The sequence below is a fragment of the Pipistrellus hanaki genome (genome assembly GCF_964339955.1).
Source record: "Pipistrellus hanaki genome assembly, chromosome: 4".
NCBI lineage: Eukaryota > Metazoa > Chordata > Mammalia > Chiroptera > Vespertilionidae > Pipistrellus > Pipistrellus hanaki.
The window spans coordinates 96,413,187-96,482,561 of record NC_140506.1 but is presented as its reverse complement, the minus strand read 5'-3'; the positions used below and the strand labels follow the sequence as shown (position 1 = coordinate 96,482,561).

The window sequence follows — 69,375 nt, the reverse complement described above, 5'->3', positions numbered from 1 at the left end:
TGAAGCTGGGTGCTCGTACTGAGAGGGCAGGGCGGGGTGAGGATGCGATCCTGACTCCACTGTGGGGCAGGGCGGAGTTATCCTCCATTCTGTAATTGAACCCTAGCACTCACCCAACCAATCAGGGTTAGCCGAGGCAGTGACATCACCACCAACCGGAGTAAAACCCTGGACTGGGCAAAATTGGCTCTCTCTTCCGCCATGCTGCCTGCGTGAGTGGGAAGAGCCCATGCTAGCATGGAAAAGGCTCTTTTGTTTATTGCATCGGACTCGGCTCCCTGGTGGTCCTTGGGGATCACGAAGTCTGGGCGTAACAGTACAAGAGGCTCATGATATCCTTCTGCTTTGTGGTTTGAGATTTTCATAAAACTGAGATTTCTAATAAACAAACCCATCCCAGCAAAGTGTTTTCATGCCTCTTTTATACAGTCCATACACAAGTGAAAATGAAACTAAGAGCATGTGCGGTGATTAAAAGGAGGAGCAAGGAAACCAAAACCCACAAATCCAGGCTCACAGTCCCTCTGAGAGGGAGGCGGGCTGGGCAGGGGAGACGTGTCTTTAGAACTAGCGGACTTGTTGGATTGGGTGCTGGGTTCACAGGGGCTGATTTTTTAATAAACGGGTAGCGGAATGCAGGAGGTATACATAGACCCACTGCTGACAGCATTCTGCCTAATCCAAGTCTGTGCACCGGAGGTTAAAAATAGCACACGGGGTCGGCTGGGGTGGCTGGTGGCTGAGCGTGGGCCTATGAACCAGGAAGTCACAGTTCAATCCCGTCAGGGCACATGCCCAGTTGCAGGCTCAATCCCCACTAGGGGTCGTGCAGGAAGCAGCTGATCAATGATTCTCTTTCACCATTGATGTTTCTCTCTCTCCTCCTTCCTCTCTGAAAATCAATAAAAATATATTTTTTAAAAAAAAAAATAGCAGCATACGGTTTCTGCCCTTAGGGATCTTACTCTTCCCCCGTGAAAGTGAAGTCTCAGAGAGATCTCTGACATGGACGTGGGAATGAGAGGTTCTGGGTTTGTTCCGCCACGAACCTGCCACTTTGCTTTAGAAACAAATTCCTGCGAAGGGCTGTTTCCTCACCCGTGATACAAGCAATATGGCTGCTGACGCTCCTGTTCAGGCAGAGAGGAAAACAGCAGAGACCCCTGGCCACAGGCTGCCGGCCCAGGAGGCAACGGAGGGCCACACTGTCAGCCTCTCCTCGGGCTCCAGGTCTGGCCTCCATTCCTCCCCGGCTCCTGGCCTTTGTAGGCAGTGCTGAGCCCATTCCTCCACCCCCCAGACCGGACATCTGCCCCTCAGTTTCCCTTAAACCCCACCACCACCACTGTGTGCTCTCCACCCAGACCGCCTGCCTCGCCCCTAATTGTCCCCGGGAAGTCCGCCCTGCCTGGGTACCTGAAGATCCGACGCAAGGCCTACTAGTTCTGACACCACCTGCACTCCCTCCCTCAGGCACTAAAGCCCCTCTCGGCTCCACCCAGACACTGGAGCCAGCGCACAGCCTGGTCCTCACGCCGGTGACACAGCCCAAAGGAACCCGAGAGCCTGCTTCGTTCTGTTCGCCCCCAGGCCAGGACGCTCCCCCTGCTCCCCCTCGTGTCCCCCCGCATCCAGGAACTGAGGGTCCTCGGGGACCCTCCGCTGCCTCCACTTTCTCTCTGGAGGCTCCAAAGCTCAGACTCAAGCCAGTCAGAGCCGGGGAGGGGGGCCGGAGAGGGTAATGGGAGAAGGCACACTCTCCAGCCTCTCCTCTGTGTGCTCGGACTTCCCACCTGCAGCCACACCTCCTGCCCAGGGCACCTCCCGCCCAAGGGACCTCCTGCCCAGGGCACCTCCTGCCCAGGGCACCTCCTGCCCAGGAGACCTCCTGCCCAGGGCACCTCCTGCCCACGTGCACCTCCTGCCCAAGGGCACTTCCTGCCCAGGGCACCTCCCTGCCCACGTGCACCTCCCGCCCAGGGCACCTCCCGCCCAGGGCACCTCTCGCCCACGGGCACCTCCCTGCCCACAGGCACCTCCCGTCCAGGGCACCTCCCGCCCAGGGCACCTCCCGCCCAGGGCACCTCCCTGCCCACAGGCACCTCCCGCCCAGGGCACCTCCCGCCTAGGGCACCTCCCGCCCAGGGCACCTCCCGTCCAGGGCACCTCCCTGCCCAGGGCACCTCCTGCCCAGGGCACCTCCTGCCCAGGGCACCTCCTGCTCACGGGCACCTCCTGCTCACGGGCACCTCCCTGCCCAGGGGCACCTCCCTGCCCAGGGCACCTCCCGCCCAGGGCACCTCCCGCCCACGGGCACCTCCCGCCCAGGGCACCTCCCGCCCAGGGCACCTCCCTGCCCAGGGCACCTCCCGCCCAGGGCACCTCCCGCCCACGGGCACCTCCTGCCCAGGGCACCTCCTGCCCAGGGCACCTCCCACCCAGGGCACGTCTCGCCCACGGGCACCTCCCTGCCCACAGGCACCTCCTGTCCAGGGCACCTCCCGCCCAGGGCACCTCCTGCCCAGGGCACCTCCCGCCCAGGGCACCTCCCTGCCCACAGGTACCTCCCGCCCAGGGCACCTCCCGCCCAGGGCACCTCCCGTCCAGGGCACCTCCCTGCCCAGGGCACCTCCTGCCCAGGGCACCTCCTGCCCAGGGCACCTCCTGCTCACGGGCACGTCCTGCTCACGGGCACTTCCCTGCCCAGGGGCACCTCCCTGCCCAGGGCACCACCCGCCCAGGGCACCTCCCGCCCACGGGCACCTCCCGACCAGGACACCTCCCGCCCAGGGCACCTCCCTGCCCAGGGAACCTCCCGCCCAGGGCACCTCCCGCCCACGGGCACCTCCCGCCCAGGGCACCTCCCGCCCACGGGCACCTCCCGCCCAGGGCACCTCCCGCCCACGGGCACCTCCCGCCCACGGGCACCTCCCGCCCAGGGCACCTCCCGCCCACGGGCACCTCCCGCCCAGGGCACCTCCCGCCCACGGGCACCTCCCGCCCAGGGCACCTCCCGCCCACGGGCACCTCCCTGCACAGGGCACATCCCGCACACGGGCACCTCCCGCCCAGGGCACCTCCCGCCCAGGGCACCTCCCGCCCAGGGCACCTCCCGCCCAGGGCACCTCCCGCCCAAGGCACCTCCTGCTCACGGGCACCTCCCTGCCCACAGGCACCTCCCGCCCAGGGCACCTCCCGCCCAGGGCACCTCCCGCCCAGGGCACCTCCCGTCCAGGGCACCTCCCTGCCCAGGGCACCTCCTGCCCAGGGCACCTCCTGCCCAGGGCACCTCCTGCTCACGGGCACCTCCTGCTCACGGGCACCTCCCTGCCCAGGGGCACCTCCCTGCCCAGGGCACCTCCCGCCCAGGGCACCTCCCGCCCAGGGCACCTCCCGCCCACGGGCACCTCCCGCCCAGGGCACCGCCCGCCCAGGGCACCTCCCTGCCCAGGGCACCTCCTGCCCAGGGCACCTCCCGCCCAGGGCACCTCCTGCCCAAAGGCACTTCCTGCCCATGGGCACCTCCCGCCCACGGGCACCTCCCGCCCAGGGCACCTCCCTGCCCACAGGCACTTCCCGCCCAGGGCACCTCCTGCCCATGGGCACCTCCTGCCCACGGCACCTCCTGTCCAGGGCACCTCCCGCCCAGGGCACCTCTCGCCCATGGGCACCTCCCTGCCCACAGGCACCTCCCGCCCAGGGCACCTCCCGCCCAGGGCACCTCCCGCCCAGGGCACCTCTCGTCCAGGGCACCTCCCTGCCCAGGGCACCTCCTGCTCACGGGCACCTCCTGCTCACGGGCACCTCCCTGCCCAGGGCACCTCCCGCCCAGGGCACCTCCCGCCCAGGGCACCTCCCGCCCACGGGCACCTCCCGCCCAGGGCACCTCCCGCCCAGGGCACCTCCCTGCCCAGGGCACCACCTGCCAGGGCACCTCCTGCCCACGGGCACCTCCCGCCCAGGGCACCTCCTGCTCACGGGCACCTTCCTGCCCAGGGGCACCTCCCGCCCAGGGCACCTCCCGCCCAGGGCACCTCCCGCCCAGGGCACCTCCTGCCCAGGGCACCTCCCGCCCAGGGCACCTCCTGCCCAAAGGCACTTCCTGCCCATGGGCACCTCCCGCCCACGGGCACCTCCCGCCCAGGGCACCTCCCTGCCCACAGGCACTTCCTGCCCAGGGCACCTCCTGCCCATGGGCACCTCCTGCCCACGGCACCTCCCGTCCAGGGCACCTCCCGCCCAGGGCACCTCCCTGCCCAGGGCACCTCCTGCCCAGGGCACCTCCTGCCCAGGGCACCTCCTGCTCACGGGCACCTCCCTGCCCACAGGCACCTCCCGCCCAGGGCACCTCCCGCCCAGGGCACCTCCCGCCCAGGGCACCTCCTGCCCACGGGCACCTCCCGCCCAGGGCACCTCCCGCCCAGGGCACCTCCCTGCCCAGGGCACCTCCTGCCCAGGGCACCTCCCGCCCAGGGCACCTCCTGCCCAAAGGCACTTCCTGCCCATGGGCACCTCCCGCCCACGGGCACCTCCCGCCCAGGGCACCTCCTGCCCATGGGCACCTCCTGCCCACGGCACCTCCTGTCCAGGGCACCTCCCGCCCAGGGCACCTCTCGCCCATGGGCACCTCCCTGCCCACAGGCACCTCCCGCCCAGGGCACCTCCCGCCCAGGGCACCTCCCGCCCAGGGCACCTCCCGTCCAGGGCACCTCCCTGCCCAGGGCACCTCCTGCTCACGGGCACCTCCTGCTCACGGGCACCTCCCTGCCCAGGGCACCTCCCGCCCAGGGCACCTCCCGCCCAGGGCACCTCCCGCCCACGGGCACCTCCCGCCCAGGGCACCTCCCGCCCAGGGCACCTCCCTGCCCAGGGCACCTCCTGCCCAGGGCACCTCCTGCCCACGGGCACCTCCCGCCCAGGGCACCTCCTGCTCACGGGCACCTTCCTGCCCAGGGGCACCTCCTGCCCAGGGCACCTCCCGCCCAGGGCACCTTCCTGCCCACGGGCACCTCCCGCCCAGGGCACCTCCCGCCCACGGGCACCTCCCGCCCAGGGCACCTCCCGCCCACGGGCACCTCCCGCCCAGGGCACCTCCCGCCCAGGGCACCTCCCGCCCAGGGCACCTCCTGCTTACGGGCACCTTCCTGCCCAGGGGCACCTCCTGCCCAGGGCACCTCCCGCCCAGGGCACCTCCCGCCCAGGGCACCTCCTGCTCACGGGCACCTCCCGCCCAGGGCACCTCCCGCCCAGGGCACCTCCCGCCCAGGGCACCTCCTGCTTATGGGCACCTTCCTGCCCAGGGGCACCTCCTGCCCAGGGCACCTCCCGCCCAGGGCACCTCCCGCCCAGGGCACCTCCCGCCCAGGGCACCTCCCGTCCAGGGCACCTCCCTGCCCAGGGCACCTCCTGCCCAGGGCACCTCCCGCCCAGGGCACCTCCCGCCCAGGGCACCTCCTGCTTATGGGCACCTTCCTGCCCAGGGGCACCTCCTGCCCAGGGCACCTCCCGCCCAGGGCACCTCCCGCCCAGGGCACCTCCCGCCCAGGGCACCTCCCGTCCAGGGCACCTTCCTGCCCAGGGGCACCTCCCTGCCCAGGGCACCTCCCGCCCAGGGCACCTCCCGCCCACGGGCACCTCCCGCCCAGGGCACCTCCCGCCCAGGGCACCTCCCTGCCCAGGGCACCTCCCGCCCAGGGCACCTCCCGCCCACGGGCACCTCCTGCCCAGGGCACCTCCTGCCCAGGGCACCTCCCACCCAGGGCACTTCTCGCCCACGGGCACCTCCCTGCCCACAGGCACCTCCTGTCCAGGGCACCTCCCGCCCAGGGCACCTCCCGCCCAGGGCACCTCCCGCCCAGGGCACCTCCCTGCCCACAGGCACCTCCCGCCCAGGGCACCTCCCGCCCAGGGCACCTCCCGTCCAGGGCACCTCCCTGCCCAGGGCACCTCCTGCCCAGGGCACCTCCTGCCCAGGGCACCTCCCGCCCAGGGCACCTCCTGCCCACGGGCACCTCCCGCCCAGGGCACCTCCCGCCCAGGGCACCTCCCTGCCCAGGGCACCTCCTGCCCAGGGCACCTCCCGCCCAGGGCACCTCCTGCCCAAAGGCACTTCCTGCCCATGGGCACCTCCCGCCCACGGGCACCTCCCGCCCAGGGCACCTCCCTGCCCACAGGCACTTCCCGCCCAGGGCACCTCCTGCCCATGGGCACCTCCTGCCCACGGCACCTCCTGTCCAGGGCACCTCCCGCCCAGGGCACCTCTCGCCCATGGGCACCTCCCTGCCCACAGGCACCTCCCGCCCAGGGCACCTCCCGCCCAGGGCACCTCCCGCCCAGGGCACCTCCCGTCCAGGGCACCTCCCTGCCCAGGGCACCTCCTGCTCACGGGCACCTCCTGCTCACGGGCACCTCCCTGCCCAGGGCACCTCCCGCCCAGGGCACCTCCCGCCCAGGGCACCTCCCGCCCACGGGCACCTCCCGCCCAGGGCACCTCCCGCCCAGGGCACCTCCCTGCCCAGGGCACCTCCTGCCCAGGGCACCTCCTGCCCACGGGCACCTCCCGCCCAGGGCACCTCCTGCTCACGGGCACCTTCCTGCCCAGGGGCACCTCCTGCCCAGGGCACCTCCCGCCCAGGGCACCTCCCGCCCACGGGCACCTCCCGCCCAGGGCACCTCCCGCCCACGGGCACCTCCCGCCCAGGGCACCTCCCGCCCACGGGCACCTCCCGCCCAGGGCACCTCCCGCCCAGGGCACCTCCCGCCCAGGGCACCTCCTGCTTACGGGCACCTTCCTGCCCAGGGGCACCTCCTGCCCAGGGCACCTCCCGCCCAGGGCACCTCCCGCCCAGGGCACCTCCTGCTCACGGGCACCTCCCGCCCAGGGCACCTCCCGCCCAGGGCACCTCCCGCCCAGGGCACCTCCTGCTTATGGGCACCTTCCTGCCCAGGGGCACCTCCTGCCCAGGGCACCTCCCGCCCAGGGCACCTCCCGCCCAGGGCACCTCCCGCCCACGGGCACCTCCCGCCCAGGGCACCTCCCGTCCAGGGCACCTCCCTGCCCAGGGCACCTCCTGCCCAGGGCACCTCCTACCCAGGGCACCTCCTGCTCACGGGCACCTCCTGCTCACGGGCACCTCCCTGCCCAGGGGCACCTCCCTGCCCAGGGCACCTCCCGCCCAGGGCACCTCCCGCCCACGGGCACCTCCCGCCCAGGGCACCTCCCGCCCAGGGCACCTCCCTGCCCAGGGCACCTCCCGCCCAGGGCACCTCCCGCCCACGGGCACCTCCTGCCCAGGGCACCTCCTGCCCAGGGCACCTCCCACCCAGGGCACCTCCCGCCCAGGGCACCTCCCGTCCAGGGCACCTCCCTGCCCAGGGCACCTCCTGCCCAGGGCACCTCCTGCCCAGGGCACCTCCTGCTCACGGGCACCTCCTGCTCACGGGCACTTCCCTGCCCAGGGGCACCTCCCTGCCCAGGGCACCACCCGCCCAGGGCACCTCCCGCCCACGGGCACCTCCCGCCCAGGACACCTCCCGCCCAGGGCACCTCCCTGGCCAGGGAACCTCCCGCCCAGGGCACCTCCCGCCCACGGGCACCTCCCGCCCAGGGCACCTCCCGCCCTCGGGCACCTCCCGCCCAGGGCACCTCCCGCCCACGGGCACCTCCCGCCCACGGGCACCTCCCGCCCAGGGCACCTCCCGCCCACGGGCACCTCCCGCCCAGGGCACCTCCCGCCCACGGGCACCTCCCGCCCAGGGCACCTCCCGCCCACGGGCACCTCCCTGCCCAGGGCACCTCCCGCCCAGGGCACCTCCCGCCCAGGGCACCTCCCGCCCAGGGCACCTCCCGCCCAGGGCACCTCCCGCCCAAGGCACCTCCCGCCCAAGGGCACTTCCTGCCCACGGGCACCTCCCGCCCACGGGCACCTCCCGCCCAGGGCACCTCCCGCCCAGGGCACCTCCCGTCCAGGGCACCTCCCTGCCCAGGGCACCTCCTGCCCAGGGCACCTCCTGCTCACGGGCACCTCCCTGCCCACAGGCACCTCCCGCCCAGGGCACCTCCCGCCCAGGGCACCTCCCGCCCAGGGCACCTCCCGTCCAGGGCACCTCCCTGCCCAGGGCACCTCCTGCCCAGGGCACCTCCTGCCCAGGGCACCTCCTGCTCACGGGCACCTCCTGCTCACGGGCACCTCCCTGCCCAGGGGCACCTCCCTGCCCAGGGCACCTCCCGCCCAGGGCACCTCCCGCCCAGAGCACCTCCCGCCCACGGGCACCTCCCGCCCAGGGCACCTCCCGCCCAGGGCACCTCCCTGCCCAGGGCACCTCCTGCCCAGGGCACCTCCCGCCCAGGGCACCTCCTGCCCAAAGGCACTTCCTGCCCATGGGCACCTCCCGCCCACGGGCACCTCCCGCCCAGGGCACCTCCCTGCCCACAGGCACTTCCCGCCCAGGGCACCTCCTGCCCATGGGCACCTCCTGCCCACGGCACCTCCTGTCCAGGGCACCTCCCGCCCAGGGCACCTCTCGCCCACGGGCACCTCCCTGCCCACAGGCACCTCCCGCCCAGGGCACCTCCTGCTCACGGGCACCTCCTGCTCACGGGCACCTCCCTGCCCAGGGCACCTCCCGCCCAGGGCACCTCCCGCCCAGGGCACCTCCCGCCCACGGGCACCTCCCGCCCAGGGCACCTCCCGCCCAGGGCACCTCCCTGCCCAGGGCACCTCCTGCCCAGGGCACCTCCTGCCCACGGGCACCTCCCGCCCAGGGCACCTCCTGCCCAAAGGCACTTCCTGCCCATGGGCACCTCCCGCCCACGGGCACCTCCCGCCCAGGGCACCTCCCTGCCCACAGGCACTTCCTGCCCAGGGCACCTCCTGCCCATGGGCACCTCCTGCCCACGGCACCTCCCGTCCAGGGCACCTCCCGCCCAGGGCACCTCCCTGCCCAGGGCACCTCCTGCCCAGGGCACCTCCTGCCCAGGGCACCTCCTGCTCACGGGCACCTCCCTGCCCACAGGCACCTCCCGCCCAGGGCACCTCCCGCCCAGGGCACCTCCCGCCCAGGGCACCTCCCGTCCAGGGCACCTCCCGCCCAGGGCACCTCCTGCCCAGGGCACCTCCTGCCCAGGGCACCTCCTGCTCACGGGCACCTCCTGCTCACGGGCACCTCCCTGCCCAGGGGCACCTCCCTGCCCAGGGCACCTCCCGCCCAGGGCACCTCCCGCCCAGGGCACCTCCCGCCCACGGGCACCTCCCGCCCAGGGCACCTCCCGCCCAGGGCACCTCCCTGCCCAGGGCACCTCCTGCCCAGGGCACCTCCCGCCCAGGGCACCTCCTGCCCAAAGGCACTTCCTGCCCATGGGCACCTCCCGCCCACGGGCACCTCCCGCCCAGGGCACCTCCCTGCCCACAGGCACTTCCCGCCCAGGGCACCTCCTGCCCATGGGCACCTCCTGCCCACAGCACCTCCTGTCCAGGGCACCTCCCGCCCAGGGCACCTCTCGCCCATGGGCACCTCCCTGCCCACAGGCACCTCCCGCCCAGGGCACCTCCCGCCCAGGGCACCTCCCGCCCAGGGCACCTCCCGCCCACGGGCACCTCCCGCCCAGGGCACCTCCCGCCCAGGGCACCTCCCGCCCAGGGCACCTCCTGCTTACGGGCACCTTCCTGCCCAGGGGCACCTCCTGCCCAGGGCACCTCCCGCCCAGGGCACCTCCCGCCCAGGGCACCTCCTGCTCACGGGCACCTCCCGCCCAGGGCACCTCCCGCCCAGGGCACCTCCCGCCCAGGGCACCTCCTGCTTATGGGCACCTTCCTGCCCAGGGGCACCTCCTGCCCAGGGCACCTCCCGCCCAGGGCACCTCCTGCTCACGGGCACCTCCCACCCACGGGCACCTCCCGCCCAGGGCACCTCCCGCCCAGGGCTTTCCCGGGAACCTCAGCAGACGGCCCCCTGGAGAACAGGGAGAGGGGAGGGGCGATCGCCTCCCTCGGGGCCCAGGGGCTGGCAGGAGCCCCAGTCTGCACCCCAATCTCTTCACCTCAGGTGGGGTGAGGGGTGTCTCGGTGAGGAGCTCTCCTCTCCCTGCGCTAACCTCCATAGTGCACCTTCCCTGCCCCCACCCTGACCGGCGGCCCCTGACCCCTCCCCCCGCCCAGTGTTCCTGCACCTCATGCGCAGCCTGTTTCCACTGGGGTCTTCCTTCTCTTAAGGTCTGCTTGGGGGAACCTGAACTAAGACTGTGGCATCTCAGAGAACTCTCTAGGCAGAGTTTCCCAAACTTTTGACATATGTGCACCCCTTCTATAATTTTCGTAACGCTGAGCACCCCTCGTACTCATGAGAATGTAGAATTAGGCAAAGCTGAGCACGGTGCAGTGCATACCCCCACCAAACTCCGGTGCAGCGCCTACCCCCACCAAACTCTTCCCGTACCCCTGGGGGTACACGCACCACACTTTGGGAAACACTGCTAGGCCAACCCCCTCCCACTACAGACGAGGAAACTGAGACGGCAAAATGACTGTCCCCACCTCCCAACACCGGCATCACCATGGACCCTCCCCCCCATGGCCTCCTCCCTTGGAAGACCACGGGCCGAACACCTCCACCCTCCGAGAAGAGTTTCCCAATCCACGGCCGTACCACCCTGAACGCGCCCGATCTCGTCTGATCTCGGAAGCGAAGCAGGGTTGGGCCTGGTTAGTACTTGGATAAGAGAAGTGTTTCCAGGCTTCACTCTCTCACGTGCCACCTGCACATGCCATCTCCATGTTTATCATACCCACAGTACCGCCTGTGGCACTAACACATCTTAATAGACTCTTTTTTACTTAAATGTCCTTTTTCCATGTTAATTTCCATTTTAAAAATAAAATGATGGGGTTTTTTTTGTTTTTTGTGGGGGTTTTTTTGGTTCTTTGGGGGGCATAAAATTTTACTGACAGGCCTGAGGAAGAGCCGGGGGTAAGGGTCAGGGGCTCCCCCTGCTGGACCAGGACGCACAGGAGGCTGCTGGCCTCTTACCGGTGGGCAGGCAGCTGGCCCTGGAGCGGGCTGTGCCAGGAGGTGATCCCCTGTTCCCCGCATTTTTTTTTTTTTTAAGATATGTGGGGTGTTTTTAATATATTTTTATTGATTTCAGAGAAGAAGGGAGAGGGAGAGAGAGAGATAGAAACATCAGGGATGAGAGAGAATCTTTGATTAGCAGCCTCCTGCACGCCCCCTACTGGGGATCCAGCCACACATTCCCCGGCGTGTGCCCTGACCCCGAATGGAACTGTGACCACTGAGCCACACTGGCCAGGGCCTCCAGCTGCATCTTGATGTCCATGAACTGCCGCTGCTCCAGCTTCTGCCCACGGACGGCACTCGGCGGGTCAGCAAGGACCTGGCCCTGGGCCAGTGCGCCAAGCCCAGCCTCTGTTCCACTGGCGTTTTCCGCAGAACCGGCCCGGTGCTGCAGCCGGTGCCGTCTCGCTGACCTGCAGGTGCTCCGCGTGGCCAGCGACCTCTGAGTGTGGTCATCGCCTGGGGGTTTTCTTCATTGAAGGAATGAGCAGGAACCACGCTGCCCTGCTCCCCGTCCTCCTCTCTTCACTTAGCGTGCTGCACGGGAGGCGTGTGAAGAAACTCTGGGGGTGAGGTGTCCCCAGCTCCGTGGGAACGGTGCAGATCACGCCGCCTTCTCTGCGTTAGTCTCAGTGCTTCGCTGTGGGCGAAGCTAGAGTGAAATCTGTGTGAGTGAGGCAACAGCACCTGTAACTCACTGAGCTGGCGCTGTGAGCCCAAACCACAGCCCAGCACAGCACCGTGGGAATCTGCTGGCTGGTTGATTTTCAATGGAGTGAAGCATACCACCCTCCAAAATAAACATTTCTTTATTAAATTACTAGAAGCCCAGTGCACAAAATTTGTGCATGGTGGGAGGGTGTCCCCTCAACCCAGCCTGCACCCTCTCCAATCCAGGACCTCTTGGGGGATGGCTGAAGCCGACAATTGGACATCCCTCTCAGATTCTGGGACTGCTAGCTTCTGACTGTTCACCTGCCTGCCTGCCTGATTGCCCCTAACTGACCCCTCTGCCAGCCTGATCACTCCTAACCACCTCTGCCTGCTAGCCTGATCACCCCTAACTGCCCCCCTGCCAGCCTGTTTGCCCCTCACTGCACCCCTGCCAGCCTGCTCACCCCATGCAGCCTGCTGTTCACTTGTTACTGTGAGGGCATTGTGTAGATGGGAAAGGGGAGGAGGGTGGGAGTGGCTGGGGGAAAGAGGGAGGAAGACAGAAAGAAGAGGGAAAGGGGCAGTTGGTGACCAGCTGGGGAGTGTCTGGGGAGGTGGACATGAGAAGGCGAGGGAGAGGGTGGCAGCTCTGATGTGGGGCCCAGAGCAGGGCCAGGTGAGGAGGGGAGCTCAGGCCCTCGGGCCGGCTGGTGGGCCAGGCTTCAGCATCCTCCGGGTCTCCCCAGCCAGGACCCCTGTTGGCTCTCCTGGCGCTCAGCTCTTGGCGAGGTCGATTCTGGAGCAAAATCCACCTCCGCGCTGACCTGGCCTGGCCCCTCGGGGGGCTGACTCCCTCCTGAGGTCCTCCAGGGTGCTCCTCCTCCAGGCCTTCAGCCTGCGCTCCAGACCGGCCCTGGCCAGGCCTGCGGGCCCGCACCCGCACCCGCACCCCCACAGGCCCCGCTGCCCCTCCACCCTCGCGCAGGGCCTGCTCCGGTCCACGTGGTGGGAGGTCGACAGCAGCCATAGCCGGGGTCTGCCGGACCACCTTGGCGTCCTCCGGGCCCCCAGCGCCCTGTCCACTGCCCCGGGAGGTGGTGGCTGCAGGCGGGGGCAGCCGGGCGCCTGCTTCGGGGACCAGTCGCGATGTCACCTCCAGGTCACCGTTGGCGCCTCCAAGGCACACACCTTGTCCACGTGGAGGCCAGGCGGTCACTAGGGTTCCGCAGGGTGGCTTCCCGTTGCCCCCCAGCAGCCGGCCGGCCGGCCACGAGCCCGCATAGCCACCACGGAACCCCCACAGGAGACTGAGGACACGAAGTGGGCAGAGGTCACACCCCTGCCTCGGCTCCCGGGCCTCGAGGTGCAGGGTGCCTCCCGCCCGGAAGCGCACGGTGCTGCTGCCCCGGCCCTGAGGAGGAGGCCCCAGAGGAGGCCCCGGCGCCACAGGAAGTCACAGACCAGAGACGGAGGAGCTGTGGTTGGCAGGGGTGCAATAAAATTATGTTTTTAACAAACACACCAACATGGCTCAACGTTCAAAAGGTATAACTACGGCCAAGACCAGTTTGGCTCAATGGATAGAGTGTCGGCCTGCGGACTGAGAGGTCCCGGGTTCGATTCCGGTCAAGGGCATGTACCTTGGTTGCGGGCATATCCCCAGTAGGGGGTGTGCAAGAGGCAGCTGATCGATGACTCTCCCTCATCGATGTTTCTAACTATCTCTCTCCCTACCTCTCTGTACAAAATCAATAAAATATATTTTTTTTTAAAAAAAAAAAGGTATAACTACGCACAGGGACAGTTTCCCGCCCAGTCCCGCCGCCGCCTCCGGAACCACAATCCATCTCCAGATCGGCCAGGGAGGTCCCACTGTGCGCACGGTGTTCCCTAACACGCGTGCTGTGAAAGCTAATGTCACACCAAACCCACACAGAAAAGGCGGTGTCGCTTGCTTATGAATAGAAAGTAATGCTAAAAATAAACATAGTGAAGACAAAGTAAAATAAAATTTATTTTTTGTAGATAGCCATTTCATTTCTTTAAAATGTTGCGATGCCAGTAAGTATTCTACAAAAAAAGAATGGTTTCACAAATTAACTGATTTAAGAGTAGGTACCAGTGTTACACATTTTTTTATTTAAAAAAATAAAATAAATTTTACTTAGTGAGGGGGAGGGCATGTATGGGAGTGGGGGGGGGGGCAATGGAAAGATATGTACACATATAATACCTTAATAAAAAAATTTATTAAAAATAAAATAAAAATTTACATAATGAATCTGAAAAAATAAATAAATCAGTTCCTGGACGACTTTGCATTCGAACAGGTCGGAGCCTGAGAGGCGCTCTTCCCGGACAGAGATGAGTCAGCGGCAGAGTTGCTGAGGTCGGGAGGCCCGCGGAGACCTGGCTGAGCCTGCAGCGGGCGGATGGACGGGGCGGACGGGGCGGGCGGGGCGGGCGGGGCACCGGTGCTCGCCCAGGCGGCGCCGGGCTCACAACTGGCGGAACAGCCCTTCCTGGCCGGGCCTGAAACGCTCCGCCTTGGCAGAATCAGCGCTGCCACTTCCCACCGTGTTACCTTCTCTGGGCATCACCGCCTCCTGGGTTTTAGGAAGGAAACGGCGCTCAGAGTCCCCCTAAGAGTCAGCCCAGCACACGCCTCTCTCTGTCCTCATCCTCCCGCTTGTGGACAGTCAGAGCAGCTCACCACGAACACGGGGGCACGCAGAGACGTAGAGAGAAAAGCTAAGTCACCGGGAATCCCTCCGGTGACATGTTTTGACTTCTCTTTAGTCTTTTTTTCAGGGGTTTTTTCTCATAATTGCAACCATGATGGACATATATAGTCTGATATAATGCTTTGTGGTTTCTCACTTCTTTCATGACTATTTCCCATTTCACTAAAAACTCTTTGACATTTTATCTCACACTATTTGATTCACAAAGTTTCTCAATGGTTTAAAGCAGTGATCTGCAAACTCATTAGTCAACAGAGCCAAATATCAACAGTACAACGATTGACATTTCTTTTGAGGGCCAAATTTTTTAAACTTAAACTTCTTCTAATGCCACTTCTTCAAAATAGACTCGCCCAGGCCGGGGTATTTTGTGGAAGAGCCACACTCAAGGGGCCAAAGAGCCACATGTGGCTCACAAGCCGAAGTTTGCCGACCACGAATTAAAGGAAAAGGCAACGTGTTTACACGGCCAGGCCCTGGGGCTGCTGCCCAGGAGCTCCCAGCTCTGCCAGCCTTGCTGAATTCTCTACTCAGCCTCTACTCGCAGGAGTTGTTTCTAGCAACAATTCAGACGTCTATGATGACCTTCCGTTTTACTAACACAGCATTCCCTCTGGGGGTCTCAGCTTCCCTGTCCCAGCCCCCGGGGCAAATGACTCCGAACTCTTTTAAGATGGGGACAATATGTGATGGGAATGCTGTCCCGAGTTCTTTCTTGCTATATACTCTCATTGGTTTTTAGAGAGAGTGGAAGGGAGAGGGAGAAAGAGAAACAACGTGAGAGCAGACCATCGATCAGCTGCCTCCTGCACGCCCCCTGCTGGGGATCGAGCCTGCAACCTTGGAAGACTCCCAGCCAAGACAGTCGCCTACCCTGGCAAAGGGACAGGCAGGAGTGTAACTACACCGCGGGGGTGTGACTCCAGGAGCCAGGGGAGGGGGGAAGGGGGGCAGGGCAGGAGCTGAGAGGTTGTCTCACCATCGGCTGGACAGTGTCTGCTTTCCTCATCTCTGAAGAGCCCACAGTACCGGCCATGGCAGAGGAGCAGCTGGACAGCCATCATGACAGCGGTCCAGCTTATAACCACACCAATCACCTGTCATCTCTTTTCCTCTAACTAACCCGAACCCGGAGGAGCCAGCAGAGCAGGGTGGGGAGGGGAGGAGCTGAAAGGAGAGTGAAAGACCAGATCCCCTTCCGCTTGAGGTCACTGTAAATCGGACGTGCTGTGGGAAGTCTGGATTTGGCTGGACTGCACACTTTCCTGCCTGAAAAGGAGACGGCTCTTCAAGCTGCAATGACCTAAAAGCAGTGCGGCCCTCAGAGCACGGCTGACCCACTGGTAAAAGGCGCTTTTCTGATGTGACCCCTCATGCCCAACCACTTGGAAGTTTTTTATAGAGAAAGAAAAGCACAGTCTTAGCTACTTCCTGTGGGACATAAACATGTACAGAAGGTCCTGGAAAACTACTCACCAAACTGGCAACCAGGAAGGCCAGAACTTCAGATTGGGGAGCATGATCAGAGAACGTTCCCCTTCTCCGTAAGATATTAAGTATATTCATGCATTATTCACATTTTAATTTTAAAAATAATCTTAAGAACTTATATACCCCAGGGTTTGGAAGTCTAGATCCAACAGCCAGCACCAATGCAAAACTTTATGGATTGCCCGGCTGGTGTGGCTCAGTGGTCGAGTGTCAACCTATGAACCAGGAGGTCACCATTTCTGCTCCCAGTCAGAGCACATGCCCTGGTTGCAGGCTTGATCCCCAGTGTGGGGGGCGTGCAGGAGGCAGCCAGTCGAGGTCTCTCTCTCATCACTGTTTCTATCTCTACCCCTCACCTTTCCTCTCTCTAAAATCAATACAAACATATTTTTCAAATTTTATGGATATTTCTTATTTCATCTTAAACATCCATGCATATTCTATACTCCATAATGTGTTTGTTTTGATATGATCGTGATGTTTTCAATGTGTACTTATTGGTTAAGTTAGCTCTCCTGCCGCTGCCGTCACCGAGGAGAGGCAGTCTGGCATAGCCGGTTCTCCAGGAGGCACCGAGACATGGACTGGGGTCCTCAGCTGGCACCACCGCTGTCCCCTGGGGACACTGGATGCCCGGGAAGAGGCAAGCAAGCCTAGCGGGGTTAGCTGTTTGGAGCCTGGTGTTGTGAGGACGAGATAAGTGAGAGTACTCGTTAGTGACACAGAGCAAGCTCTCAGTGTCTCTGTTTGCCCTTTAGCTGGGCCCTGGCAGGTGCCAGCTTGCTCTTGTCCACCGGAAGTCAGGGCCCTCCCGCCCTCCTCGCCCCCCACCCCCACCCCCACCCTCTCAGCCGCCAGTTCTCGGGATCCCAGGTCCACAAGGGGAAGCTGAGTGCTGGAGGGACCCACTTCTGGTTCCCATTTCACCTTCCTACTTCCCCAGGAGGTTCTGACCGGGCCACACAGCCACCGTCCAACAAGGAACACTCTGGGCAGTTTTCCACACACTGGCCCTCATGGCTGCCTCCGGCTCAGGGACCTGTCTCTCCTCAGCCAGCCCTGGGCAGGGTCACAGGGTCATCTCCCTCAGGGCACAACCCTCTGGTGGCCGTGAAAAGGAAGTTTCCTAGTAGCTCCCACAAAGAGGAGCAAAGGAGCGAGGGCGCGGCTGAGGCGCTGTGAACCCCACGCCCGTGTCTGCTCGCAGCCAGCCTGGGAGCAGGCGGGGACACACGCTCCTGGCCGGGACACACTCACTCACACACACACACACACACACACACACACACGCTCCTGGCCGGGGGGGAGGGGGGCGGGAGGGGACACACGCTCCTGGCCGGGACACACTCACTCACACACACACACACACACACACACACACACACACGCTCCTGGCCGGGGGGGAGGGGGGCGGGAGGGGACACACGCTCCTGGCCGGGACACACTCACTCACACACACACACACACACACACACACACACACACACGCTCCTGGCCGGGGGGGAGGGGGGCGGGAGGGGAGACACGCTCCTGGCCAGGGCGGCTCAGTGGAGGAGTCCCCATGACGGTCACCTCCACCCCGGCCTCCTCCCTGCCTTCACTCGGTCAGACGGCCTCCAAGCTGTGGGCTCCGTTCTCTCCCCCAGCCGTCTCCTCACCCATCTTTGCACATTTGGTCCACCTTGGTGTCTGCTTCTCAGGCTCCCCATTTCCTCAGAAAGTCACCAGCCTTCCCCCGACGCCCATGACGGGGCTGAGGCCGAGGGGCGCACAGTGCAAGGAGGTGCAGGGGTTCAGAGAGGGTAAGAAATGGCGATGCCTCCCGAGTGCACTGAAGGGTGAAGGGGGGGCAGGGCACTGGGTGATGGGGACAGGAGGTGGCACAGGCCAGACAGGAGGAGGGCAGAGACCGGACTTTCTCCTCTAAGCACGGAGGAGCTGCTGAAAGTGTTGAGCCACTGAGTCACAAGATCTCGTTTGTGTTTTCCGAAAGATCTGACCTGTCAAGACTGAAGGCCGGGAGGCAGCCAGGAGGTCACTGCCGAGACTGGGTCACCTGTCTCCACAGAGACCTCATGCGGAAGGAGTCCGAGTGCAATCGCTTTATTAACGCTGCTGGATTTCACACCACGTACTTTATTGTTTTATTTTCGAGCATGAAGAGGCCTCACTAACCCTCTCTCCTTCGTCCCGGACCAGGGCCCAGCAGGCTTCCTCCGAGGGGCCCAGCCAGGAGTGCCCACCAGCCAGGTCCCGAGGCCTCTTACCGACCACAGCCCTCCCTGGCCCACCTCTAGTTCCATCACCATCACCCAAGCAAGTCCCCACTTTGACCAGTTGCCAGGGCCCCCGGCCTGTCACACACCAACAGGAGGTGGTCCCAGGCCGGCATCTCCCGGGACAGAACCCAGCAGCCTCCAGGCCCACCTGCCGAGCCCCCAAAGGCCCTCGGCCTCAGGGTCACCCGAAGCCCAGAAAGCGGGTCTTGGAGCTAAAACCAAGGAAGGTGTGAACCAGCGGTGAGTGTGTGGCCAGCTCAGAGGGATGGTGCCCTCTAGCCCCCCGCAGCAGGCCCAGCGGGGAGCGGGGGAGCATCAGGCTGTTCTCTTGGCTGACAACTGGGGCATGGTTCCCCCTCCAAGTTCCAGACACTCAGTGAGCTTACTCCGCGGGAAAGGGAGCGGGGGCGGTCTGCTCGGTGGGCAGGGTGCAGGCGGTTTTTGGCCGCTGCTGACTGGAGGACCATGTTTGGGCTTCCTCTGCCTGGCGGCTGATAGGCCTAACCAGTGACTGAGGTGGACAGCGGGCTGAGCAGTCGGTGCCCAGGAGCTTCTCCCTCTCACCCTCCTCACTTCTCCAGGGCTCGGCGCCACCTGGGACCGGTCAGAAAGGCACGTGGGGACCCGCCCGGAAGGGGCAGCAGCAGAGTATGGGGAACCGCGACACGGTGAGAAACAGGAATCCCGCTCTGCTCGCCACGGTGGCCGTGCTCCGACTGAAGAGGGCACTTCCTCCCCGGCCAGAGCGCCCCGGAGAGGCGGCCTCCTCCGTGTGGAGCCGCTGTCCTCTTGGGAAGGTGAGCAGCTTCGCCCAGACACCAGCCGCTGGCCTCTGAGGGCCCAGCCCTTCGGCCCCGCAGGCCTCTGCAGCCTCCAGCCTGCCCACCGTGAACTGCCCGCCCGCACTGCCCTGGGCTCTCTCCCCTGTCACCAGCCCTGTGAAGACCCGCGTCCTCCCGCAGACCTGTCTGTAAGCTGCCCTCTGCCTCCTTTCCTCTGTGCTTTCACTACAGAAGCAGCGGCTGGTGGGGGACAGCAGGTGTCTGGCTGGCCTGCTGCTCTCCGTGCTGCCGGGAGGACTGGAGTCCATGCTCCTGTATGGCTCCGCCCTGTCCCTGCTTCACTGGCTGGAGCAGTGACAGGCAGCACGGAGCCCTCTTCCTGTTACACGCCCAGCCTACTGAGCCACACCCTCAGCCGCCTATGCTTGGCCCCACCACGGCTGCCGCTCAGGAAGGGTGGCTTTGGCCTCTCCAGCTGGAGACCCCCCTTCCCCACCTCACCCCCAAACGGCCTGGTGGGTGGGTCTGGTGGGCGGGCCTGGCGGGTGGGCCTGGAGGATGGGTCTGGCGGGAGGGCCTGGCGGGTGGGCCTACTCCCCATCGGGAGGAGGGAGGGGAGCTGCAGACCGCCACCTCCCCCCCAGCGCTCAGCTCCTCCCCTCCCCAGGCTCCTGGCCCCTTGCCCTCCCCCCTCAACCTCAGCTCTTCCTGGAACCTGCCTCTCCTGGTCCCCAAACTGGGGTTCCCGCTGACCTGCCTGGACCCCGCCCACACGGCTCGCCATTCACGCCAGGGACGGAGCCCCCCACCCCCGCCCCGCCCGGCGCTCAGGCCTCGGGGCCCTCGGGCCCCACCAGCAGCAGCGGCTGCGCGTTGCGGCCCTTGTCGTGCCAGCACACGTCGAAGAAGGGGAACACGGGCCCGGGCAGGCGCTCGCGGAAGGCGAAGAGCGGCTCCAGCGCTTCGGGGTCGCTGGCGTCGTAGAAGGCGAGGACGCCGTCGGCGAAGCTCAGGTACAGCCCGACGCGCGCCGGCCGCCGCTCCCGGGGCGGCAGCGCGCGCGGCTCCTTCGCCTCCACGTGCGCCTCCAGCACCTTCCCGTCCCGCTGGCCCAGCAGCCACAGCCCCTGCGACGGCGCCGCCTGCAGCCGCCCGCGCCGGCCCGCCTGCGCCGCCATCACGCCCAGCGCCCAGCGCGGCTTGTCGCCCACCTGCACCTCCCAGTAGTGCTCGCCCTCCGCCAGCCGCTGCCGCGCCAGCACCGCCACCGCCTTGTCGAACCGGCGCGGGTCCTCGGCGGCCGGCGGCGCCTTCTGCTCCGCGCAGTGCGCGCTGCGGCCGCAGGGGGACAGCACCAGGCTGGGGTGCGCCGTGCTGGGGTCGAAGGTCAGCTCCGTCACTGCGGAGAGAGGCAGCCCGTTACCTCCGGAGCCTTCCCCGCCCACCGATGGGCAGCCCGGCTCCTCTCCTCCGGGCCTCGGGGTGGGGGCGGGGTGGGGGTGGGGGTGGGGGCGAACCCCCTCTGAAGACCGCCTCTCTGACACTGTAAGCGGAGGCCACAGGTTGTGGGGGTCAGGCTGGTACAAGGCAGACAGCACCACCCCGGTCACAGGGAGGAGACAGTCAGGAAGCCCGGTCCGGCGCCCCTGTCTCACCACCACCGTGGGGCCTCAGTCAGTCTGGGCCTTAGTCTTCTCCCGGATAAAACCGAGTTCCCCCCAACCCCCGCCCGCAGGGCAGCGAGCTGCCCACCACGTGTGCATGCCCTGGAGCTCAGCACTGGGGAGGGGAGGCTGAGCCTTTGGGCCACCAGAGTCAGGGGCCGCCCAGGGTCCCAGCCCTGCAGACCCCCAGACCCCAAAGAGCAGAGGTTATCCCCTCCACTGTCCACAGGGGCAGGGTCTGGCCAAGGAGCACTCAGAGTTCGAACCCAGGCCCAGCAGCTGCACCTTCCTGTAAGCAGCACCCTCCCCGTCAGGCACCCACCTATAAGTCCCACACCCTCAGGGGTCCTTCTCTTAGCACAGGTATTAGGGTGCAGGGATACCCTAGAGCAGGCATGTCAGACTCACGGCCCTGCAGGCCACACGTGGCCCACAACAAACATTTTTGTGGCCTCGCCAGTATAACGGTATGTAAGAAACATTTTAATAAAAATTTTGTAACTTAATTTTTACACAATCCGGTTATACATAATCTATATATATAAAAGGCTAATATGCTAAGTGTCCCATGGTAAGGGTAATGATGTCACATAGCAACTCCTGGCTTCCTCTCCCTAGCAACTAGCCTCTTTGCAGTTTTTCCAGCCCAGAAACACAACTTGCTTTACAGCCAGGGGCAAACACTTCACAGTTTAACCAGATGTCTGTGAAACGTTTTGAGGCGCCTCATCTCATTTGATCCTCACAGGAGTCCTGGAGTAGGTAGCTAGGAGACTCGGTGGAGTCCTGTTTTCTTTTCATTAGCCAGAAAATGGAGATTTAGAGAGCTTAGAAACTTGGCCCGACTGAAAAAAAGTAAGAAATGGTGGACCTTGAAAATGACCTCAGGTTTTCTCACTGCAGGATCTCTCCACAGCATTCCTCTGCAGAATAGAGTCAAACGCTGCTGCGGTTAAATATTTTACCCTTTGTTCTCCCTGCAGGACTACAATCACAATCTGCTTTGTGTTGCTATTTCCTGCTGTGACCCTGAAAGAGGAGTTGGGTGCTTCACTGGGCTGGACAAGTTTAGCTAAATCAGAAAGCAGGTCTGATAGGCTCGTTTATTCTCTATCTATAATAGGCTAAGTTGACTTGCAGATGCAGGATAGATAGAAAGCTCTCGCTGGCAACAATAACACGTGTGTGTGTGTGGGTGTGTGTGTTTTCATCTGTCATTGTCAACCGTGAATTTGATTGACACTTCTATTATAGAGAAATGGTGAGCAGCAATATTAAAATATTTCGCCCTAACTGGTTGGCTCAGTGGATAGAGTATTGGCCTGGGGACTCAGGGTCCCAGGTTTGATTCTGGTCAAGAGCATGGACCTTGGTTGCAGGCACATACGCAGTAGGGAGTGTGCAGGAGGCAGCTGATCAATGTTTCTAACTATCCCTCTCCCTTCCTCTCTGTAAAAAATCAATAAAATATATTTTTTAATTAAAATATTTCTTCTAATTAATTTCCTTTCTATGTGCATGAATTCGTGCACTGGGCTACTAGTTATTAATAATGAACTACAATGTTCGATAATGACTGATCACTATAATTGTGTTGCATTCATTTCCCTTATATGCCTTACACGCAGCCTCACCATTCCTCTTCACTAAAACTAGCATCGACTATTTTGGCAGCCAATTGCCGCATCATTAGTTTTGTACTGACTTGTTTGATGTGCACAACAGGAAATGTTTCACTTTCGGAGAACACGAAAAATAGGCTTATTTGCATTATGCTTATTAACTTGTGCAAGTTATTCAGCGTCTGGTAAGTTTAATGTTTAAGAAAAATATTATTAAAATGTTCTATGATTTTATGTTCACAATGACCCATTTATTCCAGTTCTTTGTATTCAGCATCTCTATGGAAATAAACCTACGTTTCTATGAAAACTGAAGCTTTCGTTTCTTTGCGGCCACATAAACTTAAACCTTGTTTATTTGGCCTGTGTTAGCCTTGGAGTTTGACATGCTTGCCCTAGAGTGTAGAGGCAGAGGGGCAATGGCGCCTTCTGTGACCTTCCTCGCTGAGGCCGGGAGGCCTCTGTGTGTGGCTGCGGCCTCCCCACAACCACACGTTACAAACAACATGCCTCCGGTACCTGGCATGAGAGCGCGGAGCATCTTCCTCCACACCTGGAACTTGAAGTCATCTGAGATGACAGGCAGCTGGATGTCCAGACGAGCGGGCGGGGGGGACTCTGCCAGGATCTTCTGCAGCCTGAGGTGGGAAGTGTCTGTGAGGGGACTTCCGGAGGAGGCAGGGGTGGGGAGGGAAGAAGCAGTGCCCGGAAGAGAGGACAGGGCTGTGGAGTCCCAGGACCTCCCCACATGATGCCTCTGCTGCCTTTCCCGTCTGGAGAGATGAAAAGTTCTGGCCACGGCCGGTGGCTCAGTTGGAGCGTTGTCCCATTCACCAAAGGTTTCAGGTTCGATCCCCAGTCAGGGCCAGTGCAGGAGGCAACCAACGGATGCTTCTTTCTCACATCGATGTGTTTCTCCCCCCCCCCCCCTTCTCTCTCTGCAATCAGTAAACATATCCTTGGGTGATAATTTTAAGATGAAAAGTTCAGGAGATGGATGGTGATGAGGTTGCATAACAACGTGAATGTACGTAATGATATTGAAGGGAAAGTGTGCACTAAAAATGGTATTTGCCACTGGGGTGGCTCAGTGGGTGAGCATCCACCCATGCACTGGTTTGATTCCCCGTCAGGCACATGCCCAGGTTGTGGGCTCGATCGCCAGTAGGGGGCGTGCAGAAGGCAGGCTATCCATGTCTCTCTCTCATCCGTGATTCTATAGCTCTCTCCCTCTCTCTTCCCATCTCTAAAATCAATAAAAAATATATTTTTAAATGGTCAATTTTATTCTGTGTACATTTTACCACTAAATGTTTAGGTCTTTTGTTGGGATAAGGTCCAAGCCCCTCAGCGCTTCCGTTTGCCCGCCTGCCACACCAGCACACCTTCTCTCCCTCTTGCCTTCTCTCAGGGCCCTTCCCCCAGCTCCTGACCTGCTAACTCCAGCCCGTTCCTCCAGCATCCAACTCTGACGGCCACCCACCCGGCCTCCCCCTCCTCTCCCCGGCCTCCCCCTTCTCTCCCCCGCCTCCCCCTTCTCTCCCCCGCCTCCCCCTCCTCTCCCCGGCCTCCCTCTTCTCTCCCCCACCTCCCCCTTCTCTCCCCCGCCTCCCCTTCTCTCCCCTGCCACCCCCTTCTCTCCCAGGCCTCCCCCTTCTCTCCCCCGCCTCCCCCTTCTCTCCCCGGGCTCCCTCTTCTCTCCCCAGCCTCTCCCTTCTGTCCCCAGCCTCCCCCTTCTCTCCCCGGCCTCCCTCTTCTCTCCCTGGGCTCCCCCTTCTCTCCCCGGGCTCCCTCTTCTCTCCCCAGCCTCTCCCTTCTGTCCCCAGCCTCTCCCTTCTGTCCCCAGCCTCCCCCTTCTCTCCCCCGCCTCCCCTTCTCTCCCCTGCCACCCCCTTCTCTCCCAGGCCTCCCCCTTCTCTCCCCAGCCTCCCCCTTCTCTCCCCTGCCACCCCCTTCTCTCCCCAGCCTCTCCCTTCTCTCCCCCGCCTCCCCTTCTCTCCCCGGGCTCCCTCTTCTCTCCCCCGCCTCCCCCTTCTCTCCCCAGCCTCTCCCTTCTGTCCCCAGCCTCCCCCTTCTCTCCCCCGCCACCCCCTTCTCTCCCCGGGCTCCCTCTTCTCTCCCCCGCCTCCCCCTTCTCTCCCCAGCCTCTCCCTTCTGTCCCCAGCCTCTCCCTTCTGTCCCCAGCCTCCCCCTTCTCTCCCCGGCCTCCCCCTCCTCTCCCCGGCCTCCCTCTTCTCTCCCCCACCTCCCCCTTCTCTCCCCCGCCTCCCCTTCTCTCCCCTGCCACCCCCTTCTCTCCCCCGCCTCCCCTTCTCTCCCCTGCCACCCCCTTCTCTCCCAGGCCTCCCCCTTCTCTCCCCCGCATCCCCCTTCTCTCCCCGCAGCACTGAGCACAGCGATGCCTACGTCCCCGCCCCCTGTCTGGGGGGTTCCTAGGAAGGACCAGGTCACGTTCATTTCTATGTTCAAAGCCAAGTGCAGGGAGAGTGCAGAGGGCTGAGTGGAGCCGCAGGCACATGGGGAGTAGGGTGAGCCAGCCGGGCAGGCTGGGGAAGGGGCGGGGCCAGGGTGGGCTCACCTGCTGGTCACCAGGCAGAATTTCTGGAGAGAGAAGAAGAAAACGGCGGTGATGCGGGCAGGAGAGACTCTGGACAGGACTGGGGATGGGGCGGATGGACCAGGAATGCTGAGTGCGGGGCCAGGAAACATCAGGAAAGTCCAAAGAAACCCAGAATTCAAGGCCACCCTAGCCCTTTATCTGTGTGAGTCAGAAAAGGGCACCCCTTCCCCAAGAAACAGCACTCTGCGGTGGGAGACTGTCCCAAGCAGTAAACAAACCCACAGCGGCTGTAACTGAATGGGCCCCCTAGAGAGAGTGCCTGCAGCAGGCTCCCCGCCTGCCTGTGCGGCCCTGGCTGCTCCCTGGCCCTCCGGGCCTCGGGGTCCTGCCCCTCCGGGCCTCAGGATCCTGCCCCTCCGGGCCTCTGGGTCCTGCCCCTCCGGGCCTCGGGGTCCCTGCCCCTCCGGGCCTCAGGATCCTGACCCTCCGGACCTCAGGGTGCCCGCCCCTCCGGGCCTCGGGGTGCCTGCCCGGCCTCGCGGTGAGCTCTCTGGGCCTGGACCCGGCGAGGGGCAGAGGAGGGCGGTCCGGTGCTCACCATGAGGAACTCGGTCTGCGGCTTGTCGGCCACCTCCTCCAGCACCTTCTCCATCTGCCGCAGCTGCTCCAGGTACGAGTTCAGGCCCCCCAGCTCCTTCCGCAGGGCGGCCCCCGCCTCGGCCCGCACCCGCTCGGCCTCCTGGTCCAGGGAGCTCTCCAGCGTGTCCAGGAACAGCCGCATCTTGCCCAGCTGCTCCCCGACGGCCCCCCGGAACTGGCGCACCGTCTCCTGCGGGCAGACGGCAAAGGCGCTGGGGGGGTGGGGGGGAGCCTGCCTGACCCCCGCCCCGGCCCTGTCTGACCCCCTGACCCCCGCCCCGGGCCCTGCTGACCCCGCCCCGGGCCCTGCCAGCAGAGCCGCACCTCCACCTCCACCAGCTGCTGCTCCAGCGCCGCCGCGCTCTTCTCCTTGCGCGCACACGCCTCCTGCAGCTGCAGCTGCTGCTGGGGAACCTGGGTCTGGGGGCGGTGACAGGGTGGTCCTGGGGGCGCCTGAGAGCTGGTCTGCCCCCCAGGGAGCCGGGCGAGGAGAGCGCCGGGCTGATGTAGGGGGCTGAGACCACGCAGAAGCCCCGGGACCCCAGTCCTGAGGCCGAGGCCAGGGAAGCTACGCCCAGGGACCCCGGCCACTGCGTGCCCCCAGACCGCACCCCCGCCAATAAAGAATGCATGAGAGACTCCCTGGCTGTGTGGACGCCTCCCCTCGGTGACTGGCCTCGCGGAGGGCCTGGGCGGGCCGGGGTGGGGGGGAACCATTCTGGGCACCGGGGGACCGCAGGCCTCGGGCGCCACACCCGTGCGTGGGCGCCGCGCACTCAGGTCTGACACTCCAGCCGGCGGCGCACCCCGACCTGACCCGGTGCCAATGGCCTGTGCACCAGCCACGGGCCCGGCGCGCCCGGAGCGGCCAGGTCTGCGCCAGCCTGTCCGGCCTGCCGCCTCACAGCCTCCCTCCGCCGCCCACCCCCAGCTCCTCGCCCCGGGGGCCCCGCCCTGCCCTCCCGCGCCCCCCCCCCCCCAACATCCGGCGGGCGCCCTGCCCCCTCCCACCGTCCTCCCCGGCCGCCGGCCGCCGGGCGCACCTGGAGGCGCGCGTGGGCCTCGGCGGCGGGCAGCAGGCGGTGGCCGCGGTGCGCGCCCAGCGAGGCGCACACGCCGCACACGAGCGCGCGGTCCTGCTCGCAGTAGACGCTGAGCGGGTCCAGGTGTTCCTCGCAGTGGCCCTGCGGCACCTCCGCCAGCCGCTCGACCAGGCGCGCCAGCTGCAGGTTGGTGCTGAGCGCCTGCGGCCGCGTGGGCGCCTGGCAGGTGGGGCAGGGCGCCGTGCCGTCCGCCTCCCCGGCCGCGCGGGCCAGGCAGGCGCGGCAGAAGCTGTGGCCGCACTCCGCCGTCACCGGCGCGTCGAACAGCTTCAGGCACAGCGGGCAGGACAACTCCTGGCGCAGCAGGCCTGGCGCGGCCGCCATGGCGGGCCTGGCACAGGAGAGGTCAGTCAGGGAGGTCAGCCCCGAAGCAGCCCCATCAGGAGCTGTCTCACTCCCAGATCCCAAACACAAGCCCGGGTTCCAAACAGTCCTACCCACGGTCTTTCCCTGGCTCAGTCCCAGATTCTCCAAGCCCCATGCCGACCCTCCTGTCCTCCTGCCCCCAGGGCCCTGGCCCTTCCTTCCCCACTACCCAGGCCCACAGGATCCGGGGACTCACAGGGCTGGTCGGAGATCACAGGCAAAAAGAGACTCCCGGGACGCTCAGCCTGAGCGCTGGGGTCAGGGTGTTGTCTGAAGGTAGGTCAGAGGCAAGAGACCGGCCTGGAGCAGGGACGGGCACTGGCACGCACGGGGCAGCTAGCAGTGGGCACCCAGCTGATGGGCAGCGGTGACTGACAGAGCCCTCCCCGCTGGGCTCTGGCCCCAGGACTATATTTAGCTGCTTCCTATCATTTCCGGAAACCATTCTAAAAGTGAAGGCTGAGTGGTCAGGGAACAAGCTGCACATGTCAAGGCCACCTGTCCTGGCCCATCCACTGTGCCCTCTGCTGCCCAGTCTGAAGCCAGCGCTCGGAGCCAGCAGGACACCGGGCCTCTCCGAGAGAGAGGGAGAGAGAGAAAGAGAGAGAGAGAGAGAGAGAGAGAGAGAGAGAGGTCTGCCCTTCCTCCCGCCTCCACTCCCACGCCTCAATCTGCAGCTTCCCCTCCCCAGTGCGGCTTGGCCCAGCCTGTCAGCCACTCACTTTTTCCCCAGCCAATGGCTCTCACACCCACAGTATGATCTACAGCCCCCCGCCCCCCGGAAGGTGTTCTTCCTCCAGAGCTGAGGAAAGAGGCTTTTTTCTGTCTCGCCAGAGCTCAATGCAAGCCCGGGACAAAGCTGGCCTCCCTAAATGCTTGAAAGTCAATAATGGACTGGCAGTTGAATAAATGAACGAACCGAATCCAGAGCCCACAGTCCAGAAGCCGAGCTGCCTGGAGCCCCAGGCCTCCCTTGTGCTGATGCTTGAGATCTCTGCTAAATTTCACTGAGATTGAAAACCAAAGTCCTCCCTGTGGCCTGCAAGGCTCTGCCCAACAAGCCCCCACCTGTCTCTCACCCGTCACCCCCTGCTCACTCCAGCCGGGCCTTTGCACTTGTCATCCCCTCTGTCTGGAAAACTCTTTCAAAGGAAGATCTTTAGCGAAAGTCACTTTTTCCGTGAAGCTTTCCTAACTCCCTGATTTTAATCTCACGTCTCCCTTCCCTGCTTTCCTCATCTTCAAAACATTTTGCATTCATCCGTCTCCTCCTACCACCACACGTGTGTTCACTGCTTGTTTCTAACTCAAAGGTAAGTGTGTGGCACACAGCAGGTGCTCAATAAATACTCAACAGAGAAATAAGCACAGGAACTTCTGACCTCCCATAACTCCTCTCAGCTTTTACCAGGGTTTCTCTTTTTTCCTCGACCTCTCTGATTCTCTCAGAGATTCTGTTCCTGTTTCAGTCACGTAACTTCCTCTTTGGACGCTCTCTTTGCCTCTCTCTTGGGATTTTAATATTCATGTTTATGTGTTTGATGCCGAATTTGCACACAAGGTGTCCTGGGTCAGAGACGGACTTATTATTGATTCCTCATGGTTAGCAGTCAACGTTTGCCCCCTGTGCCCAGGATGACGTGATGAGATCCAGGTCCATTAACCTGTGAGAGTAGCCAGACACCCCACACGTGAGCAACAAAAATCATTTTTCCTGCCCTAGCTAGGGGTGGCTCAGTGGATAGAGTGTCGGCCTGCAGACTGAAGGGTCCCAGGTTCAATTCCAGTCAAGGGCACATGCCCGGGTTGTGGGCTCGAATTCACATGTAGGTGTGAAGGAGGCAGCCAATCAACATTTCTCTCTCTCTCTAAAAATCCATTAAAAATATTTTTTAAACATATTTTTATTGATTTCAGAGAGGAAGGGATATATAGAGAGAAAGGCAGAAACATCAATGATGAGAGATATCTCAATGCGTTGTCTCCTTCAGAGATTGCAACCAAGGCCAGGGATCAAGCCTGCAACCCAGGCACGTGCCCTTGACCGGAACCGAACCTGGGACCCTTCAGTCCACAGGCCAGTGCTCTATCCACTGAGCCAAACCAGCTAGGGCCGTGGTCGGCAAACTGCAGCTCACAAGCCACATGTGGCTCTTTGGCCCCTTGAGTGTGGCTCTTCCACAAAATACCACAGCCTGGGCCAGTCTATTTTGAAGAAGTGGCGTTAGAAGAAGTTTAACTTTAAAAATTTTGGCTCCCAAAAGAAATTTCAATCGTTGTACTGTTGATATTTGGCTCTGTTGACTAATGAGTTTGCTGACCATTGAGCTAGGGCAATAAAATATATTTTTTTAGAGGGGGAGGAGGCAACTGTCCCCCTCCTCTGCTTAAATGTCTAAACAAATCTCCTCGGGAGTCAGGAGGGCTCCTTGCACATCTTGGCGTTTATGACAAGTCTCCAGGCTCTGTCCATGTCTCCAAGCCGTGGGCTCATTTCTTCCTGATGCTTGAGGATCTTGCATGTTGCACGCTGGCCCGATTAGGAAGCTACTCCGGGCTCCCTGGCACTTGGAGCTTAGCCTAGGAACTTTGTTCAAGCTGTAATCACTTGGGCCCCTCAGGAAGAGATAAGAGTTTTATTATTTTTTTGGATCGGGCAATTAACTATACAAATAACTGCAGACTGAATCTTCTGATATGTGTGCAGTCTCAGGAAGCTAAGGCTTTCTCCCAGAATCCAGAGAAGTTTTATTTCCCTACTGTACCTCTAAGTCTCTGATTTTCTCTCTGCCACTTTTGATGGCTCAGACTCGGCCTGGGGTTGGCAAACAGGAGGGGGGTAGAGGTTAGAGCGTACCTGGAGCTGGTCTCTGAAACCACAAGCCACTTCATTTTGGCTCTGAAAAGTCAGCATCCCGAAGGCAGACCTCACCTGGAGTTTTCATCACTGCCAGGCTGGGCTGAAGGGTTCAGGCAATGAGTGGGAACCCAGGACAGGGAAGATAGTCTGCTCATTCCCTTTCTGTGGATGAGCAGGTCTGACCTCTGATCGTATGAAGGGACATGGATTGTCTACAACAGATTGGAGGACGAGAAGGGGCCAGAGATCGTGCCGAGGGGAGGAGGGGGGGAAGGGAAGGAGGACAAGTGTCGCTGACCCTAAGACAGAGCTGGAGCCCAGAGCTCAGAGGCTGCAGGGGGGAGAGGGGTTGTTTTGTTTTAATATATTTTTATTGATTTTTTTACAGAGAGGAAGAGAGAGAGATAGAGAGTTAGAAACATCGATCAGCTGCCTCCTGCACACCCCCTACCAGGGATGTATCCACAACCAAGGTACATACATGCCTTTGACTGGAATCCAACCCCGAACCTTTCAGTCCACAGGCCGATGAGTGGAATCCAACCCCGGACCTTTCAGTCCGCAGTCCACTGAGCCAAACCGGTTTTGGCAAGACTGCAAGTTTCAGCTTGTCCTAAGGGAGAGCATCCCCAGAGCTGAAGTGGTGAGTGCCATGGGGAGTAAGAGCTCCTTGTATTGGATACATGCAACGGGAGCCAGAGCCCCCATCAGGACCACCGCAGAAGCAGGTCCTGATGCTGACACCATGAGCTCAGGAGATCGCCTCCCTCTCTGGCTGCAGCATCTCCAGCTCCAATGGAAGGATAAGGAGGATGATAACACAGCCCTACAGCCTTGTCACGGGAATTTAACTAGACAACGTGAGCAAACACCAGGTGTGTTGGCGGGCACCAAAGGGCTTAGGAAGTGCTAGATTCAAACTTGACTCTGCTCTTTCCTTGTTGTGAGACCTTGGGCAAGTTATTTAATGTGATTCACTTGCCCGTAAATGAGGATTATTTAAGGTTTAGGACCAGAGCATTGGATTGTTATGAAGATTCAATAAGCTAATTCGTGTAAAGCACTTAGAACAATGCCAGACCCATAGAAAATGTTCACTGAGTGTTGGCAGTGGATTTCATTACAATTATTATTACTAACTGTTCCAATGAACCTTCCCGGCATCATCCCCAAACTGAGAAACTGAGGCTCAGAAACTTCAATAAGGACAAAGGCACCTACTATGTGTCAGGCCTGTTCCAAACACTTCGCAATTCTTGTTTTTTTATTACTTCATAATTCTTTTTTTTTTAATATATTTTATTGATTTTGTACAGAGAGGAAGGGAGAGAGATAGAGAGTTAGAAACATCAATGAGAGAGAGTCATCGATCAGCTGCCTCTTACACACCCCCTACTGGGGATATGCCCGCAACCAAGGTACATGCCCTTGACCGGAATCGAACCCGGGACCTTTCAGTCCCCAAGCTGACGCTCTATCCATTGAGCCAAACAGGTTTCGGCTATTACTTCATAATTCTTAATCCAGTTATAACCTCTTAAATCCATTTGTAACCTTATAATAACCTCATCATTACTCCTCTCTGACTAGGAGGCCAGGAGGCCAGGAGGCACAAAGAGATTAAGTGACTTGCCCAATTCCTGGCAGTGTTTGGGCCCTCTGGACCCAGGAGGCGCAATCTGGCTCCAGCAATCATAGGGTTATTTGTTGGGTAGAGGGTCACACCCAGAAACCAATTTACCACCAACTGCTCTGGCTCCCATCCAGGGGGCAAGGGTGGGCCACGAGGTAAGACTAGGAGGTTCTTTTCTGCCAGGGGTCAAAGCTCAGAGCTCTGAGACTTCCCCAGAAAGGGGCATCAAGGCAGAAGAGATTACCAGGGATTCCCAGAAAGCTGCCCAAGGCCCCTAGTCCCCACCTTCCCAGCACAAGCCACCCGGCAGTCTCCAGGAGTGAGCAGGCTCTACCTCTACCTCCCTGGGGGCCCTGGGCAACGTACAGTCCTTTTCATTCATGACACAGCATGCAGACCCCAGAGCGGGGCTGTGACCTCCCTGGGTCACACAGCTAAGCGGCAGAGGGCCTGGAATCAAATGTGAGTGGGGCTGACACCCCTTATCTACTGCGTGTCCCACCATTCCACAGTCTTCTGAAGGTGCTTTGAAAGCCCGAGAGCAGTCTTCAAAGAGGAAGAAGTTGCTGTTAGCATTGCTGTTATTGCAATGCCTGCCCTCCTGAGGGTGTTTGTGGGCAGTCTGGAGGAGGCATAAGTTTCCTTATTCATAACTCTCCAAGCAATTTGTCCGTTTTTGAGGACAGACATGGCACTGTAAAATGGTGGTTGGCATCTGGGCCTCAGCGTCCGGTGGCCATGGTTCAACCTGTTTCCTCAGATGTTACCAGTGTAGGCTTCCAGAGTAATTTCTGAAAACCTCGGTTTCTCCTCTGTAAGGTGGGATGCATACACATGCCTCATGGGGCTACTGGGAGAACCCAATGACTGTCAGGTGCTTAGCACAGTGCCTGGCACATAGTCCATTAAAAAAAATGAAAGCTGTCGTTACTATTGTCTTCACCAGCACTTATCATGGGGTTGGGTTCTAGTAGATCCTTAATACCTATTTTTAGAATAACATAGACTCTTCCCAAACCCGGTGTCCTCCTGAGTTCAGCATGTACCATGTTCTCACGGAGCCCGGGCCCCTGTCACGCAGTACCCCTTGTTCCCACTGAGGTCCAGCCTGGAGCCACTGCAGGGGCGAGGCGTCCAGTCCCAGGGGAGGAACGGCTGTGTGTCCCGGCCCCTGGGCCCTTCGCCTCCAGTGACATCACACCAGAGAGCTGGCACTTGCTCCGAGGCTATGTCAGGTGAAAGCCACAGCCAGTTCTCCTCTGTGTCTGAGCAGGAATGTGGCTGGGGCTGGAGCCAGGGGCACGCTGGGCCCAAAGAAGGCTCCTGGGCGGTGCTAGGTGGGAGGAAGCCCTCAGCTCCTCACGCCCAGGAAGCCAGTGAGAAGCCCCTTCTCCTCCGAGTCAGGACACACACTCCCCCAGGTGCAATTTCCTCAGCCCCAAAGGTTCAGTTGAAACACATGATACTGATTTTACTTAGAACCAAGGCCACCCCATCCAAACTAGGGTTCAAGTGATACTGTCAGCGGCCATGTGGCCGGGGAGATGTCCACTCTGAGAAGGGGGTGAATTGGACAAGTTCTTTCAACTCCATGGCTCAGACACACACAGCGTCTAAGAGTCTGCCAAATGTGAAAAGAGCAGGTTCCTAGAGTTCTAGGTTCTAGGATTCTTTTGTCACCGCATAGAGGCTCCTCCGGGCAGAGTCTGTGCCAAGCCCTGTGCTGGGAGCTGGGAGCTCAGCCTGGTGGGGAAAGCAGAGCAAACAGACTGGCTGTGAGAAACACTGCAGTAGAGGCACAGCAGGGCATCCTGTGGACATGGCCAAGCAGTAATTCATTTTGCACAGAGGGGACAGAAGAGTCCAGACAGGGGACAGAGGAGCAGACAGGGGACAGAGGCAGATGCTAGACAGACAAGCTGCATGGTCCCCTCAGCTAGATGACCTTGGGCAAGTCCTTCGACCTCTCTGAGCTTCCATTTCTCATCTATAAAATGGGGCTACTATTCCCTGTTCCAGAGGGGTTGCTGAAAGGCTTACAAACAAGACACATGAAGGATCACAGCCTAAAGAGGGGCTCCAATGTTTGTTATTTCTTACAAGAAGTGACTCTTGTGCCACCAGCACGGCTCAGTGGTTGTGCATCAACCTATGAACTTGGAGGTCACAACTCAATTCCCGGTCAGGGCACATGCCCGGGTTGTGGGGCGTCCAGGAGGCAGCCAATCAATGATTCCCTTCCCTTTCTCTCTGAAATCAATAATATATATATATATATATATATATATATATATATATATATATATATATATATAAAATTTACAAATGCTGGATGACAGGCAGGAACCCACCAAGAAGATCAGGAAGGAAAAAGCCAGAGAGCAAGTATCACGTGTGCAGAGGTCCAGAGGTCAATACGGTGGCAGGTGCTGCTGAGGAGGCTGGCAAAGGCCTCCAGGCCACACCCTGGAGCTTGGACCTGAATCTGGGCGCTGAGAGGCATAGCAGGTGTCTGAGCAGGCGGGGGACAGCATCAGGGGTGGGCTGGGAGGATGCAGCCTTCTGGCCGCCGTGCACAAAACATGCAGAGGCACAGTAACAAACAGCCAGGAGCCGGGGACACTGGCAGTTGGGCCACAAAGGCCACGCATGGTGAGGGTGTTGGCACGTGGTACTACCCAGCCCACGTGGGACAACACAGAAGGATGGGGAGCAGGGCCCTGCTACCTTCTAGAAGCTCTTACATACAACATGCCGTGGGTGACCCAGCTACATTCACCCCTTCATTCATTCACCCCTAATTCTTCACTGAGCACCTACTGTGTGCCAGCATTCTCTTAAGGCTCGGGACTCATGAAACTCACATTCTGATGAATTGAGATGAATGCCAACTAAATAAATATGTCAGGATCACATCATTAGAAGGAATGGTGCTGGTACAGCCCAGCTGAAAGGGACACATGAAGTCCCAGTCCCCAACTGGGAACGAGAGCCAGAATTCAAACCAGGGACTGCCGCCTTCAAGGCCACACACAGTTCTCCAACTCCTGGAAGCTGCCTCTGTGAAGAGAGGCACACCTTCCAGTGACTGGTCTCCGCCCTGAGCCGCAGACCCATTCGCTCTTTGTTGATTCCACGAGATTCACTGAGCACTATTACAGGCAGGAGCTGTGCTGGGCGCTGCGGCTGTGACAGTGATTGGACAGCATGATGTGCAGGCTGGGAAGACTGAGGCTAACACATGGAGTCAGCGCAGTGCAGTCACCATTGCTATGAGAGCTGCAGGGAGGAGCAGGTGTTGTGAACTCCTCTGGGAGGCATGCTAAGCCTGGGCTCCCTGAGAAGGTGGCGTTTAACTTGAGACCTAAAGTCTCAACAGTTTATCAGGCAGGAGCGAGGGGACAGACTTCCAGGCTGAGGGAGCGGCATGAGCAAAGGCTGACCGGCGCGAAGGAGCTGGCACGTTTGAGGAACTGCGAGGCCAGCGTGGCTGGGACTGAGACGGAGGGAGAACAGGATGTGGTGCAAGACCAGGCTGGGGAGATCCACAGGCCAGACCAGCCGTGCGAAGGGAGAGCGGGGGATTCTGGGCACAGCTTGGGCTCCAGTCCCCAGCTTTCCCCTGCTCCTCGGGGGCAAACCACCCGAGTGACTCCCACCCATGACTTTCCCTCCGGTCTAGCGTCTTCTCACCTATTACAAGTGTCTCCTCACCGCGTCCCCAGAACCTCGGCTCCCGGGACCAAAGCCTGGCTCTCCCGGAAGTTGTGACAAGGTTTCAGGAGCCCTGGGGAGCCCCGGACATGCTGGAATATTTACTAAGAGGCTGAGAGAGAACGTACACACAGCTCTTCTCCCTTTTTTTTAATGCCTCGTTTCTCCCCAGTATGTGCAGTTGGGAGCTACAAGGTCCTGGCGGTTAGGATTCTGATTCTCACAGCCTCTGGCCTGTGAGAGAGGATGCTAAGGTGCAGGGGAAGATGGAGATTTCGGGGCTTCTGAATTCCAAGATTGGAAGCCTTGGCACTCCGGTAAACCGGTAAGCCGGGTTCCTGGTCCATGCCAGCTATGCAAGCCTGGATTCGCGGGCACCGCCCATGAGCGCCTCTTCTCCCGCTGGTCTCCCGGGTCCCACCTTGCGGACCAAATGGAGAGGGTGGGGTAAGGGTGGGGATGGGGAAGCGGGGGGCGGGAGAAGGGACACAAGGGAGAGACGGGGACGCCCTAGCTCCCACCCAGGGCAATGGGCCCGGGCGGGGCGGCGTCAGGGGAAGGCGGGAACCGCAGGGCCCGCCCCGGAGGAGACTTCCTGGTCGGCGGCCGCCCGGTGAGCCCCAGTCGCGGCGGGGGACCCCGGCGCCATGGCGGGCACCCGGGACGCCATCCTGGACGCGCTGGAGGAGCTGACGGCCGATGAGCTCAAGAAGTTCAAGCTGAAGCTGCAGAACGCACCCCTGCGCGACGGCTACGGGCGCATCCCGCGGGGCGCCCTGCAGCGCATGGACGCCGTGGACCTGGCCGACAAGCTGGTGAGCTGCTACCTGGAGGCCTACGCCGCCGAGCTCACCGCCCAGCTGCTGCGCGACATGGGCATGCAGGAGGCCGCGGAGCAGCTGCAGGCCCGCGGCCGCGCCCGGGGTGAGCCCCTGCACCTCCCTCTCCGGAGCCCCCCGCCCAGCCCAACCCCCTTCCCTGGGCTCTTTCGCTTTCCGTTCCTCCTGCCCCCATAAAGCCCTTCCCGGGGGAGGAGGCTGCCCGCGCTCGGTCCCGGCTGGGCTCCGGACCCGAGAGCCTGGAGACCCCATAGGCAGGGAGAGGACCGCGTTTGCCTCTGTTTCCTTCCAGGCTCTGGAGCCCCGCCAGCGGGGATGGGAGCCTCTGCTCTCCGGGCGGCAGCCGTATCAGGTGAGGCGTCACACCCAACTCACCTGCCCGGGCATCTCACCAGCCTCCCACCCACCCCCGCACAGCCTGCCTGTCACCTAAACGCTTGCACTGGGAGAGAGCCAACCCTTCCCCTTCCCTCCCACCCACCTGCTCACCACGGGGGCGGAGCCCAGCTGGGGGGATGCATACTCATACATCCATATATGTACTCTGTATCTGGAGCCCCACCCCTCAGTGTGCTTTTAGAGCCATTCTGAAGCAAGCAGGGTTCTGCCCCAGTTCCCAGCCTGGGCGCCAGCTCACCTGCTCTACCCCTCACTCCCCAGCCCCGCACTTCATGGACCGGCACCGGGAAGACCTCATTAGGCGGGTCACAGACGTGAGCGGCGTGCTGGACGCTCTGCACGGGAGGGTCCTGTCGGAGGAGCAGTACCAGGCCGTGCGGGCAGAGGCCACCAATCAAGACAAGATGAGGAAGCTCTTCAGCTTCGCTCCAGCCTGGAACCTGGCCTGCAAGGATCTGTTCCTTCAGGCCTTGAGGGACACCCAGCCCTACTTGGTGGAAGACCTGGAAGAGAGCTGAGGCAGCAGCTGGAACTACCAGGGGTTGGACGTGTTTTTTAAATAAAAAGTCAGCTTGTACTTGTGTGGGTTTTCCTGCTTCCAGCCTGGCCGCACCTGCAGAGTCAGCTACACAGCTAAAGGCTGCGGAGGCTCAGGTGCAGCTCACTGCCTTTTCAGGGTGGGGCAGCAGACTGTCACCCTGCCTGCCTGTCACCATGGCGGCAAATTCCTTCATTTGCCATTTAGTGGCTCCTCCAGTGCTGTCTGAGAGGATCCGCCCTTGAGACTCCAGCCAGCCCTGCAGTGTTAGTTACAGGGCGTGCACACAGGGTCTGGACTGTGGGAGCCACGTGTGTCAGAGGCATTGAACTTAGGGCACGGTGCTAGCTGGCAGAGCTGCTCTTTTGCATCTTCCATGGGAAAGAGTAATTGTACAATTAGAGCAATTTTCAGGAGGAGACAGTAGCATCTAAACATGGAAGACCACAGCAACCAAGTAAAATTCCAGGGTTCCTTCTGGCACTGATAGCAGTAGGCTGAATTACTCCCTGCCACCCCCTGGAGGAAGGGGTTATAGTTACACTCTGCCCAGAAAACATGCTAACCAAAAAAGCAAAACGTTATGAATTCTAGTAGCTATTTCTTCTTGTGATGGAATTAAAGGAAACATAAGTACATGCAGTTGGCCCTTGAACATGGGGGTTAGAGGTGCTGGCCTCCTACGAAGTCTTAAATCCACATATAAAACGCATCAGCCCTCACAAAAACAAAATAGATTCACAGTCTGACTGCTGTCCGAGGGGAGGGGAACTGTGGGGCTGAGTGAAAAAGTGAAGAGGTTAAGCGCCCAAAAAACAAATACAAAAGAGCACATCAGCCCTGGCCCGTTTGGCTCCAGTTCGAGTGTCAGCCCTTGGACCAAAGGGTCTCGGGTTCAATTCCGGTCAAGGGCAGGTATCTTGGTTGCAGGTTTCCTCCCTGCCCCTGGTTGGGGCACATACAGGAGACAACTAGTCAATGCTTCTCTCTCTGTCTCTCTTCCCTCCCTTTCACTCTAAGAAAAAAAAAGTCATCAGCCCTGACCATTTTGGCTCAGTGGCCTATCCACTAGGTTCAATTCTAGTCAAGGGCATGTACCTTGATTATGGGCACATTCCCAGTAGGGGCTGTGCAGGAGGCAGCTGATTGATGTTTCTCTCTATCCCTCTCCCTTCCTCTCTGTAAAAAAATAAGTATATTTTAAAAATCAGAGGGGGAAAAAACACCCTGGGGGGGGCGGGATTACAAAAACATCTGACACAGAAAACAGTATGGTGGTAACAACAGGGGAAAGGGGATGAGGGAGTAGAGGAAGGTCAAGGGGGATGAATGGTGATGGAGAGAGATTTGACTTGGGCTGGTAAACACACAATACAATATACAGATGATACATCATCAAACTGCATAATTTTATTAACCTATATAATTTTATTAACCAACTAGTGACCCGGTGCACGGACTTGTACACATTGAAATTAATTAGAAGGTGGCCAGCGGGGGCAGAACTGGGTGAGACTGGCCAGACGCACCCTGGAGCCAACCTCCCGCGGTCCCTCCCAGCATCTGTGGAGGGGGGGTCTCTCCAGCAGGTGGGGGTCCCTCGGCCTGGCCTGCAGGGATCGGACCAAAACCGGCTCTCTGACATCCCCCCAGGGGTCCTGGAGTGTGAGAGGGCACTCTGAAAGTTACTGTCATAGTACAGGTGTACAGGGTGTGGAACACAAATGCAAGTGTGCAGTAAACCAGATTCAGAGCCAACAGTCCCCCAGCAACAAACCCACAGCTGAAGGTGCAATCATGTGACCCCACGAGGAATCGGGTTCTCTCCTCTCTGGTTTCAGGGTACATCAGCCAAGAACCGCTGTTGCAGTCACTGCAGCTTGCCAGCTCCTGGGTTGAGCATCTGCCCCCTGCTGGTCAGTGTGTGTCATAGCAACAGTCAGGCAGGTGAAGCATATAGCCTTTCATATAGATGTGACCCAATAAATGCAATAAAAAGGTTAAAGAAAATAATAAGTCAGCCCTCCACATACAGATATTCCAAAGCATGGTGTCCACCCTTGTACAACTTGCATTTGAACTGTGCAGGTCATCTGATAAAACTCCACTTATTAACTGGACCTGCACAGTTCAAACCCATGTTGTTCAAAGGGCCAACTATCCCTCTCCAGAAAAAGCACTTAATGAGCCTTCCAGAGCCTGTTAGGGAACCAGGATCCTAGGATGACAACCTGCATATACTTTGCACCAAAATGATTTCTAGTTAGAACAGGGCCGTGCTGGGGGTAACCAGTATGCAAAACAGGAGGCCCTGAGGAGGGCCCGTGGGAGTTAATCAAACAGGGATCCAGGTATGAGGGTATATATAAGGTGATTGGTTCTGTGCCACTCAAAATGATACCCGAACCCACAATGAACAAAGCTACAGGATCTCAATCCCCTCACCTAGATGGCACAAATGCAGTTTATTCCCCATACACACTCCTTCAGAGTGTATGTAGGATCTCAGACTCTGTGCAACATTTCCCTATTCTGACTGGGTCACCAGAGTAATAGGAAAAAACAAGTGGTTAGCTGTGGGAGGAATCTACCAAGAAGAGACAATGTGGCTACTTGGGACTCCAGGAGAAAACGTAAGCTTCCCAAAAGGTGGGAATCAGCCCCACACCTCAGCACCCCATACTAGTCCTTTCTTTGGCCAGCTACCCATAAAATGCTGATCCAACCTTAACCCTCTTCTACCAAGTCTTCCAAGCCTTATTCAATCCCAGTTATGTTCAATCACATGTTCTTCAAGGACTTACCACTTCCAAGAGTGAATCTGTCTTCCTTTTATCGACCCTGTACTAAGTGTACCAGTTAATAGTGGGTTTTGTATTAAAAAACACGATAATTTCAAGAGAAACATCAAAAGTACTTTATTCAAAGTAATGTCCATCACTAGCTACACATTTCCCCATCTTTTAGTAATTTGTTGATACCATCCCAAAGAATTCTTGTTTTGAGGCAAACCATTCAGAAACTAAAATTTTCACTTCATGTTTTGAAGTACTGCTCAGAAAATGTATATGTGCCCTAGCTAGTTTGGCTCAGTAGACAGAGCATCAGCCTGTGGACTAAAGGGTCAGGGGTTCAATTCCAGCCATAGGCACATGCCCAAGTTGTGGGCTCAACCCCCAGAAGGGGGCGTGCAGGAGGCAGCCGATCAATGATTCTCTCTCATCATCAATGTTTCTCTCTCCCTCTCCCTTCCTCTCTGAAATCAATAAATATTTTAAAAATGCATATGCCATTGATTGGAACAAGTGGTAATCTGAAAGAGCACGGTCTGGTGAATATGGCAGGGGGGTTAATACTTCCCAGGCAAGATCTTTTAACGTGTCTTTAACTGGTTTTGAAGTAATGGTCATCATAAAGCAAAATTATTTTGCCATGTCATCTGGCACATTCTGGTCGTTTCACAATCAAAGCATGGTTCAAATTGATTATTTGTTTTCGGTAGAGATCAGTATTAATGGTTTCACCTGGTTTTAGAAGTTCATAATACACTACACACCTTCCTGATCCCACAAATGCAGAGCACTGTCATCTTTCCAAAGCAATTTGACCTTGTAGTCGATGTTGATGGTTGACCTGGATCAATACATGACTTAGTGAATTTGGGAGTCTCAAAATAAATCCATTTTTCATTGCCAGAGACTTTCTTCCATGCTGTTGAAGCAACATTTTACTGATGACTTTTGTTTTCCACTTGTCTTTCATTCAGTTGACATGGCAGCCATTTTCCTTCCTTTAAAATCTTTCCCATTGCTTGTAAACTATCGGAAATTGTTTACTGAGCAATGTTTAATATTTCTACAAGTTGTTTTTGAGTTTGACACACATCTTCGTCCAATAATGCTTGTAATTGTTGGTCTGCAAACTTTTTCAGTTGACCTGGATGACTTTGTCTTTCACATCAAAATCATCACTTTTAAAGCATTTAAACCAGCGTTGACAGTATCTTGAGATAGAGCATGTTCACCATAAGCTTCCCGAAATATTCAGCAGCACTTTTCTTCAAAATAATTAAAACTTCCCACAAACTTTTTTTTTTTTGGGGGGGGGGCACAAAATTCAACATTTCTAGGTGTAAAAATATCTATGATAATACCTTCAGCAAATTTGATATATTGTTTTGAAGCTTGTCAAAACAGCAAAATGGCATACATATCAGATTGCATATATATCAACATCCATCTATTGAAAAAAAATCCGCATCATGAACCAGTACATGTGGCAACAGCAGCAGCCGAACCAGAAATCCTACCACAAATCCTACCACATTACCTAAAGCCTAGATTTAGTCAGTCTTGCAATTGCCTTTTCAACTTCACTGGCCCCACCTGGTTTATGCCTAATGTCTTACCTGCTTCTAATCTATCACTTTCAAGGGCCTGAGAGATCAAAACTGATCATGGAAATGGACTCTCAATTCTAACATTAGGACACCTACTGTCACTCCAGCCCAGCCCGTAAGAACCTACCCAGCCTCTCCCACCTTCCTCTCCACCTACCCCATGGCCCAGCATCCCTATTTGTTCGCACCCTGTGCCTAGCACATGCCGGTCCCTTGCTTCTGAACATCTTGAAATCTACCTGTCCTAGTGTGCCCATTGGTGTTGGATGCCTTCCTCTGGGCCCCAGGGCACTTCCTATAGAATCTATGTGTAAAGAAAACCATACTGTCATGGTGTATTTTCACACAGGACTGTAATGAGACTAAGCCCCATAGATATCTTTCTACCGCGATAATCTGGCTCAGTTGGAGTGTCATCCCAAACACCAAAAAGGTTGTGGGTTCAATTCCCGGTCAGGATACATACCTAGACTGCAGGCTGGATCCCCGGCTGGGGCGTATCGAGTACGGGAGGCAGCTGATCATTTTCTCACATCAATGGCTCTTTCCCTCCCCCCACCCCTTCCATGCTTTTAAAATAACGAAAGTGTGATTTAATAAAAATTTTAAAAAATCTTCCCAACCTCTGTGCAAGTGCCTTGCATATAAGAAATTATCGACGACAGCTACTGTGTACCCCTAGTGCCTAACAGTATATATTTTTTAAAATTCACAGAAACCTTACAATTCTCATGAGATGGAGCCATAGCTAACACTTCCTTGTATAACAGAGTCTTAAAAAGAGAAGCTACAAAAAACAGTGCAAGCCTGAGAAAAAAAGAGAAACTAAAATTAAAAACTTTCTTGGGCCCTGACCGGTTTGTCTTAGTGGATAGGGCATCGCCCTGCAGACTGAAGGGTCCTAGGTTCGATTCCAGTCAAGGGCATGTACCTTGGTTGCGGGCACATGGGGGTGGGGGGGGTGTTGGAGGCAGCTGATCGATGTTTCTACCCCTCTCCCTTCCTCTCCATAAAAAATCAATAAAATACATTTTGAAATTTTTTCTTGGGAGCTTCTCTTTTTTCTTTTTTCTTTTTTTTTGGGGGGGTGCCACGGGGGGAGAAAGGGAGGATGGACACAGCAGAACTGAGTTCTACCAGTCTTTAAACGCAGCACTGAAGCACATCCAGCACTGCCAGGGGTAAACCTGAGGGGGGGCAGTGAAAGATTAAAGAAAACAGACAAGAGAATACAGTTGGGACCAGGTGGATCACTGGGCCTGGATGAGGAAACAGTGACCCTGCTGTAAGCAGGATCTTTTAGTCAGATCACACAAAGTAAAACAAGGCTAAGATGTTTACAATGTTCTTACAAGTTTCAGATCTGCTTCTTTCCTGTTGTTGTCATTCTCTGAACTCTGCCAAGCCTTGTTTTGGCAGCACTGGCTGCACACCCCTGCAGCCCACATCCCTTAGCTACCTAGGACTGCAGGGTTTGACTATAAGGGCAAGCTTACAACCAGAGCCTTTTGGCTATAATTGTGCTGAGAGCTTTGCCCTCCAAGCTGGGACTTATATGTGGCTTTGCCACAAGTCAGTCCGAGGCCTGAACCTGTCCCAACACTGTAGCCACTCCCCAAACACAACCAAATAGTGGTGAAGGACACAAAATCCATGGCTAAAGGATCCAGATTCAAATCTCTGCCCCACCTCTCACAGCTGGGACTCAAGGCATTTGTGCCTCAACATCCTCACCTATAAGCAGGGAATTTAGAGCTTAATTCATCATTTTCACCAACTGACCCAAAGCACGTACACATTAATTTTAGCAATTATCTCTGAGATGTATGTCCCTAGCTCCCCACAGGTTTAGAATATGATCTGAAATAATCTTTTTTGCTCACATCTTCAAGAATCACATAACGGAGGGTGGGGAGCAGAACAAAAGACGGTTTTGGTTGGCCTATGCTAATTAGGAAAAAGCCCACATGCAGGTCCCACCCTCCCTACCTTTTCCTTAACTCCTAGGTAACATTGTTTTAAGTTTTACAGCCTGGTCTGGGTGGCTCAGTGGTTGAGCATTGACCTATGAACCAGGTCAAGGTTCAATTCCTGGTCAGGGCCCATGTTGGGTTGCAGGCTCAATCCCCAGTGTGGGGCATGCAGAAGGCAACCAATCAATGATTCTCTCTTTATTGATGTTTCTCCCTCTCCCCCTTCCTCTCTGAAATCAATTTAAAAAAATATTCAATAAGTTTTGTACAATCAAGCTCCTTGTCACAGGAAAGGTGGAGGGAATTAGCAGAAAGAGAGTCTCTACAGAACTTGAATGCGTGGCTTTAAGTATGCTACTGAATCGGCAGCAGGAGCAGAGCTTACACCGGACCTGGACCTACATACTGAATTAGAACCCACATGCCAATAAAACTGTCCGACGGTTCATGTGCATATTCAACTTAAAACACACAGCTACATAGAGGATTCGGCTCTGCCATCTCAGACTGGAGTCAGGTTGGCAGAGGCCTTCGAGGAGACGGTACCCAGGATGGGCCAGTTTTCCTTCAAAATCTAAGGGGGGGGGAGGTAGGTAAAAAACAAACAAACCTAGATCTAACAGAGAGCTCTCACCCTAAAGAGGCTGCAAAGCTCCAAGGACACTACACTGGACAGCTACAGGGCATCCAGGCAACTGAGCAACACCGCCAGCCTGAAGTGTGTGCGGTGCTGGGTGGAAAGCTTGATTCCTGCTCCCTTCAAGGATTTATTTTCCCACCCCCACTTTGGAATTCCCCACGTAAAGCCACCTAAATTTGGTCCCTCATTAGGGCACAAGGAAGCCCCAATCTTCAAGCCAACAGTCCAAGTTCCTTCCGTCTCTAGTTCCCACACGGGTGGCTCTCAACTCTTCTCCGCTAAAGAAGCCTTTTCTCTAGCAGCAGGGCTAAAGCCACATTACAACCCGAGGAGCTGAGAGCTCTCTACATCAGCAAGTCCTGCTCATGAGGAACACACTTTTCCTGCTTGTTCCTGGCCTCGAACAATGAGTATTTTATTTTTTATTTCAGAGAGGAAAGGAGAGGAAGATAGAAGCATCAATGATGAATCACTGGTTGGCTGCCTCCTACACTCCCCACACTAGGGACTGAGCCTGCAAGCCAAGCACGCAACACTGGGCATGTGCCCTGACCAGGAACCGAACCATGACTTCCTGGTTGATAGGTCAATGCTCAACCACCAAGCATGCCAATTGGGCAAATAGGAATTTTAGTCAATGGTCTCCAAAGCCCCTCTAAAACCATAGTACTGACTGACAACTTCTACAAGCCCTAAAGCCAAATCTGCTGGCAAGATCCACTGGACAGTTCCTCAGTTTTTTGTTTTGTTTTGAATATATTTTATTGATGTTTTTACAGAGAGGAAGGGAGATAGCCAGAAACGTCGATGAGAGAGAAACATCGACCAGCCGCCTCCTGCACATCCCCCACCAGGGATGTGCCCGCAGCCAGCTGGCAAGATCCACTGGACAGTTTTTTTAATATATTTTATTGATTTTTTTACAGAGTGGAAGGGAGATAGCCAGAAACATCGATGAGAGAGAAACATCAACCAGCCGCAACCAATGTACATGCCCTTGACCGGAATCGAACCCGGGACCTTTCAGACCGCAGACCGATGCTCTACCACTGAGCCAAACCGGTTTCAGCAGTTCCTCAGTTCTTATATGCAAACACCAAGAACAATAATTTATATGGAAACTGTCAAATTATATCCAAAAAGAAAAGTTAAAAATTAAAGGTTTTCTACAGATTGAGGGCCCGATAGTAATAGTCTGTCGAGACTGGGGAGGAATGGTTGCAGATGAGACCCCACAGAATTTAGCCTCTTGTCCCCCATGCACAGTAGTACAGAAAGTGAGACCACAGCCCACGGTGGATCATTACGAGACAGGGACCAAGTGGGAACAAACATACCTGGATGAAGTGGAGTCTCATAGGAGCTGGACCTAGACCTTAACTCCTGGTGGGTCTACCCATCCATGACTTCCGGTAACCTCAGCCCTAGATTCAAATCAATAAAACCTGGCCAGGCTGTCAGTGTGGCTCAGTTGAGCATCAACCTATGAACCAGGTGGTTACAACCCAATCACATGTCTGGGTTATAGGCTCAATTCCCTGGTGGGGGTCATGCAAGAGGCAGCCTATCAATGATTTTCTCTCATTACTGATGCTCCTCTCCCTACTGAGTTCAATTAAAAAAAAAAAAAAAAAAAAAAAAAAAAAAAAGGGCCAGGCTTAGCATGTGATAGGACAAGCTAAAAAGACTAAACTAAATCAATGAGGACAAGCAGACCTATAGTATACCTCTTCCCAACCACCACCGTTACTTAGCCTATCCCAATCCCAATCCTAAAAAAAAAAACAAAAAAAAACAGGCAATTCAACACAGACTTACCGGTAATTAAAAGAAAAGCCAGGCACCTAGTGCTGTAAAATTTTTTTAATAATAATGAACTGGCAGCAGAACCAGCTCCTGAAAACCAACATTTTTTGCTATTTTTGTCTACATCCATCCTAGAAAGGTCCCTACAATAGATCTACCCACTAATCAGATACCTTTTATGTGAGGGCTAGCCAATATCACTGAAGCCCACTAAAGGACATAAAAACTTAATACCAACAATCCCACTCACCATTCAGGTTTCACACGGATCTTCAACATGTACCCCTAGGAGCAGGGACCAAGAAACCACAACCCCGAACCCTAAGTGAGGCAGAAATAAATTTCTGAGATCAGGCCACTCAACCAATCATCTGAGAGATCAAACAGCCTGGCCACACCCAGGAGATAACTGCTATAATCTTGGCTCTAAATCCAAGGGCTTCTCACATGTACCAAGTCCAATTAGCCAATTCAGACCATTGCCTGGGAGCTCAGCCACTCAGCCTACTCTTGGTTTTTGAGCATCCCACCCAGTAGGAAGAGGAAGCCAGAGCTTCTGCTGGTCAGGGGAGACCTCATGATGAACCAATCAACTCTTTAGAATACACAGAAAGCAAACAGCACACCTGACTTCAACAGAGGAAAGCACTTTTCCACCAGGGCTCCCAGGCACCTTCTAGCTGCTGGCTAATTTTCAGTTCTATGTAACTAAAATGCATGCTCAGCAACTGATTGCATTTTCTCAATTTGAGAATTAGTGGGAAGAGTGGGGTCTCTGAGGGTCAGGAAAGGCACTCAAGTTTGGGGGGCATTATTCTGAGATTTCAAACTCAGTGGTTCCACCCTTTCCCCATCTCCACCACCACGTTGAAAAGGAGGACTTACCACCCACAATCATTAAAGCTCATACAAGCCTAGTATCTTATAACAGCAATGGCCTCAGCCTTCTGGGTACAGGCAGGATGTGAGAAGGGTAAACCACTGCCTCCCTACATCTATCCAAGCCCCATCTTTAGGAAAACTAGGAATGTACCTTGAAATATGCCTCTAAACTTCCTTTCCCAGCTAACCTTTCCCCTTCTTACCCAAACTGAGAATAAAACGGGGCAGAGGAAACATTGTGCTTAGCAGTTATCTTGCAGAAAGCTTGCAGCCTTGAGCTCAGCATACCCTCTATAACCACTAGACATTTGGCACTGAGAGGAACCAAGGATGGACCAGACCCTTACATCAGCAGAACTGTTTGCAGCCAGCAGCTATTAATATATACCTACAGACTAGGATATAAAAGCTTAAGTGACTAAAGGACCAGTCACTATGATGCCCACTGACCACCAGGGGCAGACAATCAACACAGGAGCTGCCCCCTGGTGGTAGCGAATTCCCACAGCCAACCTCCAGAGGTCCCCACCCCACCCCACCCAGCAAGACAGCCTGATTGCCAGTCAAGCTGAAGGACCCCACCCCTGCACAAATTCGTTCACTGGGCTTCTAAAATTAATAAAACTCTGCATCCCCCTTCAATCACTGATTCCTTTTTTGGACTCCGCCTACCTGCACCCTTTTATCACATTGGAGACCATGGACTCTAATGGTCTGAAATAAAAGTTCCTTTGATACATTCTGGCCTCAAGTCATAGGTGCATGACCCTAGCCCACTCAACCTTCCACAAACCTCTTCCCTCAAATTTAGAATCCTCTCACATAAAAAAAATTCTAAGCAGCCAAAACCAGTTTGGCTCGGTGGATAGTGTCGGTCTGTGACTGAAAGGTCAATTCCGGTCAAGGGCATGTGCATTGGTTGCGGGCACATCCCCGGACAGTGGTGCGCAGGAGGCAGCTGATCGATGTTTCTCTCTCATCGATGTTCCTAGCTCTCTATCCCTCTACCTTCATCTCTGTGAAAAATCAATAAAATATATATTTTAAAAGTAAAAATAAATAAAAACAAAAAAAGGTGTAAGCAAATGATCATGAGTTTGTTCCCTTCAGAAAAATGGCTTCAGGTTAGAACACTAGGGCTCAATCATTCCAATTCTGTCACATGCCCCACCCTTTTTCTGTCTAGTGAGGCCACACAACCCCTGCAGTAAGGTGCCCACTCACCTCTGTGCAAAAGACCTGACAGCACCACCTCCCATGGTGGTCAAATTTGAATACTGCCCCTAAAGGCAATTCTGATTTGAGCCCCACACTTTAAAAAAAGTGTAAAAAGACCCAATAGTCCTTAGAAGGTAAGGCTGCTGTAAACAGTAAATGCACTAAGACCAGCATGTAAATAAATGTGCTAAAAGTTGTTCACAGAGTTGGGCATATTAGGGGCAACACTCATGACATCACATGTTCATTTACCCCATTCATACACCCAACTTTGTGATGAGTTTAATCTCTATTTTTAAGGAGACCACTTGACTTTTTCTCCCCAGGACCAAGTATCAAACACTTTATTCCAGTTCCTGCTGGGCAGGATTATCTAAAAGAGGAAAACACTCCATATTCCTGACCTGGACATGATCCTCTGAAGAGGGGGTAGAGATAGAAAATTTAACTAAAACGATGGTTTTTAATGGGAACCAGATATATGGTTACAATAACATAGTCCGACAAAAACCCATGGCGGGTCAGGAGTTGAAAAGTTACAAAACAACGAAGGTCACACTGGACATAGAAGAAAAGCCGATTCAGGACTGCAGGAGGCAGGCTAATATGGCCTCTCCCTTCGATCCTGTCTGTGGTCACCCCTGCAAAGAGAGAGTATCCATTAAGGTCTGAGTTACCAACTTCTCAGCCCACCCCCAAAATCCTAGCCCAAGAAACCTAAGTATTGAGTATAGAGATTAGTTTCCAGAGATAACTTTCATCCCCTCCTTCCATCCCCACTAGGGCCACAATCTCAGTTTAACAATCTAACTCTCGAAATGAAACAACTTTCTCAACAAATCCATGCAATCCCACCCTAGTTGGTTTGGCTCAGTGGATAGAGCATACGCCTGCGGACTGAAGGGTCCCAGATTTGATTCCAATCAAAGACACGTTTCTGCATTACAAGGCTCAATCCCCAGTAGGGGGCGTGTAGGAGGCAGCCAATCAATGATTCTCATCATTGATGTTTCTCTCCCCCTCTTCCTTCCTCTCTGAAATCAATAAAAATGTATTAAAAAAATAATAACCTTACAACCCCATGACCTGTTCAATTACTTGTATTTCAACTTAGTCTTACCTGGAGTCCATCTTGCCAGGGCCAAAGCCTCCTCTGTCCCCACCACCCCGGCCCCCTCGGAAGCCCCCGCGGTCCCCGCCTCGGCCTCGGTAGCCGCCCCGATCATAGCCGCCTCTGCCTCCACGACGATCATCTCCATAGCTACCCCCTAGGACAAAAGAAATATGATACATCATATCCCAAAATCTCCCCTACCCTTCCCTCTAGCTTTTCTGCTTAAAATTAAGGGCTTTTAAAAAAATAAATATTGTCAAAAGTATTAATGTGCCTCCCTTTCCTCCCCCACTGACCCCTTCTAACTCACCCCCAATCCCCAAAAAATTAAGGGCTTTTTGATCCCAAATTCTTATTACCAGCTCCACCTTTTCCTTACCCATATGAGAGCCTCCTGGTCCCCCTCCTGGGCCATCTGGTTTAGGGGCCTTACACTGGTTGCATTCATTCCTCCAAGAGAAGTTCATGTTCTCGCATGTACTGAGGAAAGAAAAATGTAACTTGTAGGGGTGGAGAGTAGGGCAAGACTTAGAATTAAAAGACTCAGACTCCAGTGACCTTACAGAGAGAAAACTGTGCTAAGGTAAGAAGGCTTGCTTCTCAAAGACAGGAACAAAAACTTCAATTAGCAAACCCAGTCCAATGCCATTCCCACTACAGTTACCTTACCTAGGAGGTAAGCTCTTAGCCTGTTTCTCTCTATCACTGCAGCCTTGGCTTTACTAGTTTAGAAAACACACAACTCTACCATAACATCAAAGGGCACACGTGTAAGACTGAGAGAGAAGTTTCACTCACGGATTAGGACACTTCCAGTCCCCAGCTCGCTGCTGTCCTCCACCGCCACCACCTCCACTTGGGAATCCGCCTCGGCCACCGCCACCACTGCCTCCACCTCCATAGCCTCCGCGGCCCATGGGTCCTAGTGTAGATACAAACATGGGTCCGGCCCCTTCCCATGTTTAGTTAACCTAACCTTCTTTTCTATGCAAGCCCTCCCAATGCTGCCCCCTTCTCATCAGCTCTTTACACGAACATCAGGAAATAGCTCCTCACCTCCTCGCCCTCGGCCTCCACGACCATTGCCACCACCTCGATTGAAATCTGCACGCCGAGTAGCAAATGAAACCTTGATAGGATTCCCAGAGAATTCTTTACCTAAAGAAATAAAAAGGTATAAAAAGGAGGCTTTTGCCTGACCGGTGTGGCTAGGTGGTGGAGCTTCGAACCAGGTCAGTTTGATTCTCCAGGCAGTGCACATGCCAGGTTGCATGCTTGATCCCCAAAAAGGGGTGTATAGGAAGCAGCCAATCAATGATTTTCTCTATCACTCTCTGTAAAATCAATAAACATATCCCAAAAAAGGGGGGAGGCTTCTTATTATGACCCATGGGTCTAAAAATAAGCATGTCTAACACAGATGCCTCATTTGACATGCTTGGAAAGGACACTAGATACAATCAACAAGGTAAGACTCTGCCTTCCTGAAAAGGTTTATAATCTAAAGAAATACAAGCAAAAATAAATACTACTTTAAGTAGCACATAGAGCAAATGTTGAAAGACTCAAAGAAACCCTCAAAATGTAGTCAGTTTCCCAAGGCTTGCCTGCCCGGATCTCCCCACCTGACACCAGCCTCCTAATACATACCATCAAACCAGTCAATAGCTGCTTTAGCAGAAGGTGGGTCATCAAACGATACCGTTGCCTCTCCCTTCAGCTTGCCAGTTTCCCTGTCTGTGTACAGATTAATCATGGGTTGTCCTGTTTTCTTATTTGTCTGAAAAAGGCAACATTGAGATAACATTAGGCTTATAGGACATAATAGTTCTACCCGCCTTCTAACTTCCTCCTCCAGAACCTGAGGCTCATCGTAACCATACATCAGCTCCTCTCTTCTCAGTTACTAGTTCCCACCTCACATGTAACTTGAATAAAAATCAGTGGCTCCCATTCTCTCACATCATATCCTATATAATAAAAGCCTAATATGTATGCTAAGTGTCTGGTTGTGTCCATTCAACCAATCAAAGCATAATATGCCAATGGTATGCTAAGGCCGCTTAACCGCTTGGTATGACATGCACTGACCACTAGAGGGCAAATACTCCCAACTGGTAGGTTAGCTTGCTGATGGGGTCTGGCTGCTGCAGCGTCTCTCCCTAGCCCGACATGTACCAGTGGGGTCCCTCAGTCTGGCCTGTACCCTCTTGCAATCCGGGACCCCTTGGGGGATGTCCAAGAGCTGGTTTCGGATCAATACCACAGGCCAGGCTGAGGGATCCCACTGTTGCACAAATTCATGCACTGGGCCTCCAGTTAAAAAGATAAAATTAATGGTTATGCCTTACAAATTCAAAAGTCTAGAATAGTCCTTTTATCAATTGTTTGTTATTTCTTTCAGAAAATAGCAACAGCAAATGCTCCTTCCTCGTCAAATTAAGTTTATAACCATTAAGACATTTATTTTTACTGATGTGTGAAATCCACGTCTGAAACAGATAGAAAGCACCCACCCTGCTCCACAAGTACCTTAATAATACCAATCTGCTTGAAATAATCAGCCACAGACTCGATTGTAACATTCTCGCCCAGGCCTTGCACGAAGATAGTGTTGTTGTCTGAATTGTCCTGTTCTGTTTGTGTAATGCAAAAGAAAACATGAATTAGAAAACAAGCAACGATAAAAATGAGTGACTCTTCACCTAATACCTGATACTAAACTTTCAAAGGAAAAAAATCCTAAAATAACCAATACAATTTGGTTTATAACGAACAAAAAACCCACATCTCTAATTTTTACTATTTGAATGTCTATATGGTACCCATTTCAGAAATTTAAAATTAGTTCTACAACTATACTTTCACACATGTTAATAGCCATTACAGAAACCAGGGCTCAAATTAACTGCCAAATATCACATAATTAAGTACACCAATGTTTGTAAAACTCTTAAATGAAGACAAGGTAAGAAACCTATTTTATACTAAAATCCAGTACAAGCATCATCAAAACAAAGATACACTAAAATGCTTCCCTGTATGAGTCTTTTGTGTTCACTAATTTGGTCATGATTCACATCTTAAAAACCTATACTTTAAACCAGCAGTTCTGGTGCATGGATCATACACATGTATCAGCACTCTTAAGACTTGTTAGAAATGCAAGTCTTATTGGGCTAAATTGCTGGTGGAGTAAACTATATCAGTTATTTCTGATACATGTTTATTTATAAATCACTAACTACAGCTATACCGAAACTCCCTCCTTCCCTTCCTTTTTCCTTCTCTACCCCCTGCTCTTTTTTTTTTTTTTTTTTTTTTAAATATATTTTATTGATTTTACACAGAGAGGAATTGAGAGGGACAGAGAGTTAGAAACGTCGATGAGAGAGAAACATCAACCAGCTGCCTCCTGCACACCCCCCATCGGGGATGTGCCCGCAACCAAGGTACATGCCCTTGACCGGAATCGAACCCGGAACCTTTCAGTCCGCAGGCCGACGCTCTATCCACTGAGCCAAACCAGTCCCGGCTCTACCCCCTGCTCTTTCTCAAAACACATCCAGAAAAGGTCCTATGTTAGCCACCTGTGGACTCACCAGAGTCATGACGAGATCCTTGGTCCCGAGGGCCTTAAGTAACATGGGAGGGAAAGAAAAAAACAAGGAAAGAGGGGTCGTTAGTCAACAGGTAGATTGACAAGGCAAAAACTTAAAACCAAATCCAAACTCGCAAAGTATCAGTTAAGTGCTCACAGTCTCACTCCAAACCCCAGAGAAAATCCTAGGCATGGCTGGGGAAGAAGACACAGGCCCCTTTTCTTAAGATCTGTATGTAACTTGAGTCTCCACAGGGACAACTCCGCACTTCATAAATGCTGCCTCCCCCAGCTCAGGCTGGGAAATGTCCTCAGCACAGATTGGGGGGAGGTGGGAGGCCAAAGGAAACTCATTGAAGTTAACAAACCAACTCATAACTTGGCCCTGTTCTCTCACCCGAGAGAAATGGGCTCACCACCAGCAATGTGATATATGCATCCATCCAGCTTCTCCATACTTTTACCACCAAAGACACTTAGCCCTCGTGAAACAATTTTTAATTTCTTCTTTAGAAACCTTCTTAAAACCATGTTGTTTCCCCAAAACCACATATGAAAATTTAAAAAATTTTAAACATATATAATAGCTTTATTTCCATAATGCAGCCTATTTTTTTCCAGAGACCACCTTTGACCAAAGTTTCTCTGAATTCACCATATATACACACTGTACCCACATTCAATGACACCAAAATCATGAACCCGGGCCTTTGGTTTTAAACGGTGAGACAAATCAAGAAACCTTTTGTTAACCAAACCAGAAAAGTTCCAGCTTACTGGCAGACTTCTCAAATTTGCCATTTTTCATGAACTCAGTTTGTGCTGTTATTTCCCATGAGCCACACATGCTCCCAACCGTTCTTGTGGTCCAAACCTTCCTTTCCACAGCTAGTTGCTATTTGCCCATCTGGATTGTTTAAATACATATATGTAGAATTGAATTGACACCATTCAGTATTTAATATATAAATACTGTATATACCAACTTCACCATTCTCAGGGCAGTATTTCACATCCCTCTTCCAGAATTAAAACTTAGAGATTGTTACACTTTTACACATACGCATACAAATACACATACATATATATACACACACACACACCCTGAACACAATTATCAAAAAGTACCCTAGAGCCAAGTTTGTTCGTGTTCCAGCACACTCTCCAGTTTTTCATAATGCCATGGTCACTAAGTACCAGGTATGGCAACACTCATTAAACACCTATTGACCTGAGTCAAACCAATTTGGTGAAAGACGACTGCGGAGTCTTACCCCTGCCTGCCTCGTTAGCACACATCTGGCAGCAGGTGGCATTCTACCCCACCCCTTTCTGGAGGTGGTTCTGGACACTTCAAAACCTTTGACACTTAAAACACGCTAAGACATCTGGCAAATGAACAATCAGACAAAGCATTGCTGGGAGAGTTGGGAATTTTGGAAACTCTGTTCACTTACCACCAAATTTATTGAAGCCACCACGATCACTTCCGCTGGAGAAGACAAGTTAGAAGAAAGGACATGAAGCTTCCAACAGCTACAAACGGGCGTTTGTTTTTGTGTGTTTGTTTTTGTTTTGGTATTCTCAACAAGGGTATTGTGTTTTGGGAAAGATACAAGTGGCTACTAAAATACATTCCTCTTCCTGACCACCCCTTGTCTGACCTTTGAGCATGTCACACACATGTGTGCAAATTTCTTAGACACAGGTTTTTTTTTGTTTGTGTGTTGTTGTTTTTTTAAGAACTTTGCTTTAAAAGGTTATATATCTATTTCCTCTGGGAAAAAAAAATGACCCATTTTCCTTGGTTGGTCTTCCAACGTAGCAGATGTTTTTTCCTCTTGTTGCACGCAAGTAGTTGACAACCCAATTGTTGGTTTAAAAACCCTACCCCCAATTTACGCAGAAGACATTTCACACCAGGCTGGGGTAGCCCTGAACACACTTTTGTGGTTTTTGCTTTGAAAGCAGCAAGCAGACCCAACCCCATTCCATAAAAAGTCAAAACCAAAGGCAATTTCCCCTTAAAGCGAGACAAACTTAGCTAACTAAACCCTATCCTAACTACTGAGCCATTTTTCCCCCCACCCACCGGGGTCACCCCTTCTACACTGCAAGAAGAGCGGAGTATTTTGCAATGTCACCTTTCATACCTGTGGCACATAAAATGCAGAGCAAGTTAACAGTCACATAACAGTTGTTTTTTCTTTTTAAAGTTTTGCATTAAACACACGCACACAATAGTTTTCCTCATTTCTGTATGGTTTTTTGAGATTGCCCCCACCCACCCTCTGAATACTTACCATATATAAACTTTCACTTTAAAACCCTACTTTAAAAAAATAAAAAAAAGGAATAACACACTGATGACATCTCTCCTCTTTACAAAGGAGACAAGAGTATGGTCCTTCTAATAATATTTACCTACAGATTTGACGCATGCTTTAACATCAAATCGAAGGTTTTACTTCAAATCAACTACAGTGGGAAGGGAAGGTCCAGTTGGACAAGTCACCAGGGGGAGGGGGACAGTGGAGCAAATATGTGGGATACAACTGTCCAGTGTGTTTTGTCCAAATGGTCTGCACACTTCAATAGCCCCACAAAGCAAGTCAGAAACAAGATCACCACTGTCTGTCAAATTACTGCAAATAAAGCTCGTGGATTCAAATGACTACAGAATATGGGAAGAGTAGTCAAATCCTGGAAGCTGAAGTCAGATTCACCGTTAACAACTCCCTTAAAAGACACATGGGAACACAAGTAACAAGTTTTCCTATTGCCAGGAGTGGGATCATCGGTTTCCCTTGCAGAGAGAAGCCTTTACTTCCATGTTTCCTGCCTAGGATATCAATGACTCCAATCCATACACACTCATGTTTTTCCTTTTCCTTTGGAAATGTGTCAATGCTCAGAGGTGTGGGTTCAGGCTCCCAAGCTCTCACAAAAATGGGATAGAGGATATACAGTCTATGCCCCCCTGTATCAATGCATGACAAATCCCTGTAAGACTAACATGCTCTAAGATACTGAATTCATGCAACCCACCACAACCCGCCCCCCCCATATTATACCCTGGCTCACAAGACACCTACCCCATGCCGCCTCTGCCGCCACGGCCGCCGCCACGACCTCTGGGTTCATAGCCACCACTGCTGCGGTTGTAACCACCGCCACCGCCCCGGCCTCGTCCCCCACGGTCCTGCTGGCCGCCCCCGTAGCCACCGCCACCACCACCACTTTGGTCCTGATTGCCATAACCGCCGCCACCACTCATGGAGGACTGGTCTTGGCCATAGTTACCTGTCAGAAGGGAAAGATACCATAAGAGGGGAAAAAAAAAAAAAAACACACACACACACTGTGAAATGACATAAAACAGTTCAACCAACCAGGGGATAAGTGACTAGAAATAAATACTCAGCCCAGCCAGGGTAGCTCAGTTGTTCACAGTCCATTCCCACTCAGGGCACATGCCCAGATTGTGGGTCAATCCCCAGTTGAGGGTATGAGGAAGCAGCCAATCAATGATTCTCTCATTGATGTGTTTCTCTCTCCCTCCCTCCCTCTCCCTCTTCTGTAATCAATAAAAACATATTTTAAAAAAGAGAAGGAAACAAGAAATCAAGACTTTTAAGAACCCTTTCAGGGCAAGGACCAGGCAGAATATCAATCTTTATAGAACAAAGATTATGAGACAAAACTGAAGACACCTTCTCACCTCCTCCACCCCCTCCGCCACCTCCACTGCTACTGTTGTACTGGTTCTGCTGGCCATAGCCCTGAGGAGGATTATAGGAGCTTTGCTGCTGTCCATAGCCAGGCTGCTGTCCACCATAGCCAGACTGCTGGCCATAGCCCCCACTCGGGGGCTGCCCATAGTTGCTGCTCTGAGAGCTGCTACCGTAACTAAAAGGAAAAGAAAAAACACACATAGTATTATAATGCCAACATGTCCACTACTTCCTTTCACTTTTGGTACATCCCCATTCTCTAAATCCAACAAAGACACTCCCCATTATAATTGCTCCTATTGGAGTCACATCATTCCCTATCAATTCACCCCTCTCCGTAATTTCTTACCTTCCCGAGGTGCTGCTAGGAGCTGGCTGCTGGCCATAGCCAGGGTAGGACTGTTGCCCATAAGATGACTGAGAACTCTGGCCGCCGCCATAGCCACCGGTTGAGCCATATCCCTGGGGAGCTGACTGGGTGCCATAGCCTGCTAACAAGGAAAAGAGAAAAGTCACGAAAGCTAAGAGGAAAAAGAAAAGGCTAAGTATGATGGGGAAAAACCTTACATATTACCCAATGCTACCTTATTTTAAAAGTCAGCCTCTTAGAAGCTACTTAGAAATTGTGCAAATCATAGTCAAAGAAGTCACCCTTCTCTTCTACCCTAAGGCTAATGTTCCAACTTCAGAGTTCCAATCTCATCCCACCCACCCCAAAGCCAGTCTCCAGGGACCACCACTAACCACAGCCCGATATCCCTATTCATTACCATCGTTTCACCTGCTCATGTGTCTGCACTACAATTAGGACAATCCATTATTTATACTTCCGGGAAAATTCCACCTCTCATATAGCATATGACATTTAATAGTCTAATCTCAAACATCTTCAGGCAAATCATTTTCTCCCCCTATAACTATTAAAAGCCTAAAACTTTCTCCCCTTTAGTGAATATTTCCCCGACACATTCACTTTCATCCTGAGGTGAAATAGGGAAAAGTGCAGTATAAATATAAGTAAAAAAACAAAACGTAATTACAAACCAATAAGCACTTTTGTTTGAAAGGACTCGACTCCAGAGTCTTAAGGGTTGGATAAGAGAAAAGAAACATGGGGCAGTTTCAACATTTCAGCACTGCTTGGGGGTTAAGAAAAGCAACATTCAGAACAGTAGGAAGAGGCGGGTGACCCACTTAAAAGCACTCACTGTTCTGGGTCTGCCCGTAAGAACCATAGGTGCTCTGGCCATAGCCTGAAGTGTCCCCAGACTGGCTGTAGCCACCGTAACTCTGCTGTCCGTAGGGCTGGTTGCTCTGCTGGGAATAACCCTGCCCAGGCTGGGTGGGGTAGGCCCCATAGCTGGAGAGGGGGTGGGGAAGAAAAAACAAAATCAGCAATCAGGAAAACATAGCAACTCCTGCCCTCTGAAAACTTTGGAAGGCCAGAAATGACACTCACCTTTGGGTTGCTTGCTGGGTATAGTCTGCAAAAGAAAAATACAATTACTTTCAGCCACCCCGAAGAAAGGAGAACACAATAAAGAAAAAGGGAATTCTACAGAAACCTTTCTGGTTGGAAACACCGAGAGTTGTGGTGGGCAGCCACACTTTCCCACAGACTCAATGGGCTCAGGAGCCGCACACATCCCCACGCCTCCTCCTCATGCCCACTCCAGGAGGAAGCTATCACCGAGAGTTAGCTGAAGTCAGGGCTGTGTAAGCGGGATGGGTTTTAATTACAGCTGGAAGCAGGAGGCAAGTGTTCGGGATGTGGCCGTTCTCTCCACCGAAGAGCAAAATAAAAGAGCAAGCACGTCTGCAAAGAGGCCGCCCACCCTTTCCACAATTTGAAGACTAGCAACTGGACTTTTAATGCAAAGACAGGTAACCAAGAGAACTCTGACCCCACAGGACAGAGGGCATCGCCTCAGAGACAAGACCATTGGTACCCACGTCCCCAGCCCCGGGGCTCCAACTGAACCCGCCTTCCCATCACCCGCCTTCCCCGGAACCAAAAGCAGTGAAAGCGCTTTGAGACGCCGGCACGAAGGCGCCCGGCCAGAGCACCCCTCTCCTCCGCACAGCACACGGCGCTTCCCCCCAGGAAAAGGGCCAAAGAACCGCGAGAGGGTGTGGCCCGGGGCGGTCGCTCCTTTCCGTTCCCACCTCAGGAGGAGGGGGTTTGGGCCGGAGCACGCTCGGTCGGGCCCGGCCCCCAAGTCCGCAGGACGACCCTCAGGAACCACGGCCAGCCGCCAGCCCTTAGGCGGGCACGGGCCCGGGATCCCGAACCTCGGCCCCGCGCCGCGTGGCAGCCCGAGAGGGAATGGGGCGGCCCCGCCCCTTCCCGAGGGACCCGTGGGCGGTGGGGGGACCGAGGCCCGTGCGGGACGGGCACCGCGCAGCCTTTGGCCGAGAGGGTCTCGCGACAAAAAGGTCCCAAAAGAGGCGGGAGGGGGCTTCGCGCCGCGAATGGGGGGGAGGGGCCGGCAGAGCGCGTGCGCGCCCCGAGTGCCCGGATGCAGCACTGCGACAAAGCGGCCCGGGCGCCGGGCTGGGGAGCCGGGGGACAGCGGCTCCAGGGGCCGAGCATCTCCATCCGTATCTCGCATTTCATGCCACCAAGAATCATGCCTCCCAACCCTCACCTCAAGGAGCAGGACTGCGAATGGAAGACCTCCCGCCCCGCGCAAGGCATCGGAGCAGAGAAACAAGATGGCGACCTCGGCTTCCCCCCTCCACCCTTCTCTGCTGCTTCCCGCCAGAGGTACCAGATCCTACACCGGATCACCGCCCCGTGCCCACCGAAACACACAAGCCCGGCTGGGAGGCAACGAGCCCGGGTCGGCGCGCCGCCACCGCCTCGCGCCCCTACATACCGTTTGAGGCCATGTCGGCGCACGCGCACTCAGCCGACACGCCGCAAAACCCCGCACCGCACAGCGCCGACGCCTCGAGGACTGAGCGCCCGCCGCCGCGTCGCGGTTTATGTATGCCTCCCGCCTACGTACCGCGGGGGGAGGTACCAAGTGCGGAAAGCCAGGGGGAGGTGTGGCCGCACTCCTAACGCTCCAGAAAGTATAGAGGGCCGAGCAGGCAGAGTGGAAGCATATAAACTAAGAACATAAGAAACTTCAAATAATACATAAAATCATGCTTTTTCTAACAAAGAACTCTGGTTCGCTCTGGAGGCTAGCCCACGATTACTTCCACCCCTGGCAAGGCACAATGGTACAGTCTAATTACCCTCGGGGGCGGGGCGAGGGGCCAGGGCTTCTGTGGACTGAACTGGAGTCAAAGCGAGAATCGCCGGGCGGAACCGAAATTCCTTGGGCTGGCGCCTTTGGCCGGCCCTACTTTCACTCCGGATGGCGATCTGTGCCCATCGCTCACAGGTTTCTCCCTGACTGCACACCCCGACCCTCTCGGTTTTCACTTCACCGTCTTTCATATATATGTGTATTTTTTTAATTGGTTTCAGAGAGGAAGGGAGAGAGAGATAGAAACATCAATGATGAGAGAGAATCGTTAATCTGCTGCCTCCTCCACTCCCCACACTGGATTGAGCCCTCAACCCGGGCTTGTGCCCTAACCAGGAATCTAACGGCGACCTCCTGATTCATAGGTCCACACCCGCCAGGCTGGCTGATGCTCAGCCACTGAGCCACACTGACCGGGCCACTTCACCGTCTTTAGGGCTTGTGTTTCTTTCGTCCTTACCAGGATTTGTGAATTGTGACTTTTTTAAAATATTTTTATTTTTTATAATATATCTTTATTGGTTTCAGAGAGGAAGGGAGAGGGGAGAGAGATATAGAAATATCAATGATGAGCCCTAACCAGTTTGGCTCAGTGGATAAAGCGTTGGCCTGCGGACTAAAGGGTCCCAGGTTCGATTCTAGTCAAGGGTATGTACCTTGGTTGTGGGCACATCCTCAGTAGGGGGTGTGCAGGAGGCAGCTGATGGGTGTTTCGCTCTCATCGATGTTTCTAACTCTATCCTTCTCCCTTCCTCTCTGTAAAAAAAAATCAATAAAAATAAAATTTTATATATATATATATATATATAGAGAGAGAGAGAGAGAGAGAGAGAGAGAGAGAGAATCATTGATCGGCTGCCTCCTGCATGTCCCCTACTGGTGATCGAACCTGCAACCCAGGCATGTGTCCATGCCCAGAATCGAACCCAGGACCAAAATCCTTCAGTTCACAAGCTGACACTCTATCAACTGAACCAAACCAGAAAGGGCTAAAAATATTTTTATTGACTTTTTTAGGGAGAGAAGAAGGGAGACGGATAGAGAGAAACATCAATGAGGAGAGAGAATCATCCATAAGCTGCCTCCTGCACCCCCCTCACCCCCACTCTGGGGATCTAACTCACAATTTGAGCATGTGCCAGACTGGAATCCAGCCGTGACCTCCTGGTTCATAGGTTCACACTGGCCAGGCTGATTGTAATTTTTTGACCTGCAAAAAAGCATAAGATTTATCCAGGACCCCTGGATCCTAGTCTGGCCCAGCACTGATCGCCCACCCAAACTGTCACAGCTTTGCCCCTTGGGACGAGAAAGCCTGGTCCCTCTGAACCCTGCATAGAGATTAGAGTAGGGATCTCTGTTTTTTCCCCTGAAGCCCTACCAAGGAACCAATGTGAAGGTCCACAATAATTGATACTTGTAGAGGGCTTAAGTGTTTCAAAATGCACAACCTTGTGCAGAAAGTAAGGGTATTTCCATTTTATAGATAAGAAAAGTGAGACTCAGAGTCCAAGTGCAGCTAAGACTCTGAAGGCCTAATTCAAATCCAGGTCTATGAAGCTGAAAAACACTCCTTTTGTTGGTTCCAGGGACACTGTGCAGTGTTCTGAAGCCTATTGACTCTCTGTGAGACCAAGGACAAAAAGTGAAATTCAAATTAACTTGGCAACTTGCTCTCTAATCAGCCTAGCCGAGAGAAGGAAACTTGAATGTATAGAATAAAACAAGACAAAGGAAATTGTTCCTGGTACACATGCAGATTTTTCTTCCCAATGTACCTTTGACCTGGGTTCCAGAAGTTCCTTTTTAGATTAGACACATTTTCCTGGAGAAAAATCAAGAGGTATTTCCTAGGCCTGCCTACAAACTTCTACTAACCCACTAACTGAGGCCCTGATGGCCTTTGAACACTCTGTCACCCACCCAGATTGGGAGGGCAGCAAGACTCTGGAGTGAGGGGAAAGAAAGTCTACCACTCATTTATTCATTCTACAAATATTTATTAAGTATCTACAGTGTACCAGGCACTGTTCTGGGACCTGAGGATGCACTAGTGTACAAAATAAATGAAGCAATTTAATAACAAAGCTAACATTTAATAGTGGAATATTTATATCCTATCTAATAATAGAGTAATATGCAAGTTAACCATAACTCCGCTACACCCACAAGCCATGCCCACCAGCCACGTCCACCAGCCAATCAGAGCAAGTATGCAAATTAACCCAACAAAGATGGCAGTTAATTTGCATACACAGAGGGAGGGAGGAATGAATACTGAAGACAGCATAGCAGGCAGAGGGAGGGAAAGTAGAAAGCAAGGCAGCTGTGGCTGCCGGAGGGAAAGCACTGGCAGCACATGCAGGGAGACGTGCAGTGGGGGTAGCAGTGATGGTGGCAGCAGTGATGGTGGCAGCCGTGGGAGGCAGCAGGGGTGGTGGGTGCGGAGGGTCGGGCATGTGGGGCGAGGTGCGCAGCGGAGGTGGCAGCAGTGGCTGCAGGGGTGGTGGGGCAGGTGGGACGGGCGGGGCATGCCCCGCCTGTTTCACCCACACCACCCTGCCCTGCCCCACCCCACCCTACCCTCCACAGCGGGAGAGGTGCGGGGGGAGGTGTCAGTGGCTGGAAGGAAGCCCGCCAAAAGTCTTGTAGGAATATTCCTGCAACAGGTCACTAGTCCTATATAATAAAAGGCTGATATCCAAATATACCGAACTACCGGTTGCTAAGATAGGCACTGACCACCAGGGGGTGTGCACAGAACATGGCAGGCATTGGCAGCAGGCAGCAGAGCACAGAACATGGCGGGTATCACCAGACCAAGGCAGGGCGCCAGTCACTGTCATCATCGGTGCAAGCCCCAGGGGATTACTGAAAATTCTTTGCACCCTTCCCCCCCCTCCTCTGCTGCAGTCCTGCCCAGCATTCACACCTGTGGGCTCCCAGCGCTGGTCCCAATCACTTGGCATCATCAGTGAGTACAAGTGGCAGCTGCCAGCCTTGATCACCCCTGAGGGCTTCTCCATCTTCCCCTGTGCCCACCAAAGCATTGCAGCTCACAGTTCCTTTCAAGGTGCACGAATTCATGCACTGGGCCCCTAGAATTAAATATATAAAATTTAGCCAAAACCAGTTTGACTCAGTAGATAGGGTGTCGGCCTGCAGACTAAAGGGTCCCAGGTTGTATTCCAGTCAAGGGCATGTACCTTGGTTGTGGGCACATTCCCAGTAGGGGGTGTGCAAGAGGCAGCTGATTGATATTTCTCTCTCATCAATGTTTCTAGCTTTCTATCCCTCTCTCTTCCCCTCTGTAAAAACTCAATAAAATATATTTTTTAAAATATATACATATATATAACATTTATAATAGGGTAACACTTTGATAAATCTAGCCAAGTGTCAGGCACTCTTTTGAGTGCTTTGAACATAACTTGTTTAATCTTATTCTTCACAATAAAAGATTTATGTGAGGATTACACTTTTCAGATAAGCAAATAGGCACAGAAATGTCAAAACAAGCTGTGCCCTGGGCCTTCTAAGACAGACAGTGGCAAAGCCAGGTCCCCAGCCCAGGCAGCCTGGCTCAGAGTTCCTGCTCTTAACCCCTATGCTCTGACAAACATTACTTGAGCACCACATAAATCGTACCAAGCCTGCAGCATTCCTGGAGAGAAAGAGAAAGATCCAGCCCAGCCCTGGCTGGTTTGCCTGCGAACTGAAGGGTCCCGGGTTTGATTCCGGTCAGGGGCACAGGCCTGGGTTGTGGCCTCAATCCCCAGGTGGGGGCAAGCAGGAGGCAGCCGATCAATGATTCTCTCTCATCTTTGATGTTTCCATTTCTCCCTCTCCCTATCTGAAATCAATAAATATATGTACTTAAAAAAAAAAATCCAGTCTATCCCTAGCAGGATTGGCTCAGTAGATAGAGCCTCAGACTGTGGACTGAAGAATCTCTGGTTCTATTCCAGTCAAGGCCATATTGCATGGGTTGCAGGCTCGGTTCCCAGTAGGAGGCATGCAGGAGGTAACCTATCAATGATTCTCTCTCATCATTGATGTTTCTCTCTCTCCCTCTCCTTCCCTCTCTTATTTTTTTATTTTTACTTTTTATTATTTTTTTAAATAAATCTTTATTGTTCATATTATTACAAATGTTCCTCATCCTCGCCCCCTCCATTGCTCTCCTCCACCAGGTTCCCACCCCACCCTCTACCCTTTCCCCACCCACCATTGTCCTCATCCATAGATGCACAGTTTATGTTCAGTCTCTTCCCACTCCCCCCCACTCTCCTTTTCCCCGAGAATCATCAGTTCACTCCCCTTCCATACCTCTGATTCTATTATATTCACCAGTTAATATTGTTCATCATATTTTTTAATTCCTTTGGTTTTTAGATTCACTTGTTGATAGTTACGTATTTGTTCTTCATAATTTTTATCTTTATCTTCTTCCTCTTCCTAAAGAACCACCTTCAGCAATTCATATAATTCTGGTTTGGCAGTGATGAACTCCTTTAGCTTTTTTTTTTTTTATTTGTGAAGTTCTTTATCTGGCCTTAGATTCTGAGTGATAGCTTTGCTGGGTAGAGTATTTTTATTTTTATTTTTTAAAATATATTTTATTGATTTTTTACAGAGAGAAAGGGAGAGAGATAGAGAGCTAGAAACATCGATGAGAGCAACATCGACCAGCTGCCTCTTGCATACCCCCTACCAGGGATGTGCCCACAACCAATGTACATGCCCTTGACTGGAATCGAATCTGGGACCTTTCAGTCCGCAGACCAACGCTCTACCACTGAGCCAAACCGGCTTTGGCCAGTCTGGAACTTTTATCTCCTTCCCGCTAGGGAACGCCAGCCAGGCACTCAGTCTCTCCCTCCTCTCCGGCTCCATCCTCTCCCTGCACACACCATGTCTCCATACCTTAGGCTTTTACAGCTCCTCTGATTTTCCTTCTGGATTTCTCTTTCTTTCTAGTTGTAGAATTTCCAGTCAGTCAACTTTCCTGTAGTTCTGGATAATGTCCATTTTGTATTTTAGTTGTATTTTATTGAAATTGTTGTGTGAGGCCTCCATCTTGGCTTTTCCATCCTCCCTTCCTCTCTTAGATCAATAAAAATACATTAAAAAAAAAAAAAAAGATTCTGGCCCTGGCTGAGTGGCTCAGTTGGTCGAAGTGTTGTCCCAAAAGGTCTGGGGTTCAATTCCTGGTTAGGGCACATACCTGGGTTTCAGGTTTGATTCCCATTTGGGGTGCATATAGGAGGCAACCTATCAATGTTTCTCTCACTCCTTCCCCCTGCCTCTCTCTAAAAATAAATGAAAACATAGCCTCAGGTGAGGATTTAAAAAAAAAAAATTTCAGGCCCTGAAACACAGGACCTTATAGCCAGTGGGTGAACTGTGGGCAAAACCCACAGACCCCATAAGGTACTTGAATCAAACGTGGTAAGTTCTGTAAGGTGGAATCAAGGGCTCTGAAAACCCAGCAGGGAAACCAAGTCACCCATCAGATAAACAAGTACAGAAGTGTCAAGAGAGGTGGTAACAGTGAAGCCAGGCCATACAGGATAAATAGGAGTTCACTCAGTGGTGAGAGGAAAGGGTATAATAGATAGAAGAAATTATAAGAAAAAGGTATGGTGAGGAAAGGCATGAATGGGGCAGAGTGGCAGGAAATAGCAGGCTCAAATCGTGACCTCTGAAAGGTTTCTCCAGGCTTATCTTTTCATGGGCCTTTCCCAGATAACATAACACAGGGCCTCTCACTTCTCCTTAAAAGTCTTCTTTGAAAGTCTCCTTACATGACATCCTGCTACTGGCCCTCCCACCTTTTCCACTGTTGCCTGAAGCTAATTCCAGCAGGTCATAAATGCAAGAAGTTTATCAAAATGTTGGTGAACCTTGACAAAACCGGTTTGGCTCAGTGCATTGGCCTGCGGACTGAAAGGTCCCGGGTTCGATTCCAGTCAAGGGCATGTACCTTGGTTGCAGGCACATCGATGTTTCTAACTCTCTATCCCTCTCTCTCTTCCTCTCTGTAAAAAATCAATAAAATATATTTTAAAAAGAAAAAAAAAATGTTGGTGAACCTTGAGCCTTCAGCAAGGGCTGGAAAATTCATATTATTGCCTGTTGGAAATGGCTAAGGGCATTTCCCCAAACCTGAAAAGGATGCATAAATGATTGCTTGCTGCCAGGCAGCTGAGGGCATTTCCATCTACATGTTATTGCCTCCTACTGGCCAAACAGCTGAACAGCCGTAGGCAGTACCCCCAATCTGACAATGGATTCTGTATACCAAACCTTACCCTTTGGTATGTATATCTACCTTGCTTTAGGACAATTTGTGTTAATAAAAAGCAAGGGGTCCAGAGAGACAGGAGAACTTGGTTCCTACAGCCAAGTTCCTCTGGCCCCCCCAAATGCCTTCCAAAATTATGTTTCGTCTCCAGACTCTTAATAATTTACAGCAGCCCCTTCTCCAGGATTCCTGAACGCTTCTAGATGCTGGATGAGACCCCTGCACGCTGTCACTCTGTCTCCCGTTAGATAGCCCTTTAGTTAGCTGTGCCTTCTAAAGTTCTGTCCTCAGCCTTCCGTGCTTCTCCCTTGAGACCCAAGGCCCCGCTGTGCTGGCCTCATGTGAAATCCAGCCTGCAGACAGGTTCTGTGTAGCAAAAATTTTGTTTTTGATTTTTTAACCAATTGCTGACACTAGAAACAGTGCAAAAATCCAAACTTCTTCTTTTTCTTGTAAATCGAAGTCTGCACATCCTAGGCCCACTTTCCCACATCGCAAGGTCAGCTGCAGCCAGAAGCAGCTGGCCATGAGCCTGCAGTTCACCACGTCCTCCTTCCTCCCTATTTCTGACGTGGAAGCCAGTGTCAATTGCCACTTATGTCAGGTGTTTCATGCAGTTTTTCTTGGAGCAGAGTTACTAATAAAAGCAAGGAGACATTTCTCCCCTCGGACAGGAAAACAAAAGGGGGCCCTGGTTTCAGCCGCCAGCTGGCCTTTGGTAGCACTTGGGTTTATCAATTCCCAGGTCCAGGGTTCTTTTTATTCATTTATGTTTTTAATTATTTCTTTTTTTTAATTCCCAGATATGGGATTCTTTTTTTTTTTTTTTTTTTAATGTTTTTATTGATTTCAGAGAGGAAGGGAGAGGGGAAGAGAGATAGAAACATCAATGGTGAGAGGATCGTGGATTGGCTGCCTCCTGCACACCCCCAACCAGGGATGGAGCCAGCAACCTGTGCAAGTGTCCTTGACTGGAATTGAACCTAGGACTTTTTTTTTTTTTTTAATATATTTTATTGATTTTTTACAGAGAGGAAGGGAGAAGGATAGAGAGCTAGAAACATCAATGGGAGAGAAACACTGACCAGCTGCCTCCTGCACCCCCCCCACCGGGGATGTGCCCGCAACCAAGGCACATGCCCTTGACCAGAATCGAACCTGGGACCCCCCCAGTCCACAGTCTGACGCTCTATCCACTGAGCCAAACCGGTTTCGGTGAACCTAGGACTCTTAATTCCGCAGGCTGATGCTTTATCCACTGAGCCAAACCAACGAGGGCTCAGATCCGGGATTTTTAACATCTTTTGTGCCAGAGTCTAGTGAAGTCTGTGGACCCCTTCTTAGATAATATATTTAAACTAGTAGCCCGGGGCAGGGATTTGTGCATATTGAAAGGAAATTGATTAAAAGTTGGCCTGCGGGGACTGGGCTAGATGGGCCAGACACACTCTAAAGCCACTCCCCCACAGTCCCTTCCTGGCCAGCCACACCTGGGGTGGCGCTGTGACTCAAAAGGCTCTGCAGAGTAAGTGGGGGCCCTTGGCCTGGCCTGCAGGGATCAGGCCAAAACTAGCTCGACATCCCCCGAGGGGTCCTGGAATGAGAGAGGGCACTCTGCAAAGTTGCTGTCTTACAGGGTGTGGAGCCCAAGTGTGCTTTAAACCAGATTCGGGCCGACAGTGCCCCAGCAACAATATAACCCACCAAAGGTGGAATCACATGGCCCTGTGAGGAACTGGGCTCCCTCCTCTCTGGTTTCAGGGTGCATCACCTGAGAACTGCCGCTGCCAAGTCACTGCAGCTCAGCAGCTCCTGAGTTGAGTGTCTGCCCCCTGGTGGTCAGTGCACATCATAGTGACTGGTCGGACAGCGGGAGGGACACAGCATATTAGCTCTTTAAATATATAGACTCATGAAACAAACTGTACAAAACAAAGGAAATCAATTAAATAGAAATACAGTTATCAAAATACTTCTTTAACATCTTTTTGATCAAATATACCCATCTGGTTGATAATACAATAACCATCTTAATTTTGAAGCAGAGTAGAATGTAAAAAAATATTTTTGGGGTTTTTTTAAAATATATTTTTATTGATTTCAGAGAGGAAGGAAGAGAGAGAGAGAGAGAAACATCCACGATGAGAGAGAATCATGGATCAGCTGCTTCCTGCAAGTCCCCCACTGGGGATCGAGCCCACAACCCAGGCATGTGCCCTTGACTGGAATCAAACCTGGGACCTTTCAGTTCGCAGGCCGATGCTCTATCCACTGAGCCAAACAGACTAGAGCAGAAAATCTATACCTGCAAGAACAGCGATGTGATATGAAATTTTTTGTTGGTGACAGAGACCCAGAAATCACTGTGATTTATTGCCCACAGATACTGAATTGGGGAAAATGCTGACCTTCAGTTGGAGATACGCTACAGTGGATTCACAGGAGATACGATACAGTGGATGCCGGAAAGTGCAGGTAGCACTGAGCCCTATTTAACTATGCGTTTCCCTCTTTCTACAGTTGTTAAAGAGAAAACCAGAGGCCCCAAATGGTATCACTCATGCTAACGTCAGTGATACCAAACCTAGGCTTAATATCTCATCTAGCCGAAGGTTCAACCTCTCCCAGAAACATTATCTTAATCAACCAGTATGGGAGTTTCTGGAGGTCATCTGTCACATGGGCCCCACCCCTACCCCATAGGAAGAAGTAAGCCTTCCATTCTCTACCACCCCTAAAAAGATGTCCTTCCTTCTATAAGAACCTCCCTCTTGCACCGCCACACGGAGCCCCTCTCCATTTGCTAGTTGGGACACTCCCCATTCACACACCCGATTCATGAACTGCTTAATAAAGCCAATTACATCTTCAGATTTACTCGGCTGAGTTTTGTTTTTTTTAACACTGTACACACCTTTCCATCTGGATGAAACACTATGGCTTCTCTGTGGCATATCCAAATTGCCAGCAGCACTGCTTTTGCACTTTGGGGCCATTATTAAGTTATTAAGCAAAATAAGGATTAGCTGAACACCAGCCCTGCGATACCACAACAGCTGATCCTATAGGGGTGTCAAACTCAATCAGAGAAGAGGCCAAAATCTAAAATCCAGCCTAAATTGCGGGCCGAATGGTTTACTGAACAGTCATAAACTGACAATGTCATAAACTGACAGCAGAGTGCAGTGATGACAGCGCGGTGCGGGCCACATTGCAAGGCCTGGCGGGCTGGATTTGGCCCGCGGGCCTTGTGTTTGACACATGTGCTATAATGAGTCGGCTACTTGGTGGCTAACCATTGGGTAACATATACAGTATGGATACACTGAGCAAAGGGATGATTCACTCGACAGAGAGATGGAACACAGATAGTGCCAGAAGTCATCACACTACTCAGAATGGCACACAGCTTACGAATTGTTTATTTCTGGAATTTTTCATTTAATACTTTAGGATGGCGGTTGATCACAGGTAACTGAAAACT

The 69,375-nt window shown here is 54.4% G+C and overlaps 3 protein-coding genes across 5 annotated transcripts; 1 reads left to right on the top strand and 2 right to left on the bottom strand.

Annotated features, from left to right (window-relative positions):
• Window positions 1–19,829: 19,829 nt before the first annotated feature.
• TRIM72 (tripartite motif containing 72) lies at window positions 19,830–27,304 on the bottom strand. 2 transcript variants are annotated; one of them, XM_084882055.1, is made up of 7 exons: window positions 27,171–27,304; window positions 26,549–26,939; window positions 25,830–25,925; window positions 25,465–25,695; window positions 24,885–24,907; window positions 22,826–22,944; window positions 19,830–20,419 (listed from the first exon to the last, which is right to left on the bottom strand). In XM_084882055.1, the coding sequence occupies exons 2-7, from the start codon at window positions 26,930–26,932 to the stop codon at window positions 19,848–19,850; spliced, it is 1,425 nt and encodes a 474-aa protein (XP_084738181.1). In that variant the 5' UTR covers window positions 26,933–26,939; window positions 27,171–27,304; the 3' UTR covers window positions 19,830–19,847. The 2 variants fall into 2 exon arrangements, with proteins under 2 accessions (XP_084738181.1, XP_084738182.1); XM_084882056.1 differs by lacking the exon at window positions 25,830–25,925.
• An 8,049-nt stretch (window positions 27,305–35,353) lies between these two features.
• On the top strand, window positions 35,354–36,996 carry LOC311622116 (apoptosis-associated speck-like protein containing a CARD). Its single transcript, XM_084882879.1, has 3 exons — window positions 35,354–36,105; window positions 36,313–36,372; window positions 36,681–36,996. Exons 1-3 carry the CDS (start codon window positions 35,829–35,831, stop codon window positions 36,935–36,937), a joined length of 594 nt encoding a protein of 197 aa, XP_084739005.1. The 5' UTR covers window positions 35,354–35,828; the 3' UTR covers window positions 36,938–36,996.
• An 11,192-nt stretch (window positions 36,997–48,188) lies between these two features.
• On the bottom strand, window positions 48,189–59,337 carry FUS (FUS RNA binding protein). 2 transcript variants are annotated; one of them, XM_084883111.1, is made up of 15 exons: window positions 59,204–59,337; window positions 57,784–57,808; window positions 57,533–57,684; window positions 56,674–56,815; window positions 56,312–56,499; window positions 55,686–55,893; window positions 54,048–54,082; window positions 52,592–52,624; window positions 51,522–51,625; window positions 50,640–50,769; window positions 50,046–50,147; window positions 49,788–49,911; window positions 49,369–49,469; window positions 48,996–49,143; window positions 48,189–48,516 (listed from the first exon to the last, which is right to left on the bottom strand). In XM_084883111.1, the coding sequence occupies exons 1-15, from the start codon at window positions 59,214–59,216 to the stop codon at window positions 48,477–48,479; spliced, it is 1,545 nt and encodes a 514-aa protein (XP_084739237.1). In that variant the 5' UTR covers window positions 59,217–59,337; the 3' UTR covers window positions 48,189–48,476. The 2 variants fall into 2 exon arrangements, with proteins under 2 accessions (XP_084739237.1, XP_084739238.1); XM_084883112.1 differs by having other exon boundaries at window positions 56,674–56,812.
• Window positions 59,338–69,375: the final 10,038 nt, after the last annotated feature.

What these genes read in the sequence shown, in the direction of transcription:
- TRIM72 (XM_084882055.1), bottom strand. Translation starts at nt 26,932, where the DNA reads ATGGCGGCCGCGCCAGGCCTGCTGCGCCAGGAGTTGTCCTGCCCGCTG. An exon ending in AGCAGCTGGTGGAGGTGGAG is followed by an intron (nt 25,696 to 25,829) that starts GTGCGGCTCTGC and finishes GTCTGCCCGCAG; the next exon opens with GAGACGGTGCGCCAGTTCCG. An exon ending in GCTCCGCGCTCTCATGCCAG is followed by an intron (nt 20,420 to 22,825) that starts GTACCGGAGGCA and finishes CTCTCTCCGCAG; the next exon opens with TGACGGAGCTGACCTTCGAC.
- LOC311622116 (XM_084882879.1), top strand. Translation starts at nt 35,829, where the DNA reads ATGGCGGGCACCCGGGACGCCATCCTGGACGCGCTGGAGGAGCTGACG. An exon ending in GGCCCGCGGCCGCGCCCGGG is followed by an intron (nt 36,106 to 36,312) that starts GTGAGCCCCTGC and finishes GTTTCCTTCCAG; the next exon opens with GCTCTGGAGCCCCGCCAGCG. An exon ending in CCGGGCGGCAGCCGTATCAG is followed by an intron (nt 36,373 to 36,680) that starts GTGAGGCGTCAC and finishes CTCACTCCCCAG; the next exon opens with CCCCGCACTTCATGGACCGG.
- FUS (XM_084883111.1), bottom strand. An exon ending in CCTAGCAGCACCTCGGGAAG is followed by an intron (nt 56,500 to 56,673) that starts GTAAGAAATTAC and finishes TTTTCCTTTTAG; the next exon opens with TTACGGTAGCAGCTCTCAGA. An exon ending in TGGAGGCCGAGGGCGAGGAG is followed by an intron (nt 49,912 to 50,045) that starts GTGAGGAGCTAT and finishes TATCTACACTAG; the next exon opens with GACCCATGGGCCGCGGAGGC.